Raw genomic sequence first — 71,848 nt, 5'->3', positions numbered from 1 at the left:
GAAACAGATCTAGAAAAATCCCATGGAGGTGATTGGGTTGGGCTGCTCTGTCTCCACCGACAGGAAATAGCTACAGGAGAGACAGAAAAGCCCCACACGCCAGCCAGACATTGTAAGGATGCTGGTCCTTGGTTCTGATGGGGGCTTGTTACACATTTATTGGAGGAAAAGGGAGGTCCAGTGGGCTCTGTATGTCCCAGTAACTTCAGATGGTGATGCTACACACATGGCCTTTGAAGCCCGGGGGCTATAACATTTTAATCCCTAGGAAGCCCTGGCGAGCTGGAGCAAAGCCATGGGCCTCTCTCCTGCAGGAGCCGTAGGGCAGCGGTGGCCTGGCGGGGGGCTCCTGTCCTGCGTGCTGTGTATTCGAATCATCAGAGGGCAGGCCAGCGGGAACGCTCCCGACTAGACACAGGTCCCCGGAGACGGAAGCCATCAGGCAGGGGACACCTAGTCTGGAATGGGCCTCCCTCCCCCAGAACCTCCCCGCTCCAACTTGAAGTCAGCAATTGGACTAATAAATGACGCTTGGGCGATTCGAGTTCTGAAGGAGACAAAGCAAAGTGTAATGATATGATTAGAGAGGTCCCCCAGTGAAGACGCATGAGCCCCTCGTTATGTGGGCCCGTGAGTGCCAGCTGGCACGCTGCACCCAGCCTGCCTTCCGAAGGCTAGCCTTTCCGTCACCTCCGCTTGTCTCTGTCCCTTGTCCTATTACACCGAACGGCGCTGAGTCATTGTTTCAAGCAGGGGGTGACACGGTAATAGCTTAATAATAGTATAATCTCGCAAATAATAATATGCTGTCACCCTGTCTGGAGCACGATGTTTACAGGGGATATGGTAATGTATGATGACAGTAATTTGAATAAAAATGAATTTACGGCTCTTGTATCATTTGCAGTAAATTTTCGCATCTTTCATGCACAACTGGTGCTCCCTGACCCCACTTGTCACTGTGCTGGCGACGGTGGCGGCGGCTGGCTTTCAAATCAGAGGCGGGCAGGGGAGACAGAAGCCTGCCGCTCCTAACGGGCTTCTGGAAAGGAGTACACACTGGCTTCTCAAAAAAATCTTTCTTCACTTGTTTCCCGAGATGAGGTGGTTTCATTAATACAAAGCTGATTGGGGAGCAGGCATGGATGAACGTGATTTTGGGTCCACAGTTGATGGAATTATTGGAGGGGGTTTCCTGGAAGACGGAAGAGCCCTCAGTGGTGGCCCAGACCTGGCCCATTTGAAGGAGAGGTCCCCATCAATTAGATCACTCAGAGCCCCTCTCCGGGGGCCCCTCCCCTGCCATTGCTGCAGCTTCACACATACACCCTTCAGGAGGCTGGCCCCCCAACCCACCAAACTTACTGAGCACAAACTGACCAGTTCTCTCAAAGGCAGACACCAGCCCATGGTCACTTAGATGTGCCCTCCTGGAGACCCTTTGCAAAGACTTGCCACGGGAGGTCTCTGAGCAGCCCGGGATTACTGCCTTCTCTGTGGAGGAAAATTAATGTGTGAATCATGGGTCTCCAGTGAAGCTGTGAGTAAGTGATGTTGAATGTAGGGAACAGAGTCTTTCTGTCCAGCTCACAGACTGAATTGAAAGAGGACAACAAATGGGAATTTACTGGGGCTTAAAGAATGACAAGGGAGTGTCTCCAGAAACTTTGCAAGCTTTAGGCCAGTACGACAGATGTGTCAACAATAGAAGGGACTGAGGACCAGGGGTGAACATGGACTGGTGGGGGGAGACCCCTGGAACAGCAGCTGACCTGCTTCCCAGCAATCCTGCCCCCTAGGAAAGGTCATCTAAATTAAATTCACCCATTTCCATCCTTTTTTGTTCATTGATTCCTAAGATGTCAATGTTCCCTCTTGGCTATCTTCTATTTGACCATGTCCAATTTACCTTGATTCATGAACCTGACATTCCAGGTTTCTATGCAATATTATTCCTTATAGCACTGAGTTTACTTTCATTGCCAGATGCATCCATAACTGAGCATCGTTTCCACTTTGTTCCAGCTATTTCATTCTTCCTAGAGCTGTTAGTAACTGCCCTCCACTCTTACCCAGTAGCATATGGGACACCTTCTGGCCTGGGGGACTCATCTTCTGGTGTCATATCTCTTTGCCTTTTCATACCATTCATGGGTTCTCTTGGCAAGAATACTGGAGTGGTTTGCTGTTCCCCCCTCCAGCGGACCCATTTTGTCAGAACTCGGCACCATGACTTGTCCATGTTGGGTGGCCCTGCACAGCATGGCTCATAACTTCACTGAGTTATGCAAGCCCCTTCGTCACTACAAGGTTGCAATCCATGCAGGCGGGGAGCAGATGGACGTGCTTCTAAACTAGAGGCTCTGCAAGAGGGATTTACCTACATGTTCAGAGAGAATGTCAAAGGTTCATGCTAGGGGCAAGGGCTCAGACAATAAAGAATCCGCCTGCAATGCAGGAGACCTGGGTTCAATCCCTGGGTCGGGAAGATCCCCTAGAGAAGAGAATGACAACCCACTCCAGTATTCTTGCCTGGAGAACACCATGGACAGAGGAAGCTTACAGGCTGCAGTCCATGGGGTCCCAAGGAGTTGGACACAAGTGAACAATTAGCACTTTTCAGAGAAGATGTCAAAGGTTCATGCCCTGTAAGGGAAAGGGGGCTGGAGTGGAGGGAGGAGTAATCTGTGAGCCCTGGAGTGGCAGTTTGACCCAGGCACAGGGCCATTTAAGACCTTTGTAGTGTGCCACCAGACAACGCCAAGTCATTCTGTAAATGGGTGAAGAGAAGCTTGCTCTTAAATCGGGGTGAGTGGAGAGACAATTTACTAACAAATTAACCTTAAAGGAGATCGGAAGCCTTTCAAAAATTGCTTCAACATGCAGCTTGGCCATATCCTACCCCTGGGATTACTGCAAAGGCAGGTAACTCCAACAGCAGAGATTCTTCCAGAGTGCTCTCCTCAAAGAATCTCGCTATCACCACCCCCAACTCCAGATTGTGCTATTTCTTTAAGAACGAATGCTGTCACTATCAGACACATAGGAATGTCCCTTCTAGTAGACATAGGATCTGTGTTGGTTTTGTGTTCTGAGTGGTGACAGTCGCTAACATGGGACGTGGGGGGCGGATAACTGTCAAAAATTTTCAGTTTTGCTGAACATGTCACATTAATGTCACTTAGTCACAAATACCCATGACTCTGCAGTTACCAATAGTGTCCAGTTCTTTATTTTTCATTGTCCGTTTCTCCTAGGAAGCTTCATAGATGCTACTGCTGTTTCATTCATGACAGTAAGTCAGCTGATTGTCATGTCAATACCCACTTACAAAAAAGAGAAGAAAAGATGACTGTCTGATTAAAAGTGGTGTCTGTCCCCCAAATGGTGTAGGCAAAGCTGAGGCTCCCATCACATAATTTTGTTCACCTCAGGCTAAAGCAAATCTCGCGATGTGACTTCTTAAATGATTCCCTTAAAGACCAAGTGCCTAGGAAAACGCCAGGCGCGTGGGTCCCTGTCTCCCCTCCGGTGGGAGGCTCCATCCTCTCGTTCTCCAGGGACCTGTTTTCCTTGTCACCCTTTGCCGCCTCTTCCCAGCTCACCCTGGGTTCCTGGTTCTACTGTCTCCAGGCCCACATCCCTTCCCACCCCCAACCACTCTAGGGCTTTCAGCCCTCCCCACCGCTCATCCTGATGGGGGACCGTCAAGTTCATCACCCCAATAACTGCATAATTTATTTTAGTCTCCAGGCCAATGGAAGCCTTTGAGAACTTTTGAGAGGACTTTGGGAAGGACTAGACTGTTTCTTCTGAACTGTGGTGTTGGAGAAGACTCTTGAGAGTCCCTTGGACTGCAAGGAGATCAAACCAGTCCACCCTAAAGGAAATCAGTCCTGAATATTCAATGGAAGGACTGATGCTGAAGCTGAAACTCCATGCTTGGATCACCTGATGCGAAGAACTGACTCATTGGAAAAGCCCCTGACGCTGGGAAGGATTGAAGGCAGGAGGAGAAGGGGACGACAGAGGATGAGATGGTTGGATGACATCACCGACTCAATGGACATGAATTTGAGCGAGCTCCGGGAGTTGGTGATGCACAGAAAAGCCTGGCGTGCTGCAGTCCATGGGGTCTCAAAGTGTCGGACATGACTGAGCGACTGAACTGAACTGACTGAGACTGTTGGAGACATCCAGGCAGATCAGCGTTTTCTTCTCTTCTCTCTTCATACTGACCTCCTGTCTTTGCTAACTGTCCTGCACGCAAACGTTGATACCCACCGCTCTTGCCTGGAAAGCACCTTGTTTTCATGCTGCCTCATACGTCTTCAATGGATATTCTCACCCCTAACTCCCCTTCCCCCAAACTGGAACCCTCATTTAGTGTTCATCCTCTCTCAGGCTACCTCTATTTGATTTTTTAGGGTACTTTTCGGTATTTAAAAGTTTGATACCTCAATTCCTTAACAACAACAACAACAACAACAAACATGTTTTCCAATTATAAAAGCAAAACGTATATATGATCTAGTTTTTGGAAAGTACAAAGATATAAGAGAAAAAATCACTTATATTTTTACCCACAGATGAGCCCTGGTTATTTTTTCCCCTAGACTTTAAAGGTTAGAGTAAAAAAAAAAATATGAATTTTTATATACAGTATGGTTTCAATCATTCCTATCAAAGGTTGTGTTTCTTTTCCTTTTTAACAATTATTAGAATTTCCTCACATCATTAACTCCTTATAAATATTACTTTTAGTGGCTTCATATCATTCCACTGGGTAGATATTCCAAATTTATGAATCCATTCCCCCATAGTTGAATGGTTAGACTGATTCCAAAGTTTTGCTTTTATATATAACTCTGCAATGAAAAAGTTTGAACACAAACCTTTTGCTGAATTTCATGTTATTTCCATAGGACAGATTCCCAGAAATGGAATTATAAAGGACAAAGGAAGAAATCTAAGTCTACAGATAAATATTGCCAAAATGTTTTTGTAAAAAGACATATTTGTGTGTCTGTGTGTGAGTTTTGGAATATGGAATATGACTTAATATCCGTTTTATCCAAAATGTTTACTATCCCTAACCCTCTGTGTCCTGGTAGTTAGAACATTCTTTTTCACTGCCACACCATTTTTAGAGGTTACTTATTTTCATCGCTTAGATGCCAAAGAACTTTATTTTGAAAGATGTGTACACACACAGACACACATATATATGTATACATTCTTTTTTATTTTTTAAGACATTTTCAAACACAGAAAGGTTTTCAGAACAGCACAAATAGCTCCCTCCTATCCCCCCATTCACCTTTCTCCTGGAACTGAGCCTTTTAGGGCCAAACGGTCTGGGCTACATCCTGGGGTCGTGCCTGTGCAGCCTCTTTCAATCTTGAACAGTTGCTTGATCTTCGACCTTTATGACCTTAACACTTCAGGAGATTACGGGCCAGCCATTTTCCCGTGTGTCCTTCAGGCTGTGTTTATTCACTGTTTTCTCATGCTCAGACCCACGTTTCGTTTCGCTTTGCCAGAATACCACGGTGACCCTGCTGCTTCCTTGCCAGCCTGGTGCATGGTGCCGCTTTGTGCCTTTCCTAAAGATTTCACTTTGGTGACCCCACCGAGGTGGCGTCTGCAGGGTCTGTCCTGTGTACAGTGCCTCTCTCCCTTTCTCATGGATACGTACTGTGAGCGGAGATGCCTGAGACTTTGCGAAGCACGTTCTTTATCCTATTTTTACTTACCTTGTCTCCATGCATATTTCTTGCCTGTGTGAATTACTGCTACAATGTTTTCTAAGTGATGACTTTCTATTTGCATCTTTCTTTCTACATTTATCTGTTGACATTCAAATGTGAGGAGCCATTTTCTTTTCTCCCAATGTATTTGTTTATGTCAGGGTGGTTTCATTGATCTCCATTTTATTCTATGGGTTATAATTTATTACTTTATTATTTATTTATTATTACAATTTATAATTTATTATCTTTCTATTCACATTGTCCCAGATTTGACCATTAGGAGCCCTTGAAGTTGCTCCTTTGACCTTTAGATATGCCCTCCTCTTTCTTAAGTTCTTCTTTACTTTCTGGCATTTAAAAGGAATTTCAAGATAACCTAATTCTTTTCCCAATCTAGCCATTTCTCCAAGAAGAAAGAAGCCCAGGCATTTCTTTTTAAAGCCAAGAATGGCATTTAGAAGCCAAGATCTGGCACTAACTGTGCTCGTTGTTAGCGGAGCATTGCTGCTTCCAGCCCTTTCAGTGGACAGAGCTAGGAAATGTGTTTATCTGTACGTGTGGGTGCATCTCTATCTATATTTATTTTTATACCTATCTGTGGAAACAGAATGTTTATACCAACACTTCAGATTCCCATCCAGCCACAGGGTGTACTATAGCTTCTCTATTTTTCATGATTGCCTCTCTCTTTTTAGACAGTGAAAACCTGGCTCCCATTAGCCTTAATATGTTTTCTTATTTGCTCAGTCCTCTCTACTGAAGCTCGTTCATCTCCCTTGCCAGGCTGCAGCCCCTCTTGCATCCCCTCTGAGACTGGCCCTTGGTTGGCACCGGTTCCACCTTCTCCCTCCCACCTCACCTGGGGCACCTCCTCTCAGTCCTCCCACCCACAGCTCCAGGAGTCAGTAAGCTGCCCCTGGCTGTCTGGACCACAAGGCGGGTGGCCTCCCGCTAGGAACACTAAACTCCTGCCAGGAACACGCTTTCAAATTCCACCTGCCTTCTCTCCACCCCATCACAAAAGAGAAAGAACTAATTGAATTGTGAGTGGCTACAGGAAATCAACTCTGAATATTGATTGGAAAGACTGATGCTGAAGCTGAAGCTTCAAGACTTTGGCCACCTGATGCCAAGAGCTGACTCATTGGGAGAGACCCTGATGCTGGGAAAGATTAAGGGCAAGAGGAGAAGGGGGCAACAGAGGAGAGATGGTTGGATGTAATCATCAACTCATGGATGTGAGTTTGAGCAAACTCTGGGAGATAGTGAAGGACAGGGAAGCCTGGCTTCTGCAGTCCATGGGGTCACAAAAAGTTGAACACAACTTAGCAATTGAATCACCACCACCATGACTGGGACTCTGTCCAGCAAGACACATGTGTTTATAAATACTTACCAGCCAAGATAAGAATAGCTGGTCTTTGCCAGAGACCTTTTTAGTTTTGGGTCTTCTGGGCATCTTTCAAATTACAGGATAGAGGAGACAAGCAAAAGATTGGGGGGCCCTGAGATTCTAAAGTTGCCCCTTGTTATAGATAGAATTGTGTTTGCATTCCCCCCGACCCTTGCAAAATTCATATGTTGCAGCCCCCACCTCAAAATGGGGCTGTATTTGGAGGTAGGGTCTTTGAGTGAGTGAGTGAGTGAAAGTCACTCCATTGTGTCCGACTCTTTGTGACCCTGTGGACTATATAGTCCGTGGAATTCTCCAGGCCAGAATCCTAGAGTGGGTAGCCTTTCCTTTCTCCAGGGCATCTTCCCAACCCAGGGATTGAACCCAGGTCTCCTGCATTGCAGGCGGATTCTTTACCAGTTGAGCCACAAGGGAAGCCCAAGAACACTGGATGGGTATCCTATCCTGTCTCCAGTGGATCTTCCCGACCCAGGGATCGAACCAGGGTCTCCTGTATTGTGGGCAAATTCTTTACCAACTGAGTTACGAGGGAAGCCCAGGGTCTTGGAAGACCTTTCAAAAGCTAACTAAGGCTAAGTGAGAGGAGCCTGGTATGTTACAGTCCACGGGTTCACAGACAGTAGGACACAACTTAGTGACTGAACAATGAGAACAAGGCTTAGTGAGACCTTTAGGAGGAGCTCTAATCTGTATCGGTGGTGTCATTACTAAAAGAAAAGAGGTGAGGATCAGACACACACAGAAGAAAGACCACGGGAAGACAGAGGGAGCAAGTGGCCATCTACAAGGCCAGGAGACAGGCGTCGGAAGGAGGGACCAACCCTGAGGACACCTTGATCTCAGACTTCTGGTCTCCAAAACTATGAAGAAGGAAACTTCTATTGTTTAAGGTGACCCGTCTATGGTTCTTTGTCAAGGCAGCTCAAGCAAACCGATGTACTAACGAACTTCTCTGTGACCTTGGGTGATTCATTCAATATCTTTGAGGCTCAGAGAAGCTCTGTGGTCAAAGAGGAATTTATATTCCTCTGACTCTCGTTTCTTACACTTCTGAGGGTCTACTCTGTGGAGCCTGTAGCTAATTTTATAACAGGAATTCCAGTAAATAAGCTAGTCATTGTCATTGGAGAAAAGGAACCAGGAATTTATAGTCTCATGACCGGTCTCACGTGTCTAAATTGAAGTAGGCAGTGACTCCGCGGAGCAGTGGAATAAGTTGACAACCACTATACAAGGATGCATTTCATTAACTTATTTCTTAATTTCTAGTTCTAATATTCTGACATGTTCACAATCATTATCTCTCCTTTTGTTTATTTTTAAGCAGTAATTGCTGACATGTATGTTGACAGTCCCTTGGACTGCAAGGAGAGCCAACCAGTCTATCCTAAGGGAGATCAGTCCTGGGTGTTCATCGGAAGGGCTGATGTTGAAGCTGAAACTCCAATACTTTGGCCACCTCATACGAAGAGTTGACTCATTGGAAAGACCCTGATGCTGGGAAGGATTGGGGGCAGGAAAAGGGGACGACAGAGGATGAGATGGCTGGATGGCATCACCGATTCAATGGACATGGGTTTGGGTGGATTCAGGGAGTTGGTGATAGACAGGGAGGCCTGGCGTGCTATGATTCATGGGGTCGCAAAGAGTCGGACATGACTGAGCGACTGAAATGAACTGAACTGAACTGATGTTACACATATGTTTAGCAACCAGTTTTCGCAACACAGACTGTCAGCATAGAGATGTCATATGGGGGTGCTGTTTCAGCGTCTGGGGTGACTGGTTATTTCGGGGGCTAGTTAGTGCTCATTCTAATCCCCTTGTTCTCTAAAGGAAATAGATACTAAACAGGAACCATCTGGTAATGCATTATGTACCTCTTAATTACAGTGTTTTGAGTGGCACCTAAATAAATTTCATTTACAAGCACACGACTGCTTGTCAAAACTCTGTTGATAATTTTATTATTGTAATATACTTTCTTTCTCAATTATTTAGTTCCAGTAAAGTCAGGAATATTAATTTTTGTGGAAATTACCTGTACAAACAAACCTGAGCCCCAAATCTGTTTTATTTATGTCTCTGTATTTAGAGATGCATTTTAATTCATCTGTCCATAACCATCGCAGTGGATTCCTATGTGCCATTCGAAACTTGTGCTCATCCTGACTTTTTAGTTGAAAACTAGGATGGAGTCCAGCACTTCCTAAAGATCTGGGAAGTTGCCAGAAAGTCCTTGGAGGCAGAGCCTTGCTCTTCTGCTCCGTCATCACAAACAACCCCTGGAGTCAGCTTGCCAGTTCAGCCCAGGCCCCCACATGCGTTTACTTGGGGACCTTGAGGTTTTCACACGAACCTCTTGAGGGATGGAAGAGCTGTGCCAGTGTAGACCCGGGTCCAGCATTTAGTGTTCGTGTGCTTGGTTGCAGCAGGAAAGGAAGGCAGGGTTGAACATGGGCTCGTGTGATGGATGATGCATTTTGTGAAGTGGTTTGGTGGTTTCGCTCTCCCTGTCTGCTCTTTGCCTTGACCCTTCCTGTTTGTTCGCTCTGATCATAAACAAACGTGAGCACTGTGGTTGGAGTCTGGCCTTTGGGGAGGATCCATGCATGCTATAAAATGCCACAAAATTAACAGCGCTTTCCTCCCTGGGGCGGTGCCCTGGGCAGCCTGTAATAGCAGCTGCCTCTGCCGCACCTGTGGCACCAATTGGAGACCAAGCGAAAGCAAAGTGAATCTCGGCTCCATCGCGCTCTGGGGAGGTTTCTCCCTCTCTCGGTGGTAGCTTTTTGCTGCAGAAGCCTGATGGAGTGGGGCTCGTATGTATGCAAAGTAGAGCATGTCTTCAGGGCTCCACCAGAACCCAGGGCTGGGAACATGTGCAGATGCAGACACACACACACACACACACACACACACACACACACACACACACACACACACACACACACACACACACACACACACACACACACACACACTCCTACAGTTCTCGTGCCCTGGCAGGCATCCCAGCGGAGTCCTAGAAACCGAGGTCACCCTCTTGTCTCCACTATGAGGTGGCCCTGCATGGTTCTGGGTCCTATTGGCACCCCGTAGCTGGAGGAGGAAGCAAAGGAGGGAAAGAGAGGAGCGGTCACGGGAGAAGAAAGAAAGGCAAACTCGGAGGGGAGGCCCGCTCTGCCGCCGGGACCTCGCCCATCACCCGGCAACGCGTGAGCTGTGCCCGTTCCCCAGGCCCCTGGACCAGAGTCGCCTGCAGCCCCTCAGCTGTTGCCTGCTCTCCAATACGGCAGCTTCAAGAATAATGCCCCCATTTATTCTTTCGGCTGTTGGAGAAGCAGGGAAGGGGGTGGTTCCGGGACGTGAGGCATGTGGGGGCTTGTACTGGATCGTGCCCAGATGCTCTGAGGTGCCTGCCCCACCCTAGTCTCCCACGGCCACTGGCTGGGTGCCAGGCCGAGTGCCCAGGAACCCCAGGCCTGAGATGACAAAGCCCCTCGGAGTTGCACCCTTGCAGCTGAGACTTACTCGGGGCCTTAGAGATTAAAGGCAAATTCCTACTTTAAAAATAAAGCCACGCTGTGCTTTGCACCTTTTGACACTTATTAACTTAGGTCATTAAAAAGGAGGCTAATTAAAAATGGAGTAAAACAAAAGAGTCATTTGTCGCGTGTGAAGCCTGCTCTTCCTGCGCCCCCAGCCCTGGGGACAGGGGGCCCCTTCCTCCCTCCCTGCCCTGCAGGAGGACCTGGGCCACGCGGAGGCGGTGGGCTGCCTCATCACGCACCTCCTCATAAAGGACACAAATGGTCTCCCAGATGAGCCGAAGCTGAAGTGAACGCTCCTGGAAATTTCGGTTTCCTCGTTGTCCTTGGAGACAGGACAACCAGCTGCGGATAAAGGAAGCAAAGTTGGATACGTGCTCAGGACTTCATGGAGACTTTCTGAGCAAACTCCAACCCCGCCGGGTGACATGTGAAAGTCTCGCAGGAAGGTGGTTTAGTCCTGGGAGGGCAGACCTGTCCTGCCGAAGGTTCACAGGGCGACTTGCCTTTAAAGATCAGACAACACTAACTAAACACTCACAAAGGTGCTGGTGTCCCGCTGTTCCTCTCTTCCAAGGAAAGGGCGATTTTGCCAAGGGATCTTGAACGTGGTGCCTCTGAGCCATCTTTGGCAGTGGGGGTGTTTTCTGGAGACAGGGAGGGATGACATTTCAGGGGACTCTTGGAAATCCTGAAATCCCCTGTTTGCCATCCTGCCAATAACTGCATCCCGGTGGTTGCCATGGTCACCCTCCCCATCTCCTGGCTGGGAGGGATGGTCCTACCCTCGGTGGACAGTGGTGTTCCCACTCTGGCCCCTCCTTAGCAAGCCTGGCCTGAGTTCCGGAAGATTCCTATGCCTGGTGGATCTCTCCCCCACACCCCAATTTGGAGTGTGTCTGCTATCAATTTGGAGGCTCTGGAGAAGCCACCTCTCAGCCCGGGGAGGAAGCCACGCCAGGCACTTTGCTGGTTGTACCCAGGGCCTCACAGGGGAGGCAGAGCTGTGAGTAATTACTGATAGAGACTCTCTGGGAGATAAAATATTCAGATGCCATTATGAAACCCCTTGAAAGAACGTGTTGTCATATTAAAAATAAACCAGCAGCAGGGCCAGGGAGGGATGCTGCAGGTGGGTGAGGGGCCAGGGAGGATGCTGCCCCATGGCCGGGTACTGGGGCCTCTGTGCCAGCATCAGAGGCTCCGGGCTCTGGGAGTCAAGAGGGGCACAGAGCCGCCAAGCTGGCCCTGGACCCGGGAGCAGGAGAGCGCGGCGAGCTTTGGACAAAGGAGTTTTCATCTTGGCCACAGACAAAGCAACTGTTGCTGGTGACTCTGTTTTGAGCTGGCCTTGGCCAGCAACTCCGCATCCTGCAGGAAGCAGCTACTTACAACAAATCCTTCCTGGGTTCACGGATGTAATGAACACATCAGCTCAGGCTGTGTGCATCCTGCCAGGGACGTGTTTCTCACATTCTCTTCCCGCAGAAGTTTCCCCTGTGTCCAGGAGGCCAGCTCCTGTAACTTCTCTGCCAAAGAAGCCCCTGGAAACGGGGGCACTTTATACCTGCTTGCGAATATTCATGTTGATGGAACATAAACGTAACAGTCGGGTTGCTGTTGAAAGCTTCGTGGACTGGAGCTGCCCTGGGAGCCACGATTTAGAGAAGACTCCCCGTCACCAATCCTTCTGGAGACCTCTGAAACCCGCAGAAGTGGGGGGTCCGAGTTCTGTTTCCCCTCCACCCCGGCTCTTATGTTTGCTCTCAAGCCGTAAATGCACGACAATGAAATCTTCCTCGCAGAGACCCCGTGGTGCCTCATGCCCTTACGCTGCCGAGACGACACCACCTCTTACAGGTGGCAGAGAGAGAGCGCGCGGCGGAGCCCCCAAGACTCGAGTCACAGCCGTCAGCTTCAACTCCCAAATTGTCCTGGAAGGAGAAAGGCATCGGATTTGTCTTCGGCGGTTTGGCCAAACTGGGGCACAGATGGGATAATGACTTTTACAAACAGCATTTTGATGAGAGGAGGGGAGAAGGAATCATATGTAAAATGCACAAAGGCTGCATAAACACACTGATGCCTGCAGCTGGAACAAACTAAAAAGATGTTTAATAATTTAGAACCAAGCAGGCAGGGCGTGTGCAGCTGTTGTGTGCAAGGGACCATGAAAGTCTTCCATTTGACAGCTGGCCCCATCTTTCCCTCGTCGCTACGTGGAGGAGAGAATGCAGATCTGGGATTAGCCAATCCCTGTTACCCCTGCCCATCTGCCACCAAGACCCCCAGCTCCGCCGCCCCTCACCGAGAGGCGCGCGCATAAAGAAGGCCAGGCTCCCAGCATATGCGTGTGGCGCTATTAGCCGTCAGGGCCGCCGCTCCCAGGGTCTGTTGACATGCCGCCAGTACATGGCTGCTGTCGTTTTTTGCTGGAGGGCACATTTTGCATTTCACACATTTGCAGAAATACAAAATGCTGTTGGATGCAAACAATTCAGGGCCTAATTGGCTGAATTACTTCAATGTTACCTTGTGTCCCCCACCTGATTACCATAGCTCAGTGGGGAGGGGCGGGGAGAAGGAGGAGGAGAGAGGATTTGGAGGGCAGGTGAAGCTGTGTTTGCCCAGGAAAGCAAGAGATCCTTAGCGGAGTCCCAGCTGAGTGCAGCCTGTGCCAGGCTCCAGAGGAGCACGGGCGGGAGGGGCCGCGCCGGCTGCATTCTTCCACAGGAAGCCGGAGGACGGGGCCCTGGTGGGCCCCAGAGAAAGTCTGGGGGCGCCGCGGAGGCCGGCTGTCCTGTCGGGGACAAGTAGGAGGGGCAGTGTCCCTTTCCCAAGCTGTCCAGGGCGGTGCCACCTCTCTGCCCACGCCCCCCAGGTAGGCACCGTGCAAGGCAGCCCCCCGGGCCAGCCGGAGCCGGTACCCGGAGCCTGTCGCAAACACAAAGACAGGCCCGCCAAGATGCCTGCCTGCTTGCTGCCCACCACCTCGGCCGGCCCGTCTCCCCTCGTTGCCCCTGCGATGGTGGGTAGGCTTACTCAGATTAAAACAATTTTTTTTTTCGAATTTGCTTGGCTTATTTTAAAATGGTAAAGCCCGGGTAATCCCAATTCTACATTCATATCTGAGTGACAAAACCACAGAGGAGCTAACGATCATTATTAGAGAATATTCTGCTATTTCAGCCTATTTTTATGAACGAGGCAGATTAGCATTTTTTTTTTTTTGTATTTAAAAGAACTCGGGGAGCTGGGGAAGGATGTAAAAATGATGAAACCAAAATAGATTTTTTTTTGTCTTCCCGAAGACAAATATGCTACGGTGAATACTAGTGTTTGTGTTCTTTTCAATACATTATTTTATATTGTGGAATTTTCCCAACCCACCACTTGCAGGGAAATACTGATGTTGATCAAATCCTCCATTAACTGTTTGTTCTCGGGGAGGCAAGCTTTCTTCAGAGTGGAGGGAAGTCATTTTCAATCTAATGCTGAGGCCTCCTTTCACTTAACACGAACATTTCAGACAAAATCTCATCTACGTTCTAAGCGCTGCTGCCCAGGGAGGTTGGCTGAGTCCTTGCTGGATTTTACCCTTGTCGCTGCCTCTGTGGTCTGTTCCCTTCCACCTTCCCCCCCACCACCCCGACCCCCTGCACCCACCAGGATGCCTCTGGGCAGCGGGGGAGGGGGTGTGCATTAGCCAGAAGTCTAGACAAACCTCATGAATTTGTCACCTGCAAAAGACCCCATAACGACCCATGCTCTGAACGCCTTCCTCAGTCTTTATGGAGGAATTCTTTCTTCACAGCTACAGCCTCAGACCATCTGGAGGCAAGCAGCCCAGGGCCCAGAGCAGAACAGAGCTGCCGCCTCCAGGAAAATCCTGTACCGTCCAGAATACACGCCGAGCCCAGCAGAGGAAAAGGTGCTTCCTGACGGCACAGGCTCAGCGTTTCAGAACGGGGGTGCCTGCGATGCCCAGCCGGGTCCTCTCCCTGCCTCCCGGGAGCACAGTTAGCTGAGCTGTGCGCTGTGCACCTGGAGGGCAGGGATGGTGGATGGAGGAGGCTCGGGAGGTGTCAGAGTTGAGTCCGCTCCCTTCTCTGACACCCAGAGTGCCTGGGAGAAGGAAGAACAGGGACACACACCTTACCTCATGGTTGTGTTAATGTTAGTGGCTCAGTCGTGTCCGATTCTCTGTGACCCCATGGACTGCAGCCCACCAGGCTCCTCTGTCGAGGGGATTCTCCAGGCAGGAATACTGGAGTGGGTCGCCATGCCCTTCTTGACCCAGGGATCAAACCTGGGTTTCCTGTGTCACAGGCAGATTCTTTACCATCTGAGCCACCAGGGAAGCCCTACCTTGTGGTTAGAAACTTTATAAGCACTCTGTGCTTAAAACAAGGCTCTCGGAGCTGGGGCATCGGGCCTGCTGGAATGAACAACAAAGAATGATCTAGAAGGCTGGGACAAGGCTCCATCTTTCCTGGGCACACAGGAACACGGGATGGTTCTGATTCTGATTCTGCTCACATTCTGATCTCTGTCTCCATTACACCTCCTGGACACGACCACATGCAACTAAGTCTTACCGTACTCGTGTAAAAGGTGTGATATTCGTGCAATCAGACACCAGCATGATGGGCCCCACCAGGAAGGGCTGGGGGTCCTTGGGCCTCTCCTCTCCTGGGAGAGTGTGCTGGACGTCTCCTTTTCAGTCGGATCAGACTGCTCCAAGTCAGTCTTCTGCCTCATCTTGGGGAGCATCCACTTCGTTTGTACCGTTAAGAGACATTTCCACCAGCAGGGTGGGGGTGGATTTCTGCTTTCAGGATGGAAATATTCTGCTACAGCTATGAAGATCCTCTGGCTGACTCTGAATTTGTGTGATGACGTCTCTTAGGGGCTGGACAGCTACTGCCAGAGGTGGGGGACTCCAGGATCCCTTCACTTAGGTTTCAGACCACCCTCTTTCCAAGAATGCCTCCGATCTCTGACTGCTGAGCTAGCTCTAATTTTTAGCCCATCCTCAGCGCTCCTCCATGGATTCACAGTTAAGTTCCAGAAGCAAGGCTGAGGTCGCGGCATAGACGAAATCAAGGGTGTCTGAAGTGGAGGTGGGGTCCACCCTGCGCTCACTCTGCTCTCTCCCCCCGGGGGAAGGGCTGCTGCATCAGAGATTGGGGGGATGGACCTGCTCCCTCCTGGGTCTCCGCACCCCATCAGGCAGAGCCTCACTCTGGGAAGAACCCAGTCAGGCCCTGCCTTCGTTCCATGAAAATGTCATGAACTTATAAAACAAAACACATCAGTGAGCTCCAAAGAGACTTTCAGGAGAACAGAAGGAGAGGGAAAAGGAGCGAATGAGTATTTGTGTTTGTCATGCAAGTAGGAAAATTAACATAAAGGAGTGAAGCCATGGCATTAAATCCAGTCTGACAGCTTTACAGGCAGCTGTTCATTCCCTTTTATTCATTCATTCAAGAAACATTTATTTAGCATTTAACATGTTCCATGTATATATATATTTATAATATATGCATATATATTTGTTAATAATACATACAATGGCCATTCCCATCTACATGGTGGTTTTTGAGTTTTTCCAATTAGCATATGCCAATTTTAGGTATAGATGTAGCCCATGTCCCCAAATCAAGCATTTTCGTGTGTGAATAAACCCATCTTTAAGATATTGCATGTGTGGGATTATTGCAACTGTTTCATCTTTCTTTTAAAAAGTCCCAAAAGTTTCATTTCTAACACTGATCTTTCACGCAACCCCTCTAATTGCCTCAAATCTTGGGACCTGCCTTCCTAAAGCTGTCGGTTTCTCTCCCCCGGGGGCACAGCTTCCCAGAAGGTCGAGCCGCAGGCACACCGACCCTCCCTTCGGCCGTGTCCTCGGAGGGGGACCGTCAGCGCTGCATGGGGTCTGCTCTCGGGTGGGCTGGAGTGGTCTCCAAGGTAGGTCAGGCACCCTGCAGCCCCGGGAGGTGTCCAGGGGTCTGCTCTGAGACAGAGTTTGGAGCAGCAGCAACTTGGTCTGGTCAGGGTGGGCCTGGGGGCGCCTCCAGGCTGTTGAGGTGACCTTACTGTCCTGCCCCCTGCCCAGGCCTGGCCAAGGGCCCCACGAAGCATCACTTCTCCCCACTTGTAGGGTCTGGAAGGGGCAGCTTACACATGTTGGCAAGGCATGGGTTTCCAGAGAGAGGACCACGGGCCCAGGCAGGGCAACCCCAGGGCCTGGCTGTGACTCGGCTTCCCGGCCCCCCGGCCCCCCATCCAGGCTTGTGCCCACCCCCTCCTCTGCCCCCGGGGCCCACAGGCCAAGCGTCTCTTCTCCTCCTTCCGATTACCATCGTGGCATCTCCACCGAGAGCCAGGCTGGCGCAGGAGTGGTCCCTGCCCTCGGGAGCTGGCTCTGAGGATGTCACTGGGCTCGCCATCTGTCTCCCTAACACGCAGAGAGTGGGGGCTGGGAGGGGCTCCCCACAGCCGGAGCGATTCCCCCCCGGGGGCGGCTGCCCACCTTCCCCTGCAGCTGCCAGGCCGTGCTGTCAGCCACCCACCAGGGCTCTGCTAGGGTCCCTCCTGGCCCCCACCTGCCCCTCTCAGTGGAGGAAGCCCATGTGCAGAGGGAAGGGCAGGGGCAGCAGCATGGGGGTGCCCAGCCCCCCGCCCACCTCCCAGCTGGGCCAGCTCCCGGGTTCTGGGCCCCCCAGCACCTCTGGGTTCTGAGATCCCGTGGGCCCACCCAGGATGGTACATGTACTGGGACAGACAGGTATTTCAGGCCGGGGTGCAAGAGAGATCGAGGAGAACAGAGACATTCCGAGCAAGTATGAAATGAGATGGGGAGTTAATGATGTGGAGACACAGCGAGGCGATTCCAGATGGCAGGAGAGGCGTCTGCGCCCCGAGGTGCGGGGCGGCGGAGCAGGGCAGTGGCCGAGACAGGGGCTGGCAGGGCTGCGCTGGGGCCCGAGAAGCCGCCTCCAGGTCCCGCAGGACGAGGGGCCGAAGCTCAGGCAGCCAGACATCGCTGGTTGCTGCCTGGGACCTCGTTTGCTATGTTTTCAGCCCAGAGAGAAACCCCTTCGGCTGGGGGTGCGAACACCCTGCAGACCCAGGCTCCACGGCGTGGTGCTCAGCATCGCTGGAGCCATGCACTCGATGCCCCGGGGAAGGGCTGCGTGTCTAAGAAAACTGTGGCCTCGACCCTGTCGTCCCCCAGCACCGTGCTCACAGCCGGGCACAGAGCCTGGCTGCTGTGTAGATGCCCCTTGGCCTGTGTTGATGGGGACCACGTCCCGACCTGGTTGGATCCCTCTCGCCCTGGGCTCATGTGAGAAATATTAAAATGCAAACTGGAGCAGCAGATGTCCCAGTGCGGGCGATGGGGCGCCCTGATCTCAGCCCTCCTGGGTCCCTCTGAGGCCACCTGCGGCTTGGCCAGCGGGGGCCAGACCTCCAGAGTCCCCTCCACGCTCAGGGAGCAGAGACCAGTCCTCCCAGCCGTCCCTGTGGTCCTGACCACATTCCGAGTTCAGCCGGAGTTCCAACTGTGCCGGTGAACCTCCCTTCTGGGGAAACGTTTTCTAAAATTGCCAAGTGGGCGTTTAATAAAGACAGGGGACCGGCCTTTCCCCGAGGAATGTTGGTTTCAGGATCCTCCCATTGGCCATCACTAGGAGCGTGGAAAGGGCCTGAGATGCGGTCCGCAACGGCTTCCCACCTTCCTCTGCTACTGTTAATTGTTTATTGATGCTAATCATTTTCTCAACAATAGGAATTCCCCTGATCTTCATAAATCTGAATAAAATGCATAAGGAGAAGCCAGTGTGAGAGAGAAACAGTTCATGTTTTAGTTATCCAAGCGAAGTGAGTGATGAATTTTTTTCTTCTGCTCCAGGAGGTTAAAAAAAGAAGGAAAGAAAAAGAGAAGAGACAGTCCTCTAAATTTTCACAACAAATTTCTTGCTTCTGTGCAATTGCATTTGCTTATAAATGAAAGAACAGGATTGTGAGTCTGTGTGTATTTATATACTATACGCAAACATGTTTTCTATGCATGGGTGTAAATATATATAAAGAGCGAAGGAACGAGCGAGTGCTAGGGGTGTATTAAAAAAATTCCCAAATGCTTCCTGCATCTCATATATAACAGTTACATTTTTTCCCAGGGTTTGGAGGGGGAAAAAAAAAGCGAGAGAGAAAATGAAATCCAGATTTGTAATTCCTAACAGGAGAAATGTGATCCTTTTCAATGTTTAAGTAATATTTCCTGTAAAACCTACGAGGCCATCTGCAAAGCCGTTTCCAGACACGTTCTGGAGTGCCAAGGGCAGCTAAAGGAGACAGTCGGCCGCAGCCCACCTCAGGAAGGCAGCCGGCAATGGCTTCAGGGAGCTGGCACTCCAATTTGGCAAAGTGTTTTGACTCCTGCCTAGTTCATAATCGGTTTAATTTACCTCCATTTTACAAACTGGGAGGGGGCCTGAGAGAGCCAGCAGAAAACCCAAGACAGTTGTGAAAGGACAGGGACCCCATCTCCTCCGTCAAGAATGCCACGTGACCTGAGGCCACCCAAAGGATGGATGGCATCTCATCTTAAAGGGGCCTGGATCCAAGACCATCCAGGGAGCCATCCCTGCCAAGCGGCGAGCAAGCGATTTGGCTAGACGATGTGGCCGCTGAAGCTTTCTGCTGAAGCTTTCTGCCTACTTCAGCCCATTCTAAAATCGTGTTTTATTGTTGATCTCCAGGGTCACCTTATGAATTCGTGTTAGTAAAACGTCATGGCCCTGGTATAATAATCACTTTGTGAAAGGTCCTGTTTTTCCCAAAAAAAACCCTTATCGCATCTGAAGAATCGGGAAATAGGCATCTCTCTGCTAGGAATTTCTGTTTAGTTTTGATTATTTTTGAGAGTATTAATCTATATCTCCTACATTGAACTCTCATTTTAATACCAGCATTGATTAATTCCCTTCCGAGAGAGTTAAATTTTCATGTTGGTACAGATGGCTTTAAGTGAGTGTTATACATTCTACAGATCATATCAATGTATGAGGAAGTTTTTTTAATTTTTTTCCCGAGGTCTCATGTAAAGTTTTGCCAGACCTGATATGGGTGCCGATCAGCAGCTGGCTGTGATTTATTTTTTAATGAACAGCAGGGTGTTATTTGGATTGTGTACTCACATTTCTAAAACAGAACCTTAGACGGAGAGCCATTGAAAATATCTACCAAGTGGACACAGCTATAAACAAAAAAAATCTTTGATTCCTAGATGGGGCTCCTTATTTGAAAATGAGAGTGTAAATAACATAACTTTTACTTAAAAAGCTTTTCTTCAAGACAGCACAGAGCTGTTTTCCTGGGGCACCCAACTTCCCTTGTTTATGTACTTTTCCGTTTATCGCTCGCCCCTCCTTTTGGCCTCTTCTCTGAATTTTGATGATGTTTTTCTGCTCCGCTCCCATAGTTAGTATGAGGATGAGTCACTAAGTTGAATATAAGCACGGCTTTGGAGTAATTTTTTCCAGGATCATGAAGACACGCTTCTGGGCAAGAGAATCTCTGCTGAATCCAGCATCCTGATGAACACGGCGGCTTCATCAGCTGCTGCGATCGCATTTTGGAGTATCGATACCATGTTTTAACTCCTGCCCCAGAGCACATCTTTAAACGCCGAGAAATGTGAACATGAGAAGGCCCAGAGCTGGCGGAAGCTGAGTGCAAATTTCGTGGCGGCCTCACTCACTACAGAGACAGTTTAACACTCTCCGGCAATGAAAGCGGTGACACTTGACCACTCGGAGAAGTGCCCCCTGACATGCTTGCAGCAGTGGACACCCCAATTTCAGAAGGCGCGAAGGCTTTTCCCCGAGGGTCCGTGCCGTTCGGGGTACAGTCTGAGGGCGTCCCCCTGGTGAATGCTCACCCAGCTCTCTCTCTAAGACTGACAAAGTCCTAGGAAGAGACTGGGAGCTTTTCCTGCATCCTTCATTTTCCAAATTCATGGGCCAACTGGTTCTCTTTTTGGAAAGGGAAACAGGTCAGTCTTTCTTGAATAAGATAATCCAGCTCAAGAAGGCTCCTGACATTATAGCACTAACTCATACTGTCAGTGTGGAGGGTAGATGGTCATTTTCAGTGAGAGGCATGTTATAATTATGAAAATAAAAATACACCCAGTGATGGCTCATCTTTTTACCCGAGAGGATGGAGGCTTGTAATCTACTGCCAACATCCAGGGTCACCCCTCTGCCACTTCTTGAGCTGTGTCTCATAGCTGGCTGGCCTCCTGTGTTTCTCCCTTCAGAATAAGATTCAAAACACATGCATGCGTGCTCAGTTGCTTTGGTCGTGTCCAACTCTGCAGTCCTATGGACTGTAGCCCTCCAGGCTCCTCTGTCCGTGGCATTCTCCAGGCAAAAATACTGACGTGGGTGGCCATGCCCTCTCCTGCGGATCTTTGCGACCCAGGAATAGAACCCCCGTCTCCTGCATCTCCTGCATTGCAGGCAGATTCTTTACCCACTGCACCACCTGGGAAAGTCAATGAATGTTCAAATGAAAGATAATCCTAACATGACTAATAAAAATTGCTTCCTTACACCAGAACTATGAAGTCCAAGAGTCCTTTTGTTTTCATTTCATGTTCAGGGAACCCTCCATTCAAGACAAGGAGAGGGATGTTCTTGACACTGATGGCAGGTTTACCTCCACTGTGGGGGAGACTGCTCGGGAGCTGCCCCCAAGGGTCTGGCCTGCAGGGGCCCCCAAAGGCCATCTCCTGGCAGGGTGTCACCCTCTAGGGGCAGTCTCCCCGTCTCGGGAACAGAATCCCGAGCAATCTTCTCCCACACCCGGCTCCCCAGTGGAGGTAGACCTGCCGACAGTGTCGACAGCACACCCCCAGGATATGGCTCAGAATACCATCTGTAGCCCTCGAGAAAGAACTGAAGTCTCTTGACTTTGGTTAATGACTACATTATTATTATTTGGTCTCCTCTGACTGTTCTCCTTTGTTTTCACATGTTCTCATTTTTCTGATTAAAGTTATTCTTTAAAGTTTTCTATAGACAAAAGGCAGGCTGAGGACATGGGGGGCAGCGGGGGGGAGGGGCAAAGACCATAGGGTCCCACTCCATTGCAACACAATGAGCAAAGCAAATTGCTACCAGCATTAATGTCCCTTCCTCTCTTTCAGAAGCAATCCTGCTGTGTTTTCACATATGAAGGGTTGGCTTCAGCAAAACCACCCAAGAGTATGAAAACTCAAGAGGTATTTCCCCCCCTTTTCAGAATGTCTATGGACAAGCTTGGAACGCTCATTCTTATTTGCTTGTCTCAAGTCTCCGGCTTCAGGCTGGCTGTCAGAAACATGAAGCGGCCTGGCTGTGGTCCTTGGACTTGGTTCCATCCGTCCTTGGGGAAGGAGCCCACGGAGCGATGGGTTTGAGTTTTGCTAGGAGAGTCCCTTCTTGCTTCCCCAGTCAGACTGGGGAGGGGGTCTCCAGGGTCAGGGCGGGGACAGTTAGCTGGTGACCTGGGTGTCACTAAGTAAACCCTGGCCATCTCGGCTCATGACAGACCAGGTCAGCCAACAGTTTTAAGTCAGGTGCCGAGTAAACAAACCTAACTGTGAAATGCGGTGATTTACGGCTGACTCTCATTAAGTTCTTCCTTAGGAGGCGAGCGTTTTATGGGGCACGGGGGGCCCGTGGAGTGGGTCAGAGGTAGTTCTAAAACTAGACATGTTGCAGCCGTTTTCTCACACATCCAGCTCCACGATACAGGGTGCAACAGGAAAGTCTACTTGGCTTGGAACGCGTCAGCTAATTACACGGGTGGCACTTCCCCGGGCAGGAAGGGGTCAGGTGCTTCTAAGGCAACAAGAGGTCACCCAGGTGCTGACTGGACATGGACCCAGTGGCCTTTGGTGCTTGCCTGCCTGGATTCTAAATGTGAACTTAATGGAAATTCATTCATTTATTCCATCTGCGTCTGGAAACTTTCCTCATTTGTTTTCAGAACCTGTAGGCTCCTAAGGAGTGTTGAACTGATTCTCCGTGACACCCACTGGCGGATTCGGCCCACAGAACTCTGGCCAGACCCCCAGAAAAGGTTTTCTCCAGTGGGAAGCTGGAAGGCTGGCGTGGGGCAGACCTAGCTGCGGGCGGCCTTCTGTAGGCTTGAGCTTCGTCTCAGCTGCCTGGGTGCTGCATGGATGTGTAATGGAAAGTTCTCCCTTCTGTGGTCTTAACGAGATGGACGCATCAGAGAATCACTTCTTCATCCATCCCTTGAGACCCTCAGCCTGGGGCCTCCCCAGCCTGGCCTTGAGCCCGGGAATCTCTGACCGTCCTTTCGCCGCTGTTGGCCCTGGGCAGCCCAGTTCGCCTCCAGCAGCCTCAAGCGCTCCTGGATTCTGGGTCTCCCTCCTCCCTCTTTCCTTCTGTCCCTGTCCCCCTCCTTCATGACAGGCACCCTCTCAGCTGCCTTCCTTCCTTCTCCTTGACAAGAAAACTCCAGAAGAGGAAACTCAAGGCATCAAAGGGGTGTGCCCAGCTTTCATGGAGACAGAAGGTAGATTAGAGGCTACCAGGGTCTAGGGGTGGATGGTGGTAGAATTTGGAGTTGTTCCTCAATGGTGTCAATTTCTGTCTGGGGTGACGGAGAGGTCTTGGAAATAGATAGTGGTGACGGTTGCACACATTGTGAATGCAATTAATGCCATGTGTTGTGCATTTAAAATGGCTAATTTGGCCGATGTGATGTTATATATATATATATTTTTTACAGGCTTCCCAGGTGGCGCTAGTGGTAAAGAATCCACCTGCCAATGCAGAAGAGGCAAGAGATATGGGTTCGATCCCTGGGTCAGGAAGATCCCCTGGAGGAGGAAATGGCAACCCACTCCAGTATTCTTGCCTAGAGAATCCCATGGACAGAGGAGCCTGGCGGGCTACAGTCCATAGGGTGGCAAAAGAGTCAGACACGACTGAATGACTGAACAGCAACAACCACAGCAAATGTACCTGTTACTCATTATCATCTGGGACAGGGAAGCCTGGCAGGCAGGCTGCAGTCCATGGGGTTGCAAAGAATAGGACACAACTGAATGACCGAACAACAACAAAAATTAGGGAAAATGTTGAGAATAAGGCACCCTGGAAAGGGCTGAGACCTGGAGTCCCCGTGGAGTATTCATGTGCAATATGGGGGATCAGACACCGAGGGAGGGTGAGACCCCAGGACCACCGCTCTGGTCACAGTAGGTTTTGTTCACTCTTTTTTTTTTTCTGGCCAAGTGGCTTATTTCCTGTTCACCGGCTACACACTTACTAATGGCATCCAGGGTGGGGCTCTGGCCAGAAGTAGCCACATGCAGGCAGTTACAAAATCCCAAGAAATATAAATTTTCCCTTCCATTTCTCATCGAGGAGTAAAATAAGAAAAAAAAAAGAGCATATTTGAATAAAGCAGCCTGGAGTTAACCCAGTAACCAAGCAGTCCAAAAACGCAGCAAGAGATTAGGTGTCCCTAATTAAAATGACTAATAGGTGCCGAAAATGAGTGAAAATTTCGCAATACCTATTTTTTTTTTAATAGTTTGCCTTCCGGATTCCTGGTCCAAAAGCTTGTTTTAGGAATTGTTTTTGGTCCCAGAAGTCAGCTAACCTCTCAAATGAGATTAAAATCTTCGGGTTTGGTAAAGTTTGCATAAATATTTTACGTGGATCCATCTTTAATTAGGTTATAACATTATAAAGTGCCACGCAGTGTTCTCTTGCCTCAAATTAGACCTGAGCCTCACAAACAAATTAATTTCTGTCTCAGGGTTTTGACTGGGCCTCTTGGCTACACTCACTTTCTCACAAGGACTCCTGACCCTCTGGATTTCAAATGCCTGAGGGTAAAAAGCAATTATAAAAGCATGACTCCCCCAGATCAGCTTTCGCCTCTGCCTTGTCTGTGTTTTATTGATGGGAGATTGAAGGAAGATTCAAATTGGCCATCCTTCAATTCCTCACCAGCAGCAAAATGCGGAAATCATTAGCTTTTCCCACGTAAAAGGCTTTGTCCTGCCTTATTATTCAAAACTGCTTGCTCGTATGACTCAAAAAGGGCATGTTGAATATTTATTTCTAATTTTCAGCACTGGTAAATATTATATCGCTTTGTTCCCAGTGTTCTTTTTATTTTGCAAATTTTATAGCAATTAATTAATGCAGCACTGTTATTAGCAATATCGCCCCAGTTTTCACTGCCTGCATTTAAGATGATATCGCTCATAAGGACTTTGCTGGCGAGATTTCACAGCCAGAGTGTGTTTGAATTATAAGATCAGTTCTAGGTGAATAGAAACTTGTTCTCAGTGGAGAAATCCTTTATTGCTACTGGAGCACTATATTGCAAAGCTCGCCTTGTACCATCACAGCTAATTTTCTTTAATTATAGCTCCCTCCCACCCCCACCCATGTTCCCCCCACAAAAAAAAAAAATGAAAAGAAACTTGGTATAGAGATAGCCAGCTGTCTGATTTCAAACAAAGAGTGAGGAGTAAGGATTTCGGGGCTGCCAGATTAAAGGACAGCAGAGGCTACTCTGTCACCAGGGCCACTAAAGGAGAGCAGAAGAGAAAAATTAACTCTCATTATCTGGCAGCATGCTTCTGTTTACTCACAAGGCTAATGTTAAATGCTGCTCTTCTGATTTTACTGGTGAAGTGCTTTTCATCTCATAGAAACCTGAATTCTATTGATCCATAAAAAATAACGAATACGTTGTTGCGAGTAGGATAAACGTGATGTTCATTTGGCCCATGACTTGGATCAATATCTATAGCTAAACTCTACACTTGAGGCAAAATACATCTTTTGTTAAAAATGCATCTTAAAATGGTCTTCCTTTTCCTTGATTAATTCAGAGGGAAAAGGAAGAATTCAGAGACTTCTGAGAGCAGAGTAGGGGGTGGGTGGGTGGGGTCCAGGGCATCTGGAGGTGGTGGGTTGCGGGGGTACCAGGGTGAAAAGGGTGTTCCAGGGGTTTGGTGATGAAGGAAAGTCCAGAGTCCAGATGGGAGCCTGTTGGAGAGGCTATCTGAGCCGGGGGAGCCGTGTGTCAGATGAGGGACAGGACAGAGGGGAGGGAGAAACAGATAACAGACAGGCAGGCAGCACTCAGGGACAATCGATGGAGCATCTCCCGAGACGCAGGAGCAAAGGAAGGAGTCAGGGAGCTCCCCTGAACCCTGGGCTCTCGCCCTTCTTTGTGCAGGATAGGGATCCTCACCCGGCTCCTAGAGCAGCATGTGATAATCATGATACCTATTTGTGGTCCCCTTGTCCTGGGCCAGGCACATGCTCCGAGCACTGAGCTCACAGCGGTCCTGGGAGGCGTGGACGGTTCCAAGGACCACTCACTGCTGGGAGCAGGAGGGCTCAGCACGGACAGCATCCTACAGCCTCGTCTGCCTCTGGAACTCACCCTGACCCACGCCCCAGGCAGGAGCTGCCCAAGGGCAGATCCCCAAGAGGCAGCGTAGGCCATGCTAGAAGGTCGCGTGCCTTGGGCTCAAGGACACACTGCTTACTCATTCTTCAGTGAGAGGATCAGGGCAGAGTCCTGAGGGCTGGGCCGCGGCGTCTGGGGTGGGGCCGGGGGACCCCACCAGCCCCACTGGTATGAACCTGACTAGCCCCTGCGGCTGCCATCTCTTTCCCCAGGGTCGGGGGAGGAAGGAGCCTGCCGGGTCCACTTGAGCCCAGCAGAGGCGAGGGGGCAGCCCTGCATGCACTTCAGCCCCGGTCTCCAGGGCTTGATTCCGAGCCATTTCGTCAAGCTGCAGCTTTAAATAGCCAGTGCTATATTTTTGGAATCCCAGAATGTGAGCCGGGTTTAATGAACCCAAAGCTATAATGTTTTACTTCTCCTTTGATAAAAATTTGTATTTCATATTTTAAAAATTGCACTCATTCTGCCAGTTGGTGTTACCAGCCAAGCATGACCCATCCGTGCAGCATTCACAAACTGTACTTTTCCTTGGCCGCAATGTCTTTGTAATAGTTTCGCCATATGCTGAAAAATCAGAGTGAGGTTAGATTAATGACCAGGTGGCACTCCCGTGAATTAGAGGGGTATGTCGCTCTGGATTTCCTGAGTACACCCCCGATCTTTCCTGCTCCTTGCAAACTCACCCACGTGTTCAGCATGATGACTGCAAAGACCCCACACCTCAGTGGGGTAGGGGAACAGAGGCTGCTTTGCAACTCAGAGCTGTTTTCTTAAACACTGTCGAGGCTTTGACACTTACAACCACTGTAAGGAGAAAACATTTGGTGCTCACTGAAGCAAGATAAACTTATACTGTGCTTTTCCATGCAAATGCACTTTTTGATTTTAAAACAGGAGATATGTGACATAACTGCCTTGTAACACTTGTCTCGTAATGTATTGTGAAGCTCTCTCCCCGTGTCATTATTGAAGCAATTTCTGTGTTATTGATCATTTAGGCTTTTCCTTAACCAGTACATTTTTGTTCTCCTAAATATCCCTTTGAGGACTATCGTTTTAAGCTAAATCTGTGTGTCTGTGATTATTTGCTTGGAGTAAATTGACAGAAGTGAAATTGCTGTTTTATTTTTCTCGCCAAAATGTCTTCCAGAAAAACTGCAGCAACTCGTCCCGGCAGCGGTGGTGTCTCAGCATGTTCCTTCACTGTACCCGTGAGCGTGCCTTTCCATCTTGAATCTTTGCTACTTCACGGCTGACCATCGTGGATGCTTTATTGTGCTGAATTGTGCATCTTTGAGTGTTACGTGTTTATTAGGAATCAGTATTTCTTCTTGGTGATGCCCTGGTCCTTTGCACATTTCTCCACTAAGGCTTTTAATTTTGGGTATCAATTTGTACAAGCTCTGCTTTTATATTTTAGCATCTACATTTTCTCAACTTACTGTTAGCACTTTAATTTTTCTATGTTATTTTTCTGACCACCGGTAGTGTAACATGTTTATACAGTTAAATGTACCACTATTCTCTTTTATAGTTTTGCCTTTGCTGTTCTCCTCAGATGAGTGTCCTGAATCTCATAAGGTACAGATATTTTTTAAATGTATTTTTTTTTTGCGATTTTATGACAAATTTAAATCCCTTTGGAATTTATCTGAGGCCTGAATCTAATATTTTTCTAAATGAATAGTCATTTCCTCTAATACCATTTATTTCATCTTGATTTGAAATGTCACTACCAAATTCTTGGGTCTGTTTCAAGATGCTCTATTCTGTTTTATGTATCTGTCTGTCTCTGCTGCAGTAAAACACTGGGTTTTTAATGTACACTGATGTTTTCGTAGGCAGGTCCCCCTCATCTATCTTTTAACTCTAACATGATTATTTTCTCAAATGAACTTTAGGATTATTTCATTATTAAAAAAAAAACACAAAAACTCCTGTTGGGAATCTTATTGAAATTGCCCTAAATCTGTAGATTAATTTGGTGGGAGGATTGAGTTCTTTAGCATTCTAGGTCTTCTGACAGCAACACGGTTTGCCCAGGTCTTTACAGCTTTCTTAGATTCTTCATTATTTTATATCTTTGGTCGCTAGCAGCACCTTCTGACTTTTCTCCCCAACCCGTGGAATAAAAAATTCACCTCTCTTTAATTTTCTCCTTTTTTCTACCCACCTCTTAGTTTTTGTTAAAATAACTGGATTTTTCATATAAATAATTATTTCTATTACTATTTTTATACTACTTTCCATTTTTTTAACCTCAGAATTTTTTGATGTTCAAGATTAATTTTATTATCATGTTAAAACTGTTTAGGTATTAACATTTGAATTTTTGTAACTTTTTTCTCCTGTCTTCCATTTTTTACACTCCGATTCCCCCTTCCCTGAAATAATTATTTTGATTTATTTTCCAGCTTCCTGAAGTTCATCTTTAAGTGATTTTCCTTTGGCATTGTCATAGGGAGACAATTATAAATCATAAAAATGATGGTTTTGGTTCTCGTATAATTTCCCTCTAAACTTTATAGACGATCTTCTATTGTATTCCAGCATTTGAGGACAAGATTGGTTTATTATTAGATGCTACAGAAGTATAAGTAATTTTCTTTTTGCCTCTGCCTATATGACAGAAATATTTGAAACTTTTACAATAGTATGTCTAGATAGAACAAGTATTATTATTATAATTATTATTTTGATAATGGGGTGCTCATTATCTGCAAAAACATACATTTAAGGAGAAGGACAGTTTCTTTAGCAAAAAAATTGCCTTTTTACTAGTAGTTTTCCCCTGCACGCTTTGCATGAGATTCCTAATACTCGTGTGCTGAGTTTCCTGAAACCTCTTCCACGCGCATCTACTTTGCTTTTGCCTTGTGGTACTCTTCATTATTTAGCTTTCAAATCTGGAGAAATGAAAACAGTGAATAAATCATAGACACGTTTTTAGATTTTCAAGTATGTTTTGCTAGCTCCCTTATTAGAAAACAACAACACACGCAGAGATCCGGTTTCTGCTTATTCCCTTTCGTAGGTATTCGCTCCCTGTAGCACTGCGAGAGGGAGTCAGACACTCTGTGTTGGGCAGACTCTAGAGAGGACCCATCTTCATGACCTGTGTAATCCCCTCACCTTGAGTTTGGCCAGAAACTAAGACTTGCTTCTAATTGCATCACATGGTAAATGCGAGGGATGTCATTCCTGAGACTGTGTGTGTGTGTGTGAATCTGAGTTGTGTGTACATATTTGTCTTGCTGGCATGCACTTGAGTGATGCTCACAGCTGGTCTTGAAGGAGCAGGTTGCCAGCTTATGAAGAGCTTACAGAGGGAACTACAAAGCCAGGGGCAGTGGGCAGCCCCCAGGACCCCAGGATGGCTTTGGACCCAGAGCTAGAAATGGAAGCCTTCAATTCAGACACAAGGAAATGATTTCTGTCAACACTGCACGGGAGCTTGGAAGCAGGTTCTGTACCAGTCAAACTCCTGGATGAGAGCACACCCTGCTCAGCACACTGTCTACAACCTTCTGAGGCCACGAGCAGAGGACCCAGCCAAGCTGCGAGCAGACTCCTAACTCAGAGAAACTGTGATACAATAAGTGTGCACTTGTTAAAGCCACTCAATTTGTGCTGATTTGTAACACAGCAAGAGAAAAGTAATACTCTCTAAATTTACCTGCTATATCTTGATCAGCTCGGTTTTCCAGGTAAACATTGGCTATGATTTTTCATGTGGTCTGTCTCTTGTGAAATTCTCAATCTTTTCATAAACCCAGTGATTATTCACTGCATATTAGTCTATAGAAAGCATCTGGGAGTGTTGACCTCTGTTAAAGTATTCTAGGCTCAGATAAGCAGTAATGGGAACGTCTTGGATTTAATATAATTCAGCATTGCCAGATTGAACGACCAAATGGCTGATCCTTCAAAGTGGAGGCTTTCGGTCCAGAATCATTTCCTCTCACTACTCCTAAGGACCTCTTTTTATCATGTTGCTAGGGTAGCCTGGAGTTAGACAAGAGGGATGTTACCCAGGTAACAAGCACAACTTCCATCATTGGGAATATAACAGCGGTGTTCTACCCTGGAAGATAAAGCCTCCCCAGATTCTGTCATCGACCTGGTACTCTGGATCCTGAAAGCCTGGAGTCCACCTGTATCTCAGCTTCCATCTGCCTGGAACCTGAGCGAGCCCAGAGCATCACAGAGGGTTCGGCTGGAAGAGTGGTACCCTCTGCTCTCTCCTCAGATGCTCAGCCACATCTCACAGAAATCCCTCAAAGCCTCTAATGTTTTGATGATGCCCTTGCCTATTTTCTACCATGTCCTCCCACTTTTATATTCCTTTGCACATCTGAACATTAAGTGCATGGGAGGCAGATCAACCACTCAGGAGACAGTCTTTAAACACTAGAACCCAGATAGCCACCTTGCATGTTAATTACCAACAACTCTGGCGGGCTATATAGCACATGGAAATAGCTTCTCTTTCATGATCTGAAATGAATGTGTGAGCATGAAATGCACTCGACTTTCAGTTTTGGCATGTTAATTTTTTTCTCAATATAAATAATAAGTCCTGCTTAAATCTCATCTATATTTTTAATAGAGAATCTGGCCATTGTTTGTATCACCCTCTTTGACAATGGGCTGTGTGAGAACAATCCACGAAAAGCAGGGAGGAACTGCTCATTGATGCTGGTTAGTCCGATGTCCTCCTGAGAGCCCTCACCACTCTTGAACTTGAAGCCTCCGCTATTAATGGGCTCTCTGGGGTCCCGATGGGCAGCAGAAATGCCCTCGGTGAGAGCCTTTCTGATACACAGATCTTTTCCCTTCTCTCCCCTTTCCCTGTGCTTTTTCCTGGGTTTTCTTCCCTCAGGCAAGGTTCTGGCCCTCATCATACACAACAATTTCAGCCCTGCTCTCCACCTTGCAGGCTTTCTTAAGCCTCCACCTAAGCAGAGAAGTCAGCTCTCATCTTTCCCTGCAAATTATCTCTGATTATTTCCATCAGTGGCCTTGGCTTCCATGAGAGCTGTCTTCAGTGTGGTCCTGAAATACAGAAAAGCTTCTGGTCATTACCTCCTAGGGAGCCCAGTCTTCTAGAACAGTGCTGAGAACAGGGGGAAATTCATGAACTGTTTGTCTCACGTCCACAGAGAGGAAAGTGTAACAACTTAGAAGCAGTCCTTGGAAAATTTCATGACTTTTTACTGAGTACTACTGGCCTGTTGATTTTAATAATTAAAACTGATTTATTTGTACCTTTGGTTTTTATGTGTACCTTTTTGGTTTTTTTCTAGTAAGTCATTTTTATTTTACTCTACAAGAGTTTCTTCACCACGGTGAGTTTGAGAACGGTATCCAGAAAACAAAAACCTGCCGGCTCTCCCTGAGGAGTTGGAGGGTAAGGATAGGGGAAACCAAATTCCATTTAATTCTTCCTCAGTCTACACATGTGCTCATTTGTGTCGGACTCTTTGCAACTCTTTGGATTGTAGTCTGTCAGGCTCCTCTGTCCATGGAATTCTCCAGGCAAGAATGCCAGAGTGGGTTGCCATTTCCTTCTCCAGGGGATCTTCCCCACCCGGGGATTGAACCCACGTTTCTTGTGTCTCCTGCATTGGCAGGCAGATTCTTTACCACTGCACCACCTGGGAAGCCCCTTCCTGAATCTAGAGCATGAAAAATAACCATAACTAAAAACACCAGCATCTCAAGATTAAAGCATTCTGTTGGCCAACGACCCATTGTCAGAATTGAAAGGAACAGGAATGGGGAAAACTACCAGGTCAAGAACATCTCAACATGACATTTCCACTTCTGAAAGGGGAAGCAAATGAAACTCTTTACAACCTGATGTCTTTTTCTTGAATACATCCTCAACTGAACAAAATGAATCATACTTCCATAACACTTTTTTTTGCATCTTTGTTCATGAAACAAAGTTAAAAATATATGTCTTGGTAACACATAGATCTTGGCTAAATCAGGTTTTTCTCATAGCTTTAATTTCCAAAAACCAAGACTATTCTCTATTAGGAGATAAGTTATAAAAATAGTTTCTTAAACTGTTAATCAAGAAAAAATTAATAAAACTTCTGCCCATCATTACTATTTAGACGGTACTATTGGCAATTTTCAAAAGCGCCACTTGAACTTTTTTTTTTCTTTCAAAATCTAACTATTCATATTTCTTAAATTGTGTTTTTGGTATTCTGGGCTTGGGGCATAAACGTAATTAGGACGATTTGAAATATATTAAAGTTTTCTAAAATACTAAAAACCTGAAAACCAGTGGATATAAATACTGTATTTTATATAAACGATAGTTGTGTAAATGGTGATTCAAGACAACAAATTATTTAGGTAGATCTTAAATGTTTTCATGTTTAGCAAATGATAGCTGACAATTTGAAAATGATCTATGCCCTAGTTTTAGGGGAAAAAAAATCCTACTTTGTATTTCTTTTTCTAACTTTATGCTTTCTGCTCACGTGGCTCCTGGTTTAGCCACATTGAATCTGAAGGGGTGCTGTGGTTCCAGGCGGCCTCTTTGTGGTCACAGCACTTTCTTGCTAGGCAAGGGGGTGCTTGAGTTTCTCCTTAAGGATGTTCTTGCCTGAACTCAACCTTGAGCACATAAGGTTTTGGGGAGGCTGTTTCTGTTTCCCCAGCACAATAGCTTAATGAAAGTGAGTTCTTCAGGGGACAGGCCACCTTTCCCCCAAGTTTACCCTTTGCCTCCAGCACCCATCAGAGATCCCTCTGAGTCTCCTTTTGGTTCCATGGCTCCACTGCCTGATGCCTTCAGTCAGGAACACATCAGCAAGTCTCTCTGGACAGCACAGGCGCACAACCCTTCGGAGAAAACGAAAGAAAGCAAACTGCCACCAGGCTTCAGTTAAGGACTTTGAAATCAGTTCAAATCGAATGTTTCAATCTGGAGCTTCACCTGGGAGGTACAAAGCTTAGCTTGTCATCACAAGACAGCGTGGATAATCCTCAAGGGCTTTCCTAAACTTTCAAGGTCATCAGGAGTCCATTGACCTAATTTCTTCCCTCCTGTTCATCAGAACAGATTTCTGAATTCTTTTTAGCCTAGTCCTTGAATCCCGAGGAGAAAAACTCAGCAAGCGCCCTTTTTCCTTACCTGATAGCCACTGGAGGTGTCGGCCACGGTAAATTCACGCTCTTATGTAACAAAAATGGAAAATACATAGACATATATAGGCATTTCTTTAATTTGGAGAGTTTCCTTTTTTTGTCTAAAAGTATCCAGTAATTCTAACAATAATAGATTTACTTGAATTCCATACAGTTGCACCAGAAAGTGCCTCTACCTGGCCTTAGGTATGGTCCTTCTAGGCCATGGACCAGCACCAGATCCACTCTGCTGAAGCCCAGGCTTTAAAGTCACATCACAAGGGTTAATAGTGGGTGACAACTGAAAGGGACAATGTATAAGGATAAGGGGTTTAACCTTTGCGAGATAAAATGACATTTTTATAGCATGGAAATTCTGACACATTTACAACGTTCTGTTGATTTCAAATCCACTGAAATTTGTTTTTCCTTTCATGTCTGCCCAAGCAGAAGAAACACTTAGCAGAAAGAAATCTTATCAGACTTCAAGTTAGTTACTTTCAGTTCCAATAATTGTAGATTTCAGAGTATCAATTTCTGGTGCTCTAAAGCATGTCCACCTTTTTGCTTCTACAAATTGATTAAGCTTTTTATTTGATATCACAGGAGCCTCTGGAGAGTTTTAACCTATATTTCAACCTTTGAAGAAGTTCATACCCACAAGATATTTTTGCTGGACAATCTTCAAGGTCATTAATATAATGCTTAGAAATTTTCAGCTGAAAGTGAATTTTATCAGAATCTTTCTCGTGTCTCCTCATAGCATGATTCAAACAGTGTTTTGCCTTTTAAGTTCCTAAGAAAGTCAGCTTTTGTTATATTTTTTTGCACCTTTAAACACAGAGAGCCAAAGGGATTTCATGACAAAGTATGATAAAATCGATACAGTAAAATAATAACATAAACTAAACCAAAAGGGTCAAAATTGTAAATGTTGGTGGAAAAATGTTGAAGAAACATTTTTAAAGTGCTTTAAATGGTTCTATATACAAATATATCCCAGAAACTTTGATGGGAATTAAAATATAATATATTTAATTATATTATTTAAATTAATATATTTAAATTAGGTGTATAGAGCATACATAAATTATATACATATATTATATATAGATGCTTCCCAATGGCACAATGGTAAAGAATCCACCCACCAATGCAGGAGTTGCAGGAGACAGGGGTTTGATCCCTGGTTTTGGAAGATCCCCTGGAGGAGGAAATGGCAACTCACTCCAATATTCTCACCTGGAAGGTCCCAGGGACAGAGGAGCCTGGTGGGCTACAGCCCACAGGGTTGCAAAGAGTTGGAAATAATTGAGCAACTGAGCATGCACACATTATATCAGATATATTATATAATACATATCTTGAGTAAATTACATATATCTGTGTGTATATGTATATATGGGCTTCCCACGCCTGCAATGCAGGAGATCTAGGTTCAATCCCTGGGTTGGGAAGATCCTCTGGAGAAGAGAATGGCTACTCACTTCAGTTTTCTTGTCTGGAGAGTCCCATGGACAGAGGAGCCTGGCTGGCTATAGTCCATGAGGTCGCAAAGAGCTGGACATGACCGAGCAACTAAACACACACACACACACACACACACACACACACACATATGTGTATGTATATGTATATATACATATATTTCATGTAGAAGCTCTTTGAGGATGAGGATGGTAAGAGATAAGCATTTGAAAATGTCTGAGTCACCTGTGTTATACCTTTTCATAGCACAGGATACAGTAATAAATAAGCTTGCCTATATTCTCTGGGTAGTTTATCCTTCAAAGTGACCTGAGAAACAGTGAAAGATAAAGAATTAAATGTGAATTTGGAAAACTAGAGGCCATATTTTAATTAGTATGACCGCTCACATTTCAGAGAATAAAACCTTACAAAACAGCCCCATGACCAATCACTGGGCAAGCTTGTGGAGGGAAGCCTGCTGAGAAGGGTGGTGGTTTATAGTTGCTTTGAGAAATACGGTCATTCCATCACATAAAGTAATTCAAGGCACTTCATTTATCATGAGGATTTCTTGCCCATCCTTCTTCAGACATATCCAGATGAAGACCAAGAATGGTTAGAGAAAAATTACACATCAAAAGCTACATGGCTAATGAAGATACTTAGATTTTAAGCTCATTCAATCTGCTGAATTGACAGGTCCTTCGAGTGACTTAACTATTATAAAACAGCATCTTTCGTGTCCAGACATGTACATTACAAAGCAGATTGTGGCCTGAGTCCAAGAATTAAGCCACCTTCCACGGCAAGTCCCGTGGTCTTATTTCCAGACATTTCTTGAGGAAATACTCCAGGAAAAGGAACTACAAGAAAATTTTAAGTACGTAAATGCTGTAAAAACAAGCAAGGACGTGAATAAAGTGACCCCTTAAAAGTGTAGTCCATGGCTTGTTGCCTTTAAATGGCAGGAATTTAGTGACATGGAATCTCTGATCATGAAAGTCTATTTCTCCCTTTAATTATCATTTTATTAATAAATTTTAATGTTTTGTTATTAATTGCAACATATTTAGGATTGTTTTGTCTTTCAGGTGAGAAAAATGGAACATCTTTTTTTTTTTTTTCCATTATGTATTATTCCTTATAATACTCTTTGCTGGGAATCCACTTTGACTAACAGCCATGCCAGCCTCCTTATGTTTACTTTCAGAATGCCATACCTTTCACTTTCAACTGATGTGTACATCTATCTCTAAAATATATCCCTTTGGTTCATTGTTTTTTAATCCATTATTATAACTTTTGCCTTTTAATTAAGGATTTTTAGTTCATTTAACTTTAACGTAATTATGGATGTGATTTGAAGTTTATCTTCGTGCTTTATGTTGTTATTCTTCTTGAGCTTTTTTTCTACATTTTTGCGTAAATAAAGTGTTTTTTATTGTTCTATTTTATTTTTTTATTGGCTTCTTACCAATACATCTTTATTTTTAGTGTTATTAACAATATACACAAATATGAATGTATTCATCTGTTTAGAGTTTACTTACTACACTTCTTCACACATCACAGTCCATCCTTGACATCTGACATTTCCCATTCCTCACTTTACACTTTTATCTTACCATGAGACACCTGACGGGCTTCCCTGATAGCTCAGCTGGTCAAGAATCCACCAGCAATGCAGGAGACCTGGGTTCAGTCCCTGGGTTGGGACGATCCCCCGGAGAAGGGAATGGCACCCTTCTCCAGTATTCTTGCCTGGAGAATCCCATGGACAGAGGAGCCTGGTGGGCTACAGTCCATGAGGTCGCAGAGAGTCAGACACGGCTGAGCAACAAGCTCAGCTCAAAGCACAGCACAGACCCCCGACACTCGGTACCACCTGCTGCGAGCTTCATACTTTGCTATTTAAAAATACAGCAGCCACACAAAAATGCAAGTCTATTCTAGCCTCATACTTTGTGACATTGGTGTCCTACCTTTTGGTTATACATATGTTGTAAACCTCATCTTACAATGTTTTTATTTTGGCTTTAAATATTTAGCTTAGAAAACATAATATTTAAATATTTACCCATCTATTTATCATTTTCAGTCTTCTTGTTTCTTTACCATGGATCTGACTTCCCATAAGGTTCCTTTCGTCTAAAGAAGATCCTTCAGCATTGGTCGCAGAAAAAATTGCTGATAGTGAGATCACTCAGCTTTTGTTTATCTAAAAACATCTTCGTTTTATTTAGTTTTGAAATATATATTTTAGCGGATAAAGCCCAGGTTAGCAGTGTTTTCCAGTTTTTGAAGCCATTTTATATGATTGCCTTTGGCCTCCATTATTTCCTATGAGAAATCAGTAATTTTTCTTATCCTTGCTCTTCTCTGTATAACCTTTTTGTAAAAATCTGTTTTTTTTGTTTGTTTGTTTGTGTTTGTTTTTAGCAATATAGCTATAATTTGTCCACTATTTGTCTAGTATTTGTGTCAGGTATGTTGTCTAGTAACTTTCTTTATATTTTTATGCTTGAGATTCACTTCTTAAATCTATGAATCAGTGGTTTTTTCATAAAATTTCTCACAATGGTACAATGCTACAATGGTATATTCTGGATATTATTTATCCAAATAATTTTTTCCGCCCCAATCTTACTCCTTCCTTTACTAGTATACCAAGAACATCTACTGTCCTACAGCTCTCCAGGAGCCTGATTATTTTTCTTTAATATGTTTTCTCTTCCTATTCTTCAGACTGGATAACTTTCATTGGTTTGTCTACACACTCACTGGCTCTTTCCTCTGCTGTCTCCAATCTACTGTTAGGTCCAGCCAGTGAATTTTAATTTCAGTATTTACTTTTCAGGTCTACAATTTTCTTCTGGCTCCTTTGTATAGTTTCTATTAAACTTCTTGGACTTCTTGTCTGTTCAATTATAAAGACAATATTTTCTTTAATTATTTGACTTCTTTTCATTTGATTCTTTGAATATATTTATACTACTTGCTTTTAAAGACTTGGTCCCCTAAAATGAACATTTAGGCCATCTCAAGTTTGGCTTTTACTGGCTGGATTCAAATTTTTCTATTTATTCATATATCTATTGATTTTTCATTAAACACTGAATATTGAAAATTATTTGTTTTATAGCATCTCTGGATTCTATTTTTTATCCCTGAAGAGAATTGATTCTTGCTCTGGCAAGTGGTTCAGTTACAGGCTGATCCTGCTGACTTGCATGGGCTTGGTTTTATGCTTTGCTTGTGCAGGGTTGTGGAAAGCCTAAAGTGTGTGCTGAGCTGGTCTAACTTGTTAGAATTCAATGTGCAAACACTGTTTTCCTACAGACAGTTCCTGAGTTTGACTTTATGCCTAGCTGAAATGATCTAGAATGACTTTTACTCTAAGATGCAGTTCTACTCCCTCCAGAAGGTCTCTGTGATTTCTCAGTTGTCTGCCTGCGGCATCAAAGAGGCGTCTATGAGGTCTCTCCACTCTGGCGGGACCAAGGCTCCACTGTTGCCAGCAAAGGTTTTCTCTGCTCACTACTTGACCCCCTGTGTCTCTGTGCTGCGTCCAGTCCTGTTCCATTTGCCATCTAGTGAGCTTTAGGCAGTCTTGCGCTATAGATGCATAACTCAGCCCTGAGACTTGCTAGGGTTTCCAACATAGATTCTGGGGTTCTCTCTTCGTATCTCTTCTCTCTGTCTGATATCATCCCCTATCCTAAGATTTGAGCCACGTTAGCTGCCTGAACTCTGATGTCTGTCCCCAGACTTCTTGGGATTGCTGCCCTCTGCACCATTGTTGGTAATTATCCCTTGGAAGTAAACCGGGAAAATTGTGGAGATCACTCCATGAGCTTCCCTTCTCTCAGAGATCCTGGTCTGACATGCTCACTTGTTCAATGCCTCAAAACAATTGCCTCGTATAATTTTGTCCAAGCTTATGCTATGGGTGCCGGATTAGTTTGGTCCCAGTCACTTCAATATGGCTGACAGCAAACTGGTTTCAATATCTTTTAATATGTTTCTTAAGTCATTTTATACACACTAAAATTTAGCAAATATAGATAAATCATGAATGGCAATTAGCATTATAGGACAGAGTGTAAATATTGAAATATTGACAATGTTTACAAAATTATTTAACAAAATTCATAGGTTAGAATAAAGAGAAATAGAAAAGAGTGAGCATACGTTAATTTCTTGATTTTCCTGCAATAGAGTTCAATAGATTGTATCTAAAGTTAAGCTTTCAGGATTTAGATATTTCTTAAAGTTATAAATGTCTCCTCTAAAGGAGCTAGTGGAAGGTAGAAAGGAAGGGAAGGTGGAAATAACAAAGGTAAGTTCAATTTATAATCTTACATAAAGTGAAGGCAGTAGATACCACATGTAACAGGTAAATCTGGAAATAAGAGTAAGCTACACTATAGAAAGTTGCAGTGGTAACATCCAGAAGAACCAAGATCACTGAAAGGATTAAAGTGGCTACTTCTGGAGAATGGGAGTAAAGTGGGGGAAATTATCTTAATTTGTATTTTTTTCTATCATTTGAAATTTCACCAATGTAATAGTTATTTACTTCCTTATTCATTTTTTTTTTACTTCCTTTGCTCTTTATTTACTATAGGTGCCTGTGTATTTTAATTTAAAAAATATAAAGTATAAAATCAAATATAGGCTGTGCTCAGTTCTCAATGTCAGTGAGAGTATCTATGAATTCACGCACTTCATTCAGAAATGGACTCACTGCATATCTCCCCTGGAGAGATATCTCCCTGGATTTCAAATTGTAGTGATGCTGACATCACTTCAAAGATCTGGAGGAAACCCTGCTAATCCACCAAACTCCCAGACATTTTTTTACTGTGGGATGTCAAATATTTAGATTTTGCTGCTGCTGCTGCTGCTAAGTCACTTCAGTCGTGTCCGACTCTTCGCGACCCCATGGACTGCAGCCTACCAGGCTCCTGCGTCCATGGGATTTTCCAGCCAAGAGTACTAGAGTGGGTTGCCTTTGCCTTCTCTGATTTAGATTTTGAGAAATATTAAACAATTTAAAGGAATTCATCACTTTTCAGCTGGATATCTGAAGACTCAGACAGTGTGTGGATGCATAATTGTGTCTTCATAGCTGCTTTCCTTTCTTCTCTCTTGTGAATCACCCAATTCCTTGTTCTTCCTGGAGTCTCAGAAATAATGATAAAAAAGGGACAAAGAATCAATTAAAAATGCATTTTACTGTGTGTCTGTCCTTGGCAGGAGCAATACAGCACTGTGGTTAATCCAGAACTTTAGGAAGGCTGTTCAGGTTTAGAGGCCAAATTAAATGTTGTGAATGGTTTATTCTCTGGCAACGTGTTTAAGCGACTTCGTATTTAAGATGGCATCAATCGTTTATGGTTTGAAACTTGACTTGGAAGTATAGGTTGTCATTGAAATAAAACAAGAGTCTTCGCAGGCTTTATCAGGGAGTATTTTTTAGGGTTTGCCTTTCTTTTCACCTTGACATTTATGCTAAAATTTAGAGTGCTCAATCTTTCCCACTCTAGTTCCTTTTTTTTGTACTAAATGGGGAAGACGATAAAATCCTTGCAATATTTGTGTAGAGGAAAACAGGAAAAGGCAGCTTTAGAGCTGCTTCTCAATAGCTCAGTGAAGAGGAAATGCAAGTTTTGGCAACTGCAAAGTCTTTTTGGGATAGGTAAGAAGGACACTGGAGAACCCAAATCCCAAAATTTTGGTAACGATGATAAAAATTATTATTCTGCACACATTTCAAACTAAGCCTGTGTCTATAGTGACCTGTATTCTAACAAAGAAGATGTGCTAAGATTCTGTTGGTTTTGTTGGGAAAGAAACTGTGATCATAAATAGTCACAAATGCATCCGTTATTTTATTATTTGGAGAGTGATTTTTGTTTGACCTCCAGCGTTTGTCAATGACAGGATTCTTGGATAGTGAGCTCTGAATTGTTCCTATGTCCCTAACCACATGTAAAGACCCTGAAAATAAAGTGGGATGGACTGTTTATAGAAGGAGCTGCAGAATCACTTTGCAGAAGAATCAGAATGAAAACTGACTTTTGTGTGTTCTTTTTAGAAGGACTTCAAACAGAGACGTGCAGGACCAAGCGGTCTTCATAGGTGACAACCTCTTCTACACCGTGGCCAACCCTGATGAAAACTATCCATGCTCAATTTGTAGACGATCAGGATACAAAGTTCAAAACAAAAGCAACAGTAAAGCATAAAACACAAGACTTACATGTAGGCTGGCATAGACTTAGCTTCTTTCTAGATTTTTGAATTGAGTGTTCTGGGGTAAATTCATTCAAGAGCTGTCTCTGTCTGTCTGTCTGTCTGTCTGCACACATTTGTCTGAGTCCGGGGTAAGCCAGCACCCACTGTGGGTTAATGTGAATAAACCGAGGGCAGAAACGGTGAGGTGAGATCAGACATTTCCCAGAGACAGTGTGTATCTGGAAACACTGATAAGCTCGTGAGGGCACAGAGGCTGGAGGCCAGAACCACGCTGACTGTCCTGGCCCAGGCCTCCTCGCCTGGCTGCTTTCCGCTCTGTGGCTGGGGTCTCTATCTCAAGAGAATCAGGAAATGAAATATAATCTACTGCAGGGTGCTCAGAAGGAAGCATGCAGAATGTCCACTTCAAGGTGGAGAGAGATAAAGAAAGACATTTGAAAATAAGAATCAGAGCTGAACAGGAAACGCTAAAGGGTTGGGAGCACAAGCATGCTTTTAATTAAAGACACGGCATTCCCAAGATCATTTTTTTCTTCGAGGCTTTCATAAATCTATCTTTTTAAAGTTCTGTCTTCAAGTTTGAGAATTGACTCATTACTATTTTATATGATAAAAGTAATACCCGGACCTGGTTAAAAGTTAACCTGAACCAAACAACAAAAAAAGAAAGACTCCTTAGGTCTTGACAGCTCCAGTTCCGCCCTGTACATTTAACCACTATTCATTATTCTATTTTTCAAGTAAACTCCCAGAAATTTTATTTACTTAAACACACACATACAGATTCTTTTCGGAGATATAAAAGCATGTGATCAAGCCATAGCATTACTAGAAACTTGAATTTTTATCTGACATGAACTGGGGGGTCTTTGCAGGCCAGTTAACGTGGCTTCTCCTCCTACTTACAGGCCCTAGAGAAGAGTGGATACATTCAGCACAATGCACTCAGCCTTCAGGCTTTTTCAAATTTTTGCTGCCTGAACATCCATGTCTATATGTCTTTGTGAATTTTATCTGTAGAATAAATTCCCTGAAGTGGAACTGATGGGTTAATTTCATTTGAGAATAATAATCCTATTTTACGATCCCATTCTCATAATCCTATCAGTGCGGGCATTGTAGAGAGCCTAGTTCTCAGCCCCTGGCCTTGATAGGTGAATAATCGCTCTCTAAATACTGCTTCAATTTGCATTTCTTTAATTATAAATTGAGTCTTGTCAGATTTAGCTGGCCACGTGTATTTATTTACCTCTCTACTTGTAGCCTATGCTCAGTTTTCTAGTGAATTATCTCCCTTTTTTTTCTGATAACTTGTATGGAACTCTACCATTCATATTACAAAGTATTTCTTAATTGAATATCTTCTCTCCAGATTTTTTACTTGATTGATGATACAATGTTTGAGATTTTATATTATTAAATATATGGTTAAATAGGTAAAATAGATTGAACTTGCCTTCTTTGGGTTCTGGATTTTGTGTTTTGCTAAGAATTCCTGCTCTCCATTTCTTTTCTTCTAATAGTTTTATGCATTCATTATCACATTCTAATCTGTGATTTATCTGGAAATAATTCTGGTGAAAAAGAAGAGGTAGGAATTCTGAATGTCTGATCTTTGATCTTTTCCTTATGGATTTAAAATGCCACCTTTACCACATTTAAAATCCCAGCTGTAGCTTGTTTACACTTGGTCTTTCTAAAATCTCTCCTCCTAATTTCACCACCTATTTCTCAGTCGGTACCTGGCTGCTTTAATTTTTTGCAGTTTTCAAATGCATATTACTATCTGTGAAGGTTGGTACACAGAATTTTTTTTTTTTTTGAGGATTTCTCAAACTCTTTCTGTATTTTAGCCTTTTTAAATGCTCATTGTAATAATTCATTACCCCCCCCAAAAAATCTCATTAGTGTCTTGACTAGGGTTGCAATGTATTTATAGATTAAATTGGGGAGCACTGATAACCTTATAATATTGAATCTTTCTAGCAAAGTACAAAATATGTGTTTAAACTTATTCAAGACTTTTTACGTCTCTCAGTTGAAGTTTCTTTTGTTGCTAACTTTCTTGCTAATATTGAGCAAGAAGGAAATTGTTTCCTTCTCATTTGATTTCCTATCTGATAATTTTTCACATATAGGGAAGCTACTGTTTTTATATGGCAGTTTCCATTAGTTTTGAATGAAATTCTCTTATTGCTTCTATTGGTATTAACAGTTGCTTTTCTTCGCTCTTTCGGGAACATAATCATTATTTGCCAATGACAGTAACTTTATCCCTTTCTTTCTGTTTTTCATTTTGTCTATTACACTGATATTTTCAGAACAGTTTGATATGACTCGTTATGTTTTTAGTAGGGTAGATGGTTTATGAAAAACTAAAGCATCTCAATACTTGTTACAGTGTCTGGAGCAGAGGGGGCACTCAGTTAGTGCACAATGAACAAATTAAAGTCACCAGCCTCATCCTCGATGGAAGGAACAAATGTCTCAGGTCACACATTTGAATTGAGCACCTTCTCTGTACCTGGCAGCATTCTCAGTGCCAGAATCCAGCAGCCGCAAGACAGAATCTCTGTCCTGCCCTCCATCATGTGGGCATTATCCATGCCACTGCAGGAGGGGTTACTGTTTGTTCTATACAGGTGGCGCTAGCGGTAAAGAATCCGCCTGCCGATGCAGAACATGCAAGAGAAGAGGCTTCGATCCCTGGGTTGGGAAGATTCCTTGGAGTAGGAAATGGCAACCCACTCCAATATTCTTTCCTGGAGAATCCTATGGACAGAGGAGCCTGGGGAGCTACAGTCGATCAGGCCTCAGAGTTGGATATGACTGAGCCACTGAGCATACTGATAAAGAAACTGGACAAGCTACTTAATCTCTTTCAGGATGTTGAACTTTAACTGCAAAAGGATTCTCTATCAAGTCAATGCCAAGGCAAGACTGCAGAGTAACTGCTCAGGCTCGAGTATTAATTTTGGTGTCAAATTTTGGCTATATGGCATTTAGTTCTTAATTTATTATAAGTTTGCCTTTTTGAATCTGGAGTGAGTGTGGAATTTTGTTGAATTTTTTAGTCTGTTTCTAGTGAGATGGGTAGACAGATAGACAGAGATATTCTCCTGTAACTTGTGAAGTGAATAGTATTTACAGTTTTGATAAAATTAAATCATCCTTATATTTCTGGTTAAATAAGATAATCCATGTTAAACTTGGGAGATGTGAATGTGAAGATCTTTATTTTCTGTTTTCTTTTGTTTGAAATATTTCATGCCTAAAGCAAAAATTCTAAAAATAAAAAGCAATAACACCTTGAGAACTATTTTCCATAAATAATATGTGATTATCATAAACATTTGAGAAATACACAAATTGTGATAAAGAAAGCACACATACACATGCGCATAGACAAACAGCCTTGTTGTCTATTTACATAACAAAACTGGGACTACACTCCACATGCAGTAATTTCATCGCATGCTCACTATTATATTGTGAACACAACTATATTAAACAATAAGAATCTTGTGGAAGCATGGTTTTTAGTGTCTGTATAGTATCCCACTTAGTAGACGTAACGGGTGGTTGACTGTAAGTTATTTCTCACTTTTCACTATTATAAATGATGCTGTTAAATCTTTATGCTACCTGGTCCATACTTTTTATTATTTCCCTAGGCAAGATCCCTAGAGATGAAACAAATTATTGTATCAAAAGATGAGACTCCTGTTAACTGTTGCCTAATTGTTTTTAGAAAGGTTTTCTCTACCAGAGCCTCTCCAAGTCTTGGTTTCTTTCTGTTTTTAGTCTTCAACTCCAAGTCTTGAATGGCTCTCTGGGTCATCATAGAATGGTGCACTTAAGCTTAGTAACCGTTTACTGCAACGTGCAATTTGCTGTCATAATTTACTATGCTCTAATTCATGAGGGGAATATACTCATGTATATTATATGAGATACATTATCTAATATTGTCGTAACTCACAGTGTTAACTAGAATGCTTAATATTCTTAACTTTCCCTTATTCACTAATGCTGGAAGCTAGTCAATACATACAACTTTCTGGTTATCGGTCACTATTATCTTTTATTTTTTATAAATTCTAAACTATACTCCATGAAGGGCTTCCCTGGTAGCTAGGCGGTAAAGAATCCACCTGCCAATGCGGGAGACTCAAGACACGTGGGTTAGACCCTGGATGGGGAAGATCCCCTGAGGGAGGAAAATGGCATCCCACTCCAGCATTCTTGCCTGGAAAATCCCACGGACAGAGTAGCCTGGCGGGGAGCTAGGCTTGAGGTTGAAAAGAGTCAGACATGACTGAGTGACTCAACAACAACAAATACTCCAGGAACCCAGGAAAAGACAGCTTGCAAGTTGGTAATAACAATGACAAGGACAGGGATGATGGTTTGTATCCGAACCTAGGAGTATTCAGTTCACGTCCCCTTGTGCTCTGAGATCCATGGTAGCTGCTGGGCAGTGGTCCACTGGGTGTTCGCAGACTTTGTCTGCAGCCTCTGCACTGCGTCCTTCATCAAATTGAGAATTGGACTCACCATAGACATCTGCATGAATCCGGGGGGTTTATCACCACATCAGCCAGTGTCTGACATGGGTCAAGAACTTGGCTTGGTGACTTGGGAATGAGTGAGGGGAATGGGAGGCCAGAGAGGCCCTGGATCACGGTTCTGGCTTCTCCCCGCGTTCAGTCACTGCCCTTCGGGTCACCAAGTCCTAGGTCTGCCTGCCGTCTGCTCTGCGTTTTAGTCCAGTGCATCTGGCCACAGAGAGCCAAGCAGCAGCTGAGCCAGTTGTCACCCCATCGGCAGTGGTGAAGAGGGGAAAAACCAGAAGCGAAAATCTTCCACAGAGTAATCCGTGGTTTCTGTACATTTACAGTCAGGCCTCTGCATCCCTGCCCCTTCTCTTTCAGGGAAGCTGCCAGCCCAACTCCGCTTCCTACTTCCGAGCCTCTCACCTCATCCGCAGCCCCCTAGACTCACCCTGAGGTCACCAACACCTTCCCAGAGAGACTGCGCTGCCTGGAGGGTCGCCCGAAGCCATCGCGCCTGCCAGCCCCGGCAGGAAATTGCAGGACCAGGAGCCAATTTCCCTGCACTTTTCCCGTCCCTCTGCGCGCACCTCCGGCCTAGAGAAGGAATGAGCTCGCCAAGTGGAAGAGCGCTCTGCAGGGAGACCGGCCATCAATCAGTAATCCACTTCATGCAAATTCGCCGGAGCTGCAGGTGGGGCGGGCCCAGCTCCACGGGCCTCCCCGTCCATCCATGCACACAGATGCAGGTTCCACGGACAGCAGGAGGCAGGGTCAGGATCCGAAGGAGAAAACACCCTCCGTCTATTTAGAGACGAGCACTCGGTCCCCCGAGGACCTGGTAGGAGGCGCAGGTCTGCATCTCAAACTCATGTTCACAAAACAGCCCTTCATCTCGTCTGGGCGAGATGCGCCTGCCTCTCACTAAGCGCATGATTAAGCGTGTAAGTCAAGCGGGGCGAGGATCCAGCCTGCGCTCCACCCGCCCTGGTCTTAGTTAATTTCCCGCTCTTCCATGACATTCCAGATTCTCTTTGAAGCTTCTAATGGACCAGTGTTCAAAGGGTATTTTGATAATTTATGTCTAGCTTTCAGGCCGTCGTGACAAGCCCAGAATCGAGATGAGTCTCATTGAGACATTTTCTGTTGGCGAAGGTGGTCCATGAGGTGGATTCAATATGGAAAGATGTCCTCCGGTGAGGAGACCCCTCCTCACTTCCTGCTCTGCAGCGGAGACCCTCCTTCCTTCCGAGAAGGAGCACAACCCCAAAGCCACACTTTCGTGCGTCTCCCCTTGACTTTGATTCTCACTGGTCATTCTTGCTCAGAAAGCTTTCCTTGAAAACGTAAGCTCTCCGACGACTAAATTGTCCGCTCTAATCTCCCATTTGATTTTTGGCAGTTAAATTCACACCTCAAACGTACACTTGTTTACCTTAGGCGGCTCTTTTGATTCTTCTAGTCAACTGTGAGTTTAGCAAAGCGCAGTGTGCACATCCTCCTTCTGGTAATTACGGTTTATGCATTCCTTCCTCTTCCCTTCAGGACCTTGCTGGCAAGTTTCCTGCTCTCCTGTGTTTCAAGGAGGCGAGAATTAAACTCCCTTCTGTGCTGAGCTGTTGGGTAAGACAATGTCCTCGGGGCTGTGGGGTTTGTTAACCGTCTCCCAGTTCCTCCTCTGGGTTTGGTTGGGCGCGGGCGTGGCTTCCATGCCTGTCCTTTCATGCGTGGAGCTTCACGCCGAGCTTACATGTGGGCCAGACTCCCGGCTTCTGGGCCCTCCTGTGCATCTTCTGCGCGGGAGGCACAGCTCAGGGGCTCTGCCTCTCACTCTCCCGCGTAAACAATGGCCTGATGTGGCGGCAGCGTCAGTTTCTCCCCTGCTCGGGTTGCCGAGCGCATGTGCCAACCCAGGAATGCACACAGGCCAACATGCAGAGACGCGTGGCCAAGTTCACATGGACACAGATGCTACGTACACGCATGTGAACTCACAAACATATGTGGTCACATATACCTTGGTGCGTTTGCACACGTGGCCCCTGCACACAAACCCACACACATGCCTGCGCACACACACTGATTGCATGGCCTCCGGTCTCCCACTCGGCCTTTTCCCATTAAATGCTCAGAGCTGTGTTTGCGGAGGGTCGAGGGGCTTCTTTCAGTGATGAGCTGAGAAGGTGAACCATGACTTACACAACTCATTCTCAGAGGGCTAAACAGGGCTGCCTTTCAACCCAAATATTTGGCCGTCGCTATAGAAACCCAGGCCCTGGCTCCACGCAGCAAGATGGAGGAACTGCCGTTCTCTACACGTTCGTTCTCTACACGTCCCCTCTTCCTGCCTCTGCAGCCAAGTCGTGCCCCGCCTGGACCCTCGTCCATAAAGGGGAGAGGCCGGGACAGTGGTGGGGAGGGCTGCTCCTGCCCACCCCCCCACCCCGCCCGGGCCCAGCCATGACGACCACCCTCCCTGGCTGGCCGGCCTGTGCCCAAGGCACTTCCTCTTGCTGTGTTCGCTGGGATCAATTTGTTCCCAGTTACGGAAAATCAGCCTATGCTGTTTTAACATCCAAACGGTGGCTCCAAACGAGCTTTCCCGGTTACATCTGAAAATGTAATAAAATAATTCCTCGTGCTGACAGCCGCTGTGCAGGCCATTTGGAAAACATCAAAGGGTGAATGGTAAATGCTCCTGCCTATGCCCGGTGTGCAGAGTGGGCCCCACGGTGGATGCTCGCCTCCTGCAGAACTTGCTCTCAGCGTCGCCCACGCTGGAGGAGAGGAACTGATAATGTTGTCAAATGAGCCTCTGTGGCGGGTCTGGAGCCAACAGCCGGCCTGCTGGGTCCTGGCTCTGTTCTCCTGGGGGGCCCACTGCTGACCCCTCCAAGCTGAGGCTGGCGGATGCAGACTTCCTGCCCTGGAGCGCTGCGGGCATCTGAGCTGGGGGAGCTGAAGGTGGCTGCTTCGGGCTTTCCTGCCCAAGGTCGTCTAGGGTGTGACCGTCTCTCCTGACTCTTGGTCCACTTGGGGCAGGAGGCTGCATACTTGCTGAGGTCGTGGTTTTACTCTGACGATGAACTGGGACAGACTGGAGACCAAACAAGCACATTTCATTTTCAACACCAGCACCCCCTCTGTCCCCCGCCCTCCCTGTGGGGCCTCCCACTTGCTCTGCATCTCCCCCCCGTCTCGGTCACTGCAGACGCTGTTCTGTGGACCTGGGCTTCCCAGCTAGACGGCAACACGACCAGGGGCCCAGGCATGAAGCCATCCTGTCCCCAGCCTCCCTGGGTCCCAAAGTAGGAGGCAAAATCCACACTGTTGGCTGAGCTTCAGACAGATCATGGAGGAAGAGGCGACCCCAGGTGCCTCCATCAAGAAGAGCCATGGGGAGAGCAGGCGATATGGAGGCCAACACCAAGAAATGGTTCAGAGGCTTGTGGGGAGAAAGAGAAGACACGGTGGAATGCAGCAGTGCAGGGTTGTTAGAGAGCTTCCCTGGTGGCTCAGAGGGTAAAGAATCTGCCTGCAGTGCAGGAGACCTAGGTTCGGTCCCTGGGTCGGGAAGGTCCCCCGGAGAAAGGAATGGCTACCCAGGCCAGTATTCTTGCCTGCAGGATCCCATGGACAGAGGAGCCTGGCGGGCTACAGTTCATGCGATGGCCAAGAGTTGGACACAACTGAGCGACTAACAGTTCACTTCCCTTCAAGGTGTCTCAGAACTGCTCTGAGCAGAGCAACGGTGAGTATGCTGGGTCCTGGAAACTAGCAGAAGCCTGTTCTCACCGTTCTCCCCCATCCGCTTCCGGCTCTCAGGTGGGACGTGATGCCTGGTGGATGGAGCCAGCCGGCCTGGCTGGTCCGTCCTGTGTGCGGATCCCGACTCGTCTTATAGTCATGACAGGGGTCCCTGCATGATGAACTCCATGAACTGACCTTCCTTTCTTCCCTCCTGACAGATGGGGGGGCGGATTTCCTCTGAGAATGTGGGTGGACAAGAGCTGGTTTGGCCTTGGATGTGGGGAAGCCCACCCTGCTCAGAGATTCCATTTAGAAATGTCTGATGGATCTGAATTGCGGGTGGAACCCAGGCAGCCCTGTGCATTCGGACATTTCCAGGACCTGGACCTGCCTCTGTCGCTGTGGGCAGTGGGACTTCCAAGCCTGTGCAGGGTGGAGAGAGGACCGGGTGGGTGCACCTGCTGCAGCTGGGGTGCTCATGGGGGGACGGGTGGGGGAGGGGACCCTGTGTGTTCTGAGGAGCATAGCTGCAGTCCCTCCCCCACCCCTCCCCCAAGGCAAACCCTGAGCCCCGTCTCCACCTGTGGGCTTTGGCTTTAATAACTGGGATCTTGCTTCTGTTGCTGGGTCTCCTCTCGAATCAGTCTTATTCACACTTATGTGTTTGTGTTCTCTGAGCCAAGATGGGACATTCCTTGGGCTTCTGGAATATTCGTTAATATTATCTACAGGCTTAAAGCAGCACACAAATACTCTCTTACTGTTCTGAAGGTCAGAATTTTGAGATCAGTTTCACGGGGCTGAAGTCACAGTGTGGGTTGGGCAACTTTCCTTCTGGAAGCTTCCGGGCAGAGTCCTTCCCATCGCCTTTTTCAGCCTCTAGAAGCCGCCTGCATTCCTTGGCGGGTGGCCCCACGTCACTCCGTCCTCTGCTTCAGTCCTCACAGCTCTCGCCCTGACCCTCCAGCCTCCTTCGCTTTGTGAGGACATTTGTGATTACAGTGGGCCCACCCAGGTCACCCAGAATTACCCCTCATCACCACATCGGTCACTTCACCGTCTCTGCAAACTCCTCTCCCTATGTCCTGTAAAGCAGTGGGATTTCAGGGTAGGATGATGACCCCTGGGTCGTCACTCTGCTCACCAAAAAGACACAGAAAATACGAAGGCAAAGCCAAGGGCAGGAGGGGAGAAGCCCCTTCCTGGGGCGTCGGTGGCTGGAGGCGGTTAAAGGTCAGCATTTAGCCGAAGTGCGCCTGGTCTTTCTTCATAGGGTGCCTCCTCTAGCCCTGACCGGTTGATGCCTTTTGTTTTTCATTCAGAAGTTTGAACTCTCTTCCTCTCTCTCTCTCTCTCTCTCTCACACACACACAAGCACATGCTATTTCCTTCTTTCTCTTTTTATTTTTTCCTCTCTTTTTAATTTGGCATTTATTGAAGCTGATGGAGTGAACTGGATAAGCGTACCCCAGAGTCACTGATGTGCCACTTAAAATATTGAACATCCATTTAGAAAAAAAATGTACAGAACATGCGGTCCCCTCACAGCACGCGTGCCCCGGCCCCCCACACCCTGGGGTCTCGGCCAGAGAGCAAATTCCCCCAACTCCAGCCTCAGAGAGCCAGGCCTGTTTCTCCGCTGGAGGAATGTAAGTCCCAGAGAACAGGGCCATTAAGCAAAGTTAGTGACAACAGAGACAAAGGGGAAGTGACAGCAGCCCGCGGGGCCCAGGGAGAGGGTCACCCCAAACCTCCTCGGAAACAGAGGCCCGGGTGAGGCTGTGGGTGCATCCGGGGTCTCAGCTCCCAATAAGGGAATTCTTGTAACAGTTCCTGCCTTGTTTTCCGTTAAAATCTTACGGTCTTTTAACTGTGTTGTGTAACTTTGTGAGGGCAGAGAAGGTTACACAAGTCTATTCCTTTGGCATTTAGAGATTCAGCATTTCAGGAGAAATGGAACTGTTTCTCAGTCATTGGTGTGATCCATTCCTTCCTAAGATTGTGCTTTTATGCCTCTATTATCCATGTGCTGTAATAAAGGGTAAAACCAGTACCTGCAGCTCGATGGAAATGCCTGGTGAACGCAGCTATCTGGGGGCAAGACTGCCTTGGCATTTCAGGATTGACCTGGAGGTTACCAAGTGCCCATGGCTTTGATGCTGCCACCAAGTGCCCATGGCTTTGATGCTGCCGGGGCAGGCATCTGATCATGGAAGCCCAAATCTTGACTTGAATTTTGTGGTGCATGAAAAAAGGCTTCTAGTGATGACCCTAGAATCTCCTCCTCTGGCCAGGCTGGGTGCGTTATCAAAGGCAGACTTCCAGAAGCTGGACGTTTGCTCAGGTTCCCAGCTCTAACCTAGAAATGCAGACACAAACTGGCAGATCCAGCCACCAAGAGCAGGACAATGTAGTCAGGTCTCGGAAGGATGAGGCTGGGGCTGGACTGCGGGTGGAGAGTCAGGCCGGTGGCTCTCATTTCACTGGATGAGCTTTCCTGTTGCTGCAGCAGATGAAAGAGGTGTGTTGTTGATGACGTCTCAGAAATCGGTTCTCAGTGATGGCTTCTAGAATGGTGCTTATGACAACCAGGAGGACGGGGAGAGAGCAGAACCTGGCACTGGGAGACTTCGTGTCCTGGCCAGGAAACCTCCGGGCTTGTGGACTTGGCCATGCAGAGTATAGAAGGGAGAGACCTCACTGCATCTGATAGAGACAGTTGGGCCACCTCTTCTGACCCTCAACTTGGCTGGGGATTGATGATGACTCTGGTTCTTAAGGAAGTCAGGCCTCAGGATTCAGGTTCTCTGTTTGGACTTGTTATAGGATCATCAGGTTATTGGCTTTCCTGGCGGCTCAGCGATAAAGAATCTGCCTGCAAAGCGGGAGACCTGGGTTCGATCCCTGGGTCAAGAAGATCCTCTGGAGAAAGAAACGGCTACCTGCTCCAGTATTCTTGCCATGAACAGAGGAGGCTGGCGGGCTACAGTCCATGGAGTGGCAAAGAGTAGAACATGATTGAGCGATGAACATTATGATTCAATATTCGGTCAGAACTCAATAGTTCCTCATCATTTCACTGCCTAATAGGTGACTACATCCAGTGTCATCAGGTCATTTTAGCAGATTTTCATCCTAATTAATAAATATAAATGCACGATTTATTTATTCACAGGTCCCGGGGCATCCAAACTCCCTGTCTTTTCTGGTTACTTGTGTGATCTACAGCAGCCAGAACCCACCCTAAGGAAGAGTCCCCCGCAGGCAGGAAAGAGCAATGGCAGGTGGGGTCTCACCTGGGCTCTGCCTCACCTGCTGGGTCGCAGGGCAGGTGAGAGGAGGTGGGGCCACACCTGCTCTCTCCTTTGTCAGGTCCTCCTGCTCTGCGGGCACCACACACATTGGTTTCTGCCTACGCTGTCTGGTGGCTGTGTCTCCTGTCATCCAATGCCATGCACCTGCTGGCTCCTAGCTGTTGTCTGTACTCAGAGCTTTGCCAAAGGATGTCTTTCAAGAGAAATCGCCCAAATGTTTGCGAGGCAGAACTGACTGCACTGCTTTTTTGTAGCAAACACACATGATCTCATTTTGGATGGTAGTTTCTCCTCCCTTAGATTTTTATAAATAGGGAAAAGTGATGTCACTCAGTCGTATTCAACTCTTTGCAACCCCATGGACTGTAGCCCACCAGGCTCCCCTGTCCATGGGATTTTCCAGGCAAGAGTACTGCAGTGGGTTGCCATTTCCTGCTCCAGGGGATCTTCCCAACCCAGGGATCGAACCTGGGTCTCCCGCATTGTAGGCAGACGCTTTACCGTCTGAGCCACCAGGGAAGCCATAAATAGGGAAGGCTGTGTATCAAAAAAGCTTCCTAGGTGGCGCTAGTGGTAAGTGGCATTGCTTTATTTTGATGATAGATGTAATATTTCACTGGGCTCCCAGATAACTCAATGGTAAAGAATCTACCTGCAGGAGAGGCAAGAGACACAGGTTCGATCCCTGGGTCAGGAAGATACCTTTGAGAAGAAAACGACAACCCACTCTAGTATTCTTGCCTGGGAAATTCCATGGACAGAGGAGCCTGGCGGGGTATAGTCCACAGGGTCACAAAGAATTGGATGCGACTGAGCACACACTTATGTAGTATTTCACCACTGTAACGTCTTCCAGTTTTCTGGGAGAAAACTTTGAGGAACTCGTGTTCAAGTCATTTTGCCTTCAAGATTTCTAATTTACCAGGTAGACTTTTAATTTTATTTTCTGTCTTAGAAGCAGCTTTGGAAAGCAGCTAATACTTGAAAGACAATTCTTTAAAGCTGTGAGCACCTATTCACCATGGAGCAAACAGGCTTCATTTCTTGCATGTTCCTCTGGGACACTTGAAGGTATGAGATTGGACTTGGGTATTTAATCCATGCCCAGACTTGGCCAGTCCTTGGAAAGGTGAAATGAACAAGAGAGACTATTCAGGGGGAATGAATCTTATACTATTTTAGCAAAAATATAAGGTGGGATTAGCAATTCTACTTGAGGGAGAATTTTAAGGGCACTGTTTATTTAGATAATCAGCTCAAATCCTTAAAAAACAATGAATAAGAAAAGGGTGTGATTTCCCACTCAGCCAGCTAATTAATAAATAAATACAGAAGAGAGGGCTGCTGCAGCTCATGCCCCCAAGAGAACTTCTGTAAAATAATAAGCTCTTTGAGGAGATGGAGAACTACATCAATGAAAGGGGCAGGGGGGTCTCTTCGTGTGTATGTGCGACGTGTCAAAACTAGAAGGCTGAAAATCATGTGTTTGTAGCAAGAAACGAAAGTTAGATTTTGCAACCAGAGCTCAGAACTGTTTTTTTTTTTTAACTTTGAGAATTAATTTTATTTTTTTTCTTTTTCTTCTATTTTTTTGATTTATTTTTAATTGGAGGATGATTGCTTTACAATATTGTCTTGGTTTCTGCCACACATCTGGCTTTTAAAAATATGATGAATAAGGTGCGGGACATAATTGCAGAGCCTAGACACCGAAGGGCCCAGGGTGACACACTGCCTGATGCTGTGTCCTCAGAGCGTCTCTGGCTGCCCCCAGGGCCCCTTCCTAGTTCATCTGCCTCTGGGCCTTGCAAAGCTGTTGGGACAGTACTCTTGCCTGGAAACTCCCACGGACGGAGGAGCCTGGTGGGCTGCAGTCCATGGGGTCACAAAGAGTCGGACACGACTGAGCGACTTCACTTTCACTTTTCACTTTCATGCACTGGAGAAGGAAATGGCAACCCACTCCAGTGTTCTTGCCTGGAGAATCCCAGGGATGGCGGAGCCTGGTGGGCTGCCGTCTATGGGGTCGCACAGACTCAGACACAACTGAAGCAACTTAACAGCAGCAGCAGCAGTATCCTTGTTGGTCGTTCATAGATAGGCATCCAAGATTAGAGCAGCCAAGAGACTTAGCTCAGGTCCCTGCCCCCAGGTGGGTGACGTCTCCTAACTTTCTGTCCTCTGCTATTTCTGCCACAAACTCAGATCTTACTAGAGGTGAACCAAGTTCACTGTCAATTTCTCCGTGGCAATTAGTCAGAGTCAATCTCAGGCCAAGTCAAAGCAAAAGATACAAAGACTGAAATTAGATGATAAAAATGAATGAACCACTGATACGTGGTGTGTGTCCGAATCTCAAAAATGTCGTGTGGAGGGAGGAGCTGGAAACAAGATGCTGAGCACAGTGTGATTCCATGAAGCCTGAACGTAGGCAGATGAATCCAGGCTGTCGAAGTCAGAGTAGTGGTTCCTTGGGCTGTAGGTATTGACTGAAAGGGGTGGGAATTTTCTTGCAGTTCTAGAATGTTCTGTATCTTGATCAAGTTTATGGTTATACAAAACCCACTGCCATACACTCAGGACTTGCTTGCTTTCTGTCAATTACATCCCAGCGACATAAAAATGCCTGCATTCTGCTACTGGACTAATCAAAGTAACATCACAAAACCTAAACTGTCATGTCCCACATTTTTGCAAAACATCCTCAAATGAATTGGCACTGGGGTGGAGATTTTTTTAAAGTATGCTTTAACACAAACATAAAATAATGAGATTTTGAACTCTTAGTTTTGAGCTGCACATTCTAAGAAGGATACAGCTATATATTTCTCTAATGGAGTCAGTGAAGTTTCACAGAGAATGGATAGTCACTGTAAATAAATCATTCTTCAATTCCTTCAATGAAATTAATTTCACATTCCTATTATTGCGTGCAATTCGATAACTGCTAATGCTAGTCCAGCAAATATCATTTTGCTAATGAATACAATCATTAGTGTTGTTTTCATTTTACAGTAAGCCATTATTATTACCTACTTTCATCTGAATGCATATAAAGTTGCAATAACTCGGTTCCTCTCCCTATGGAATCCAACCATCAAATCGGCTTCTGACATTCAACTCACCCAGCCCAGATCGGGGCACCCCCAGAGAGAAACATCTGGGCAAAGTTATTCAGAAAAGCTCTTTTATTCTTCCCAGGCTGATCCCTTAGAAGAAAACTCTGGAAGTGATACATCAACACCCCACTGCACTAAAATGACTATTGGGTGATTTCTGAAGATCTAACACACTGTTGATTCTTTCTGTGGGATTCCAGAAATAACCTTTACCCAGCTCCAGCAATTTAGGGGGAAAAAGCTGTGTTTTCATTTTGTTGGAAACCAACTCTAGCCAGTTGGCTACTTGCTCTTGGCTTTTGTTGTAGCAATGGGGCTGCCCACTGCCCTGCAGCCCTGGCACTTTGTCGGGATATGTGTTGAGATTTCCATCTCACACACCGAACTTCCTGCAGCCATTGGAATCTGTGTGTCCACAAGGCACCTTTAAGAAAAGCTGCATGCAGCTCAGGTAGGACCCCCTTCAGGCAGCAGGCACCACCTGGCCTTGCTTGATTCAGGCTTGTCATTTAATAATGATACCCCGGGATGAGGGATACCGTGGGACACACAGGGGCAGCTCCCCCAAAGCCAGCCACAGAGTCAGCCTTCAGCTTCTTTCCAAATCCTGGCCTCCGGGACTTGACTTCTCCGGGATCCCAGTCCTGGCTGGATCGCAGTGATTCCTCTTTAACCCCCGTGACACATGACTGAGCAGAACCAGGGTCTGGGTCACTCACCCAGCGATGCCCCCAGATCAAGACCGTTGTCTTGATCTAAAGCAGCTGACTAACCTCGCGGTGGGCGCCTGCCTCAGAAACGCTCTACGGAACAAAGCGGGTGATTGCCTATAGGTCAGAACTGTCTTCATCAAAGACGACTAGAAAGTTCATCCCCGGGATGGAGAGGCAGTGCTTTTGAAGGGAACATGAATGGCTGTGGGAGCCAGGCAGCCTGCCAAAACAGGAGTCACGTCGCCCAGAGCCCTCTGGAAAGGTTTCTGTCATCTGGGGGCTCCAGATCAGGCAGCCTCTGATTTTCCCAGTCGTGGTCACAGACGAAGAAGACACAGACCAAACCTGAAATTCGGGCTTTGCTTTTTGCCACTAATTGGTGGACCGATTAATTAGGCTTCCTGGGGAGGAGCGGCTCCGCGCCGATAGGGACTCCGGGGAGGAGACGGGAGGGAAGGGTGGACCGAAAAGCAACCCCAGGGGCAAGCGGGGGACACAAGATTTAACGCGACAGTGGCCGGGGCAGTCAGCCTCTCCGGTGCCAGGTTTGGGTAAGACATAGGCACTAACCCCAATCGGGGGGCCCAGAGGGTCCCAGAGTGGCTCCCATCACTAGGGGAAGCGTGGGTGGGAGCCTGGAGGCAGAGTCAATGGGCAACATCTCAAGGGCCTGTTTAACATGGAAGAACCTTCCAGAAGGGGAGGAGATGGCAGAGAAGAGTGCGGAAGGACCACAAGCCAGCTGGGCCAGCGTCGGCCAGCATCCTTCCGGCCCAAGCTCCCGGGACTTCGCTGTCCCAGGAGGAAATTCCCCCAGCCTCTGAAGACCCAGCTTTCCCATGGGAAAGGGAATGGCAGCCAAGGGCAGGGGTTGTGGGTACGGAGGGGGCAGTGGGGACAGACAGGGCCACACCGCCAGGTGCCCCCCACGGATCCAAGTCTGCTTCCCAGGCGATCAGAGTCATGTCCTCCCTGCTCACAAGTGGCTGGTCTTGGTAACCAGAAGCTCACGCACGCGCCCAACCAGGCTGGCGATATCTGCAGAACCACAGACACCAGAAATGTCTTTTCCTTATTGACTAACTCCCACGACAACAACCTGGAGTATAAGAGAAAAGGTAAAAAAAGAGCCCCCCTTTGGATATTGAACAGACGAAGGATATTTTTAGTTTTAGCTTTCTAAATTCCGAGAATCAAAGAAACTGGCTGATGGTGCTTCTGCGTGAGGACGCGCTGCTGGCAGCGAGCAGAGGTTGTAAGGGAGGCTGCAGATTACATTCGCAGACCTTCCGGGGTCCTGTGTTGTTGAAAGGGACAGGCGACTCTGTCTAGTTTAACCCCCTCTGGCTGAGAACTTTGCAAACGCCAAATCCTCTCTGGAAGACACTGCATTTCCACTAACATGAGGCCATCAGACCTTGGTAATATTTTAGAGAACTAAAAAACTCTCACTCAGAGAAGGCAGAACTGCTGCTGAGTGTCTTAAAATGACATCAAAATGCCTTTATGACCCAAGTCAGTCCATCGCCAATTTCCTGTTACTTGTGATACTGAAAAATCATGTAACCTCATTTACTGCGAGGACAATCAATGATATATGAACAATTACATTATTCCACACAGTCTTTAGGAGTAAACATCACCAAAAATCATTTAAAAAACAAATAGTAGATGAAGTAACATACCAAATGCTGTCTGATGTCTCCAAGGGTTCTATACGTGAGGGCTGGCCTCCTCCAAGGTAACCTTGCAGAAGCAGAGAACTAGGGCAGGAACCTTTTGATGCTGCTCATCAGATTCAGAACCGACAGTCCAGTTGTTTTTCATGTGTGTGTTAGTCACTCAGTCGTGTCTGATTCTTTGTGACCCCATGGACTGTAGCCCGCAGCTCCTCTCGACCCCATGGACTGTAGCCCGCAGCTCCTCTGTCCATGGGATTTTCCAGGCAAGAATACTGGAGTGAGTTGCCATTCCCTTCTCCAGGGGATCTTCCTGACCCAGGGATGGAACCTGAGTCTCCCGCATTGCAGGGAGATTCTTTACCATCCAAGCCACCAATAATGAGATTTCTTTTTTATAGTTTTATATATTTCTGGGCATTCCAGGGTCTCTTCTCTCTCTTTCTCTCTGTCTCCCTCATCTTCACTTTCTCTGGTTCTTCTTTGCCATGAGCTTTTTGTGGTTATAGATATTTCTGGGCTGTGAGGAGTCTCCATTCTCTCTCTCCCTCATCCCCCCTTCCCCTGGTTCATCTTTACCATGACCTTCCCTCTTGCTGGGTTGTGGTTCCCAGACAAATACAGACAAAGTGTGCAAAAGCAAGCCACCTCAGGAATGAAAGCGTCTTAAACTTTGTCTGACTCAGGAGACAGCCCCGGGCCTGCCTCACCAGCACCCGCGCCATGGAACGGGGACAATATTTTAAAATATATTTTCATAACCTATAAATCCTGTTGTTCTCAGGCTCCTCGCCTATTGAAGCAGTGGTTTTCGAGCTCCGAGGGAAGGCCAGGCATACCAGCTAGGAAAACAAAGCCGTTTTTCAATCTTGACTGGCAAAGAAGATTTGTGAGTCCCCAGCAAGTGACGGATCTGAAAGCCATGCATTGCTGGGAGAGGGAAGGGTTCTAAATTCCTGAATTTCCCATACATAGGGCCAGCATGCTGCGGGAGGTCATGGAGTTTTACTGTAGCTCTGGGGTGGGGTCATCTTGGAATGTGGAGTCCAGGCAATCGCTACCACCTGGCAAGACAGGGAAATGCTACCCTTCTGGGTTGGGACATGCGGGAGGAGAAGGTCAAAGACCTTTGGTTTCCCTCGGCTTGTAGACACAGCACCCCAGTCTCTGCCTCTGTCTTCACATGGTAGCTGTTAGCGAACACCTCATGCTGGATTTAGGACTCGGGTAACTCAGGATGAGCTCAGTGTTGCTATTTACATCTGCAAAGACCCTATTTTTAGAAAAGTCACATTCTAGGATTCCCTGTGGACATGAATTTGGGGATTTACTTTTCAGCCTAGAGCTCTGTCCGGGTGCATCCCTGCTTGTGGGTGCTCAGTCGTGTCCTATTCTTGTGACCCCATGGACTGTAACCCACCAGGCTCCTCTGTCCATAGGATTCTCCAGACAAGAACACTGGAGCGAATTGGCCATTTCTCCTCCAGGGGTCTTCCCAATCCAGGGATCAAACCCATGTCTCCTGTGTCTCCTGCATCGGCAGGCAGGTTCTTTACCACTGGTAAAGGTTACCAGTGGTTTACCAGGTTTACCAGGTTCTTTACCATCTGCACAGGGAAGCAAATGGCCCGGAAGCAGAATCTACATTTGCTCGTGGGCGTGGGGCTTGGCCGTGGCTCTGAGGCAGTTCTGACTTGAGTTGTGAAAGTGGCCTGTCTGAGGTTAGGGGGTGTGCAGGGTTCCAAGTGTGATTTAGGGTCTCAGCTCACCTCTATTCCCGCAATGCCGAGTTCACGCCTTTCTCCCCGCTCTGCACGTCCTAGCACTTCCGGCGCCTGCTGATGACGTCCTGTCCATCTCTGTGTTCGCCGGCTCCTACTAACTCTGGGCGGGACCAGAGGGAGTCTAGAAGAGCGTGCACATCGCTCGGAGACCGTGAGCCTTAGTCTGTGTTAAAGGAGATCCACAATTTGGGCTAGCAAATCCTTTTTCTTTTCAAAAAAAAAAAAAATGACCCCCTCTGGGACTTCCTGTTCACTCAAAATGAAGCAACTGCTGCTTGGCAGATTTTCCTCTGTTAACCCCTCAGCACAGATTCAGAGCTGAATACAGGAGTGAGAGTCCACATTCATCACAGTCACTTTGCCACTTCGTGCCACCCCGGCCCCTCGTCTTTCTACCTGTGTGTCCAGGTAACACGGTTCCGTTGTGTCTGTGTCCTGCAAATTCATTATGGAACTGGGCGCTCTTTTAAAAATTCTGTTATTTATAAAGTTGTTATTTCATTTTACGCAATTCACCATCTCTTCTGAAAAGTTCAGAAAATAATAAATTTGCAAGTGGAAACAATGAGCAGGGTTCCATCCCAGCAGGAACCTGAGGTGTCTGGAAGGGGCTTGCCAGCCAGTTCTTACTCCCATACATGCCTCTGAAATCCTGCTTTCCCATCGCCCCAGACAAAGCCCTGCAGTGACTGTGGGGACAGTGGCTTTGCAGTGCTGAAAACAGAAGTCTGACTTTGTGGGGTCTAATTTGGAAAGATCTCTGGGTCAGGAAGATCCCCTGGAGGAGGAAATGGCTACACATTCCAATATTCTTGCCTGGAAAACCCCAAGGACAGAGGAGCCTGGTGGGCTACAGTCCTTGGCGCTGCAAAGAGTCGGACATGAGTGAGTGATTAAACACCAAGATTACTCAAGAACTCTTACCGCTTTAAGGCAGAAACAGGCCACCTGCAGCCTGGCAGGAGGGTGCAACCCTCTCGCTGGCCGGAGAACGCCCTGCAAGGTTGCAGGGATCAGCTTCCCAGGCAGGCCTGACATAGAAGGGACAGGAGACCTCCTACACGGTGGATGGAAGTCTTCTAGGTGGCTTTGCCTGGCCAAGCGGTACAGGTGGCCCCTGGGGAGGGAAGAGCAGTGGCTCCGGGAACCTGGGGACCTGGGGAAAGCTGATGGCCTCAGCGGGGCCTGGGTGGGAGGAGATGGGGGGCACCAGTCCCTATCTGCACCTGTACCAACACATGGATCCCGTAGATGTGCTCTGGCCGATGGAAACTCTCTGGACTTCAGTTCCCTTCACAATCCCGAGTCCTCGAAAATTCTGATTATCCTTGCTGCTTCTTCTTCCAGGCCACGCACACAAACCTGATAAAGTTATTCCAACACTGAGCTCAGATGGGCACCATGGCAGACCTCATGGACAGGAGGTTGAAGCTTGGGCCTCATTTCCACCATCAGCATTTCCCTCCTGCCTGCCCTGCCGCAGCCTTCCAGATCGGCATCCTGTCCTGTGAAACGCACGGACCGTGCCATACTCTGTGCTCATCGCTGGTTCTGTGGACCCAGCACACATTCCAGCTTTTTTTCCATGGGAAATATGACTCTGGGGAACCATTGCTGCCTAAAATCCCAAGTCTGGGGACTCCCCTGGTGGTCCAGAGGCTAAGACTCCGTGTCCCCAGTGCAGCGGGCCTGGCTTTGACCCCTGGTCAGGGAAGTAGATCCCACATGCTGAAACTGAAGACTTTACAAGCCAAAACTCCAGGATCCCTCATGCCACAACTAAGGAGTGGCACCGCCAAGCAAATAAATAAAATAATAAAATAAAACCCCAAAGCCAGGGCATCAAGGGCCCTTGTGTTGGGCACCACGTCTCACACTATCCAACCAGCATGTTCCCTGCTCACCAGTCCTTCACTCCCACACGGCCACTGGGCACCCTGTGCCCTCTCAGAGATGGAGACCAGCGTCATCTTGACATGCGCAGTCCTGCAGCAAATAGTAAGACATAAAATGATAATGAGTCTAGGAGGGAAGACTCCCACTTTTGTTTTCATTTACCATGTTTACTGCACCTTTTAAAAATCATAAATTCCATACCATACACTTCTACAACATAGCTGGCATCAGATTGAAAGGCTATCCTAGGAATCCACTTGGGCTTCCCAGGTGGCGCTAGTGGTAAAGAACCTGCCTGCCAATGCAGCAGACATAAGAGACGTAGGTTGGATCCCTGGGCTGGGAAGATTCCCTAGAAGAGGGCAAGGCAACCCGCTCCAGTATTGTTGCCTGGAAAATTCCATGGATAGAGGAGTCTGGAGGGCTACAGCCCGTAGGGTCTCAGAGAGTCAGACATTACTGAAGTGACTTAGCATGCACGCAGCACGGGAATTGACTTACGACTCTCCTCTTAGAAAAGCTGAGCAGTGTGGTGTGAAATAAGTGAAGTGAGTTGTTAAAATCCTTACCGGTCATCACCCGTTTCCAAGGATGTGTGTTCATGATATTGGAGGCTGAGGGAAGCAGGAGAATTCTCTCCTTGATCTGTTTTTGATTCATTAATAAACATTCTATGCTATTTGGGATGAAAGAGCTACTTAAGGATGATTTTTGTTTTTGTTGATCTTGTTAATTCTATGAGAGGTGAAAAATAATCTAGTAGCGAGTTGACCAGGGATAAGCAGCCTTAAACGAAGATGGTTGGAAATCTATGAAAATTTACAACAAAAATAATAACAACAGCAACCAAATAACCTGGAGAGAAACTTCTCTCTAATATATTTTTTTACCAAAAAGGCAGAATTTACTCCCAAACTGAGTAATAACCACGACCAAGGGAATACCCTCTGCTCACAGTAGGATGAGTCCCAAGTTGGAAAACCTGACTCCAGGTGCAGGGTGGTTAGTGAACTCACAGGGAGAGGTTAAAGATCAAAGCTGTTGACCTGATAGCCCACAGTCATGGCTCTTGCCTCAGCTCTGTTCAGTAACTGAATGGCCATGATTAGCAGAACCAGGGTTGAAGGACTGGACTTGATGGTCTGTAAGGGATGGACTAAAACAATATCTAGGTGAATAAGAAGGGTGGCAAGGAATATTGGCACATGGCATATGGCTAAGAACAAAACCAAAGAAAACTCTATTATTCAACGAAGAATATACAGCCCAAATAACACAGAACTCCTATAAAAATTCTGCAGTGATAAAGAAGAGAAGCATATGATATAAATTGGAAATATAAAGGACACACTTTGACATAAGGTATAGTTCAATAAATTGAAGAAAATTTAAGATATTTACAGCTTCATATTCATGAAGCTATTAATGAAACATCGGTTTCATGAACAGAGATGAAAATCAGATAATAAGACAAGAGAAGTTAACTGGCAGCTACTTAATCCAATAAGAAAACTTAAGAAAAACTAAATATCATGGCATAAATGGTCTCAGCTGGTAAAGAATCCATCTATAATGTGGGAGACCTGGGTTCGATCCCTGGGTTGGGAAAGTCCCCTGGAGAAGGGAAAGGTTACCAACTCCAGCATTCTGGCCTGGAGAATTCCATGGGCTGTATAGTCCATGGGGTCACCAAGAGTTGGACATGACTGAGCGACTTTCACTATCACACTATAAATGGGAAGCTTAATATAAGCATCAGTGAACAGAATCAGCAATGCAGAAAGTCAAAGTAATAAAGCAAAAATAGGTTAAGAAGTGTCATGTCATTGCAGAAAGAGGACCAAGAGATGGTGCTGATTTAGATGAAGTATGAATATGGAAGACAACAAAGATGCATATCATGAATAATTGACATATCTGAACAAAGAGAGCAAACTGAAGGAGTTGCTTAAAGATGCTCATGTGGGTGTAATGGGAGAAACTGGAAAGAGCAATTGGCTCAGAGACACCCGCACGTTAACAAACTTGAAGTATAAGAAAAACATTAAACACCTATAAAGAGAAAAAAATAAGGTCACCTACAAAAGAGACAACAGAAAAAAACTGCCCCCAAATAAAGAACAAAAGGAACAGGCTGGCCTAAGGACTCTTTCTAATTAGATGCCAGTGGACGATGGATGGACATACTTGGTGTTTCCAGAAAGAATGGCCCCAAATGTTAAACCCACTCATGTAGCTGTTTATGTATGCAAAAAGAGAGAAACACTTAAATATGTATGAACTCATGAGGTAGATAAATTAATTATTGATTCAATAAACATTTACTGAGTCAATAATACTGAAAATATGACCAGAAGAGGTAATCTTATTCAATGAAAAAGATTCATTATTCAGTAAGAACAACTGAGTCTTTTAAAAATACAAAATCAAATGTAACTCACTCTTATTACAAGGCTTATAATCCAAATTTAAATACTGTGATTCTTGAAAGGAAACTACGTAATATACACACATGATGGTGCAAGTACAGAAGCAGGACACAAAGACCCCGGGGTTTCTCAACACCCTTGAAAGGAGCAGTGGGTGAATGGGTGACGCAGAGAGACTGCGCCGCGGCCACCCCTCCGCCCTGCGGAGATTTAGGCGCTTCACTGATGACCTCATCAAACTGAGAAATGCAGGTTTTAGCAAGTTACTTCAGTTGTAAAAGTCATCACTACTAAAATCAAAGGCGTGACATATCTCACACATATCCAGAGGGAACAAAACCAAGTCCTAGACCTTATAACAACAGTGACAACAATAACAAAGCAAAATCAGGGGAGCGTGAGAAAAACTGCTTTCAAAGGTGAAAGAAAAACACTGCCAGATTGGAGGAAAACAACAGCTGTACGAATACTAAAAACATTCTCAAACAAGTTTACTTGTTTTTTTAGTTTTGAATCCTCTTGAGTCGCACACATGGCAGGTAAATACGAGCAAAAAGATACACAGTCAAACTGAACTCAAAACTGCAAGCACTAACAACTGTTCTGCAAATAATAATAATAATAATAATTAAACCTGTCAATTAATAAAGATATGTACCAATAAATACATGTTGTATCAAGCTCTTTGACTTAGAAATCATTGCCATGGAACACTTGCAAAAATGAACTTAATCATCACCCAAAGTGGAAAAGCTTTAATCATTTTTCTCTGCCCACAATAAAAAGTACCAACTGGAAATTTTTTTTTAAAAGAATATCTCTAAAACATCCCATTGGTCAGTACAATTGTGGACTAGATAAACATGACTGCAGTAAGGATGCCACTGCCAAAGAGATACCAGATATGCCCTAACTACAGTTAGAGGACAGATTATACCTTCTTTTCAGTTAGTACTAGACAACCAATAATTAAGAATTAATTAATTAGGACTACAAATTCAAGAAGTTATCTGAAGAAAGTAGTAGGATATAATTAATAATGATAAAAAGATAATGAGGAATTAGAAAAATAGAGAAATCAAGGAACTGGAAGAAAGCAACAAAATTGAAATATATATGCAGCCAAATCTTCAAAAGAAAAACCTATATGTGTATATTCAGTTCAGTTCAGTCGCTCAGTCATGTCCGACTCTTTGTGACCCCAAGAACCGCAGCATATCAGGCCTCCCTGTCCATCACCAACTCCCAGAGTCCACCCAAACCCATGTCCATTGAGTTGGTGATGCTATCCAACCATCTCATCCTCTGTCGTCCCCTTCTCCTCCTGCCCTCAATCTTTCCCAGCATCAAGGTCTTTTCAAATGAGTCAGCTCTTAGCATCAGGTGGCCAAAGTATTGGAGTTTCAGCTTCAACATCAGTCCTTCCAATGAACACCCAGGACTGATCTCCTTTAGGATGGACTGGTTGGATCTCCTTGCAGTCCAAGGGACTCTCAAGAGTCTTCTCCAACACCACAGTTCCAAAGCATCAGTTCTTCGGTGCTCAGCTTTCTTCATAGTCCAACTCTCACATCCATACATGACTACTGGAAAAACCATAGCCTCGACTAGCCAGACCTTTGTTGACAAAGTAATGTCTCTGCTTTTTAATATGCTATCTAGGTTGGTCATAACTTTCCTTCCAAGGAGTAAGCGTAATTTCATGGCTGCAATCACCATCTGCAGTGATTTTGGAGCCCAGAAAAATAAAGATATATATATCCACACACACACGTCTACCTGAAGCTAACACGATTTGGTAAATCAACTATACTTACATTAAAAATATGGAAATGATGAGGTAGATATAATCAAAAATATAAAGGACAGTGAAAAAAATATGAGAGAAGCTTTGTGTAACTCTATTCTAATTATCCAAAAATATACTAAAGCAAATTGTTAGCAGAGGAGTAGAGAAAAATGTATTTGATGTGGGATACTTTAATTATGTTGAGAAAGTATTCTGCATCATGTGAATTTTCTGGGCTCACCTAATACATTATATTACTATACTCGTGGATAATATACATGTATACTACCCCCTGCACACACACACACACACACACACACACACACACACTCTCTCTCTCTCTCTCTCTCTCTCTCTCTCTCTCTCTCTCTCTCTCTCTCTCTCTGATGCTGGGAAAGATTGAGGGCAGGAGGAGAAGGCGGTGATAGAGGATGAGATGGTTGGATGGCATCACTGACTCAATGGACATGAATTTGAGCAAACTCTGGAAGACAGTGAAAGACAAGGAAGCCTGGAGTACGGTAGTCCATGAGATCATGAAGAGCTGGACACAACTTAGCAACTGAAAAACAACAACACTACCCCCCTCAAAACACACACACATACACTCAAACTAGCAGAGAACCTCATGCTCAATTGTGAGAAGTCTCAGGTGTCCCATTAAAACCAGGAGTCTTGGATTGGCACATGCCATCTTTACAGTTTTGTAGCATTGCCCTGGAACTTTTCATTCATGCATTTAGACAGGTTTTATAATTTTAAAAATCAGTCCAGAATAAAAGGAACCCCTCAACTACTGTTTAATTTTAGCCTTGTTAATTTTTTTTTTCGCTGCTATTTCTTTTTGAGACGAGAAGAGTGCTCCATCCTCCGCCTACAGCCTGATTGATGCCCCTTCCAGGGGCCACAGGGGGCTTCCTGGCTCTGTCCCAGGCACTCTTCCATGCTCAGAAGAGGGGCTGACACAGGGCTCTCTGACCTCCCTCAGGAGCTGGGCCGGGCTTGGAATGTCTCTCAGGCTCCCAGGCTCCATTCCCATGCTTAGAACTTCCTCTGGCCTCCTCCATCCAGACCTTTATCACTGCTTTTCTATATCTGACTCTTTGGTGGCTATGCTTGCCTGGAGCAGAGCTACAAACGCCAATTCTTTCATCAGCATGTGCTGGGGGTTGTTTGAAAGCCAGAAATGGGTCACTGGCTTTGTCCTGGGACACAGGAAGGTAAAATCAGGCATTACCATTAGGAGAAAAAACAAGGCCATTAGGAGAAAAAAAGTACCCTGCAGTGCATTCTCACATTTAAGTAGGACTCCTTCTCAGACTAGCACAGGACCAAGAATATCTGCTTGATGTTGGGGCTCCAAAGCTAGTTTCAGCTGTGAAAACCCTGAGAGTGGCAGAGGGAGCTGGAAGCCCACCTTTGCATATCCTTTCTAGAGTGTGTGTGCATGCATGTATTCACAGTTGCTCAGTTGTGTTTGACTCTTTGCAACCCCAAGAATTGCAGCCCACCAGGCTCCTCTGTCCATAGGATTTTTCAGGTGACAATACTGGAGTGGGCTGCCATTTCCTCCTCCAGGGGATCTTCCTGACCCAGGGATCGCCCCTATCTCCCCTGCATCTCCCGCACTGGCCGGCAGATTCTTTACCACCGAGCCACCCGGGAAGCCCTCTAGATAGTCTAGTGAGAGACAGATACAACAGGAGCAGGTATGTTGTAAGGCAAACAATACCAGATTTTCATACTCAATTAACTCGTGTTTATTGAGAATTTGCAGGATGTACAGCATTGTTCTAAATCCTGTGTAGGAATTGATGGGAAATGCTACACGATCCCTTCCTTCTAAACGTGTATAGTCTAGTGGAGGAAATAAAGCCTTTTACTTGCCTTGTAGTTTTGACTGCTCTCCTATGCATAGATGTCAAAAGAGAGGTGTAGACAGTAAATATTAGAGGAGGTAAGATGTGGAAAAGACCCTGATGCTGTGAAAGATTGAGTGCAGGAGGAGAATGGGGTAGCAGAGGATGAGATGGTTGGATGACATCACTGACTCAATGAACATAACTGACTGAATGGACATGAGTCTGAGTAAACTCCTGGAGCTAGTTTGAAGGACAGGGGAGCCTGGCATGCTGCAGTCCATGGGGTTGCAAAGAGTGGGACATGACTTAACAACTGAACAACAGCGGCAACAAGAGGTGGAGCCCTGCCTGGGAGAGAGGCTGTTCCTCATGGACTGGCAGTGAGAGAAAAAGACGCAGAGGGGTGCACATGAAATGAAAAGTGTTTCGGGTAAGTACAGCAGTGAGGACAGCAGAGATGGAAGATATGCTTGGAGGTCCAGAGTGACCGTTATCTGGAGAAGACCCCTCAAACCAGAAAAGATGGAGTGCAGAGAGGCAGGGTTGGGCTTGCTGGTGAGTGGATGTGAAGACCGAGCTCAGGAGGGCACTGGTGGAAGGTCAGCGCAGGTGTGTACTGGACAGAGGGTGCTATTGAGGGAGACATTCGCTGGTGCAGGGAGAAATGAACTGCAGACAGGAGCCCGACAGGCCATGGGGAGTGGATACATATCATCTGGGGAAAGAAATGCAGATGCTAGAAACTTGGTCAGAAGAGGTAACTGCGCTCGGTGACTGGCTCAGAAAGAGGTAGGGCCGGGAGGAGCAGGATGGAGGAGGAGGATGGAGGCTGATGGAGTTGCCTTCAAATAGGAAAACCCAGAACTCATCCTGAGAAAGGATGCCCGTCCACCAGGCTGCAGGGCAGTGAGCATTGGTGGGATAGGAGATGAGGATGACACAAACGCGAAACCAACCAGCAAACAGACCAAGGCAGCCTGACTTTCCCGCTGCAGGACCTCGTGGGAGGACCCTTTTCATTCTTGCTGGGAGTGACTAAAATATGAACAGTTTCATTTACTGGGAAGATGTACAAGGACCCCTTGAGCCTAATGGCTGAACAGCAATACATGCTAAAAGGATTTCTGGAAGAATAATGTTCCCTCCACTTTCTGATGGGATTGAACTCAATGGGCCTTTACACTCAGAAAGGCACCTGTCCGTGCTTTTCATGGCACTTCGTAAACTATGACGTGAATCAGAGATGCCCTGAACAGTGGCCAATAAATGATTTTATAGCCACAACTGTGATCTCCAGGAAATGGGAATACTTTGTAGAAAACCAGGTAAACCTTGCCCAGACAGACTGTGTAGCATCGGCCACTGGAGTTCAGCTGATCTCGTATGCACATGCAACACGATTTTTATCGACATCTCCCTCTTCTTCACGTCTCAGAATGCAGAATGTGACTTCAGTTGTTTCTGTCTACATTTTTAGTAGCTCATTTTAAATTGGTAATATTCATATATCTATTTTTAGGGGATAAATGGGGATGTGCTGTGTGCTCACTCGATTCCGTTGTGTCCGACTCTTTGTGACTCCATGGACTGTAGTCTGCCAGCATCCTCTGTCCTAGGATTTTTCAGCAAGAATACTGGAGTGGGTTGCCATTTCCTACTCCGGGGGATCTTCCTAACCAAGGGATCAAATCCACATCTCTTATGTCTCCTGCACTGGGATGCAGGTTCTTTTACCTTTTTGATAATAGTCATTCTGTGTGAAGGGTTTCCCTGGTGGCTCAGATGGTAAAGAATCTGCCTGCAATGCAGGAGACTCAAGTTCGATCCCTGGGTCCGGAAGATCCCCTGGAGAAGGAAATGACAACCCACTCCAGTATTCTTGCCTGGAGGATCCCATGGACAGAGGAGCCTGTCACTTTCATTCTGTGTGAAGGTGTGAAGTGGGGTCCACTGCAGTTTCTTTCCTCTGAAAGTGGTAGTTCTTATTTTATGATAATACCCACTGGCTTCATTATTTTTAAATTAAGTTTTACTTGGAGTAAAGTTGATTCACAATGTTGTATCTTTAAAAAAAATCTTTTATTGAAGCATAGCTGATTTACGATGGGAAGCTACACCCCCAAATCCTGATCTGGACTTTGTACGGTATGAGACAGGAGGTGATGACATGGCCCCTGCTACCTGTGGGAGGCAGAAGGGCGAGGCATGTGTCTTCCTGAAGAAGGTGCCTTTGAACAGGTGAGGTCCAGCATGAGGCCGAGAAGAGTGGGCCCGATATCTCCGCTGCCATAGAATAAACAGTACCTCTGGCTTATGGCTCTTCCCCGCCAACCCTCTGATGCCCCACTTCTCTCCAGCTCTGGCCGTGTGGGCATGAGTCTTTATAGGATAGCTGGCTCCCAGGACCCCGTATGCTGTGAGATGGCCCATGTCCTGGGGTCACACGACACCCCCTCATGACTCCCACAGAATGCCACTACAGAGCTGTCACCTCCTCAAGCCGAGTGGGGTCCAGGTACCCGCAGACATGGCCCGCATCTGAACAGGATCCAGGGCTTGGCACCAGCCTGAGAGGCCGTGGATGATTTGTTTTCCTTCAGTGATATCAGCTCAGCTTCCTCCCCACTTGTCTACGTGGGCCTGGGGTGGAGTTGGGGGAAGGACGTTTAGGGATATCCTGGAATTAATCAAAGTGTTGACATTTAACTGTGAAGTGTTGACATTTAATGTAGAATAACTTAAACATCAATGTAATTGAGGACTCACTGCTACTGAGCTTTAGAACTTACAAAGCGCCTCTCTGGACATGAAAATATCTATTTAGCCAAAGGGACAATATATTTTTACCTGTCCTGCATCCACACAAGACCTCTGAGGCCCGTGTTTTTATTCATCAGGGTGTGTTGTCAGGCGGCGCAAGGCACTCTCTGAGACCCTCCTTTGTGAGCTCAGAGCCACAGCTGAGCTGAAGGCTCCACGCTCCTCCCCTGTCCTTTCCAAGGAGGAAGTGAGTGTGCTGGTCCTCGGCCTATGCCAGAGCTGCTGCCCCCCTCCCCGGCCCCGCACAGGGCCCCCCAGTACAGCATTTAGTCCTCATCTGGGTTGGATCTTGCTATATGGCATCATCCTTCACACTGACTCATCGGGAGAAAAATGAAGCCCTAATTTTTTAAGCCGAGGAGTCCATGTGTTTATGCATTTAGCACCTCCAGACAGCAGGAAATAATTAGCGGTTTGGGAACGCATTAACAAAAACCGAGAGCTTTTTCAACTTTCGGACTCATAATATATGTACCTGCAGAGTAACGAGCCCTCCAGAAGGAACAATGCGCTTTTGTGATCAGGAGCTTACCCTGCACCCACCTCCTAACCCCCTGGGGTGACCACAGCCTGGACTTCCTGCCTCTCCAGGGCCTCCCCGGGACAGCCCGTTTCATTTAAAGTGCCCAGGACAAACGTACGGCGAGGGGTATTTCTCCCAGCGCAGCAGCTGCGAGGGATTCCCATAAAACACCACTTTATTTAATTCGAAGTGATTTTCTGGCAGGCTTTCCTTCTAATTTGGAACCAAATATTTAAACCACCCTTGCTTGCTGGTCCTAAAATACAAGCTGGTATAAGAATTTTCAGGTGTTGACAAGGGCAGAGCGGGTTTGCAAAAAAGACAAGAAGTTTAGTTCTGGGTTGCGGCCAGCCGATGGGTCACTTCCAGTTTATTTATCGATTATGTGCTTGTCCCCGAGGTCAGTGAGGGCTGCGGTGACACTGATTTTTCCATGGCATTCGTCCTTTCACCCCTCGTCTTCAGTTTGGGAGGAATCAAAC

The 71,848-nt window shown here is 46.2% G+C and overlaps 2 long non-coding RNA genes and 1 other non-coding gene across 5 annotated transcripts; all 3 read right to left on the bottom strand.

Annotated features, from left to right (window-relative positions):
- Positions 1-28,807: 28,807 nt before the first annotated feature.
- Positions 28,808-33,122, bottom strand: LOC145539339 (uncharacterized). Its single transcript, XR_014077730.1, has 2 exons — positions 32,996-33,122; positions 28,808-29,161 (listed from the first exon to the last, which is right to left on the bottom strand). It is a non-coding gene; the product is annotated as an uncharacterized LOC145539339 (long non-coding RNA).
- Positions 33,123-44,539: 11,417 nt separating this feature from the next.
- On the bottom strand, positions 44,540-60,093 carry LOC145539338 (uncharacterized). Of its 3 annotated transcripts, none has more exons than XR_014077729.1 (2): positions 60,033-60,090; positions 44,540-48,785 (listed from the first exon to the last, which is right to left on the bottom strand). It is a non-coding gene; the product is annotated as an uncharacterized LOC145539338 (long non-coding RNA). The 3 variants fall into 3 exon arrangements; XR_014077727.1 differs by lacking the exon at positions 44,540-48,785 and adding an exon at positions 50,837-52,573 and having other exon boundaries at positions 60,033-60,093; XR_014077728.1 differs by lacking the exon at positions 44,540-48,785 and adding an exon at positions 54,287-59,105 and having other exon boundaries at positions 60,033-60,083.
- Positions 53,200-53,271, bottom strand: TRNAC-ACA (transfer RNA cysteine (anticodon ACA)). The gene has a single exon. It is a non-coding gene; the product is annotated as a tRNA-Cys (tRNA).
- Positions 60,094-71,848: the final 11,755 nt, after the last annotated feature.

This window comes from Giraffa tippelskirchi, chromosome 2, assembly GCF_054371585.1.
Source record: "Giraffa tippelskirchi isolate mGirTip1 chromosome 2, T2T-mGirTip1v1.2.pri, whole genome shotgun sequence".
Classification (NCBI taxonomy): domain Eukaryota; kingdom Metazoa; phylum Chordata; class Mammalia; order Artiodactyla; family Giraffidae; genus Giraffa; species Giraffa tippelskirchi.
Note: the sequence above shows the minus strand (reverse complement) of the source record. Positions and strands in the feature narration are given on the sequence as shown.